At 41.8% G+C, this 72089-nt stretch overlaps 1 protein-coding gene across 2 annotated transcripts; it reads left to right on the top strand.

The window, feature by feature from the left end:
• The first annotated feature begins 23096 nt into the window (after nucleotides 1–23096).
• On the top strand, nucleotides 23097–46406 carry F3 (coagulation factor III, tissue factor). Of its 2 annotated transcripts, XM_082265528.1 has the most exons (7): nucleotides 23097–23300; nucleotides 30486–30597; nucleotides 35998–36185; nucleotides 38676–38863; nucleotides 40319–40472; nucleotides 42065–42108; nucleotides 46129–46403. In XM_082265528.1, exons 1-7 carry the CDS (start codon nucleotides 23216–23218, stop codon nucleotides 46156–46158), a joined length of 801 nt encoding a protein of 266 aa, XP_082121654.1. In that variant the 5' UTR covers nucleotides 23097–23215; the 3' UTR covers nucleotides 46159–46403. The 2 variants fall into 2 exon arrangements, with proteins under 2 accessions (XP_082121654.1, XP_082121653.1); XM_082265527.1 differs by lacking the exon at nucleotides 42065–42108 and having other exon boundaries at nucleotides 46129–46406.
• The last annotated feature ends 25683 nt before the right edge of the window (nucleotides 46407–72089 follow it).

A 72089-nucleotide genomic window follows, 5' to 3' on the forward strand; every position in this document is an offset into this window, starting at 1 on the left:
TCTTATTTTCTGCGAGTAAATTTTGAAAATAAATGTTTCTCCTTCACTGATGTGCGCTGATGAGGCGGCACTGATGGGCACTGATAGGCTGCACTGATGGGCACTGATGAGGTGGCACTTATGGGCACTGATGAGGTGGCACTTATGGGCACTGATGAGGAGGTACTAATATGCCGCACTGATGAGCACTGATAGGCGGCATTGATAGGTGGCACTGATAGGCGGCACTGATAGGCGGCACTGCTGGGCACTGAGAGGTGGCACTGCTGGGCACTGAGATGTGGCACTGCTGGGCACTGAGAGGCAGCACTGACGGGCGGCACTGATGGGCACTGAGAGGCGGCACTGATGGGCACTGGCGGATGGCACTGATGGACACTGACGGGTGGCACTGATGAGCACTGATGGGCGGCACTGATGAGTACTGATGGGCAGCACCATCAGTGCCCACACTCAGTGCCCATAGTGCTGCCAGTCAGTGCTCACCAGTGCCTAGATGAGCAGGCACTGATGGGCACTGACTGGCAGCACTATGGGCACTGATTGTGGGCATTGATGGGGGACACTGATGGTGGGCACTGTGGGCACTGTTGGGGGCAATTTGTATGTTTTTTTACCTTTTAGTAATCAGGGCACTGGTGATCAGTGCCCTGATTACAGGTCTCTGTGTCCCCAGCGGCTGACGGCTCCCCCTCCTTCCTCACACTGCAGTCTCTGTGTGAGGAAGGAGCGCCGGCGATGAGAGATGATCTCATATGTTTACATATGAGATCATCTCTCATTGGTCCGATCACGTGGTGAATGGCCGCTGTGATTGGCCATTCACCACGATCTGTGATCGGCTGTGTCCAAGGGACACGGCCGACACAGATTCTCCCCGATGCGCGCTCGCGGGAGCGCGCGGGGAGCCTGCTTCTGGGAGGCCGTTTAAAAACGGCCTCCCGAAAATTCGAGTCCGCGCTGCAGCCGTATATAGGCTGTAGCGCGGATGCGAGGAAGTTAATAATATTTTCTTAACTTTTAACTTTACTTAAAAAGTCATGAAGGGAGAGGGTGGAGTAGTTGGGCCTGCAAGCGGGTAGTTATATGTAAGGAGGGAACGGGCTGTGATGGAGAATTGACTCTTCTAAAGTAGTCAGATTTGCTTTGAAGTTTATTGCAAGTGAATAAAAACAGTGCATGAAAAGGAAAACCGCTGCAAGTAAGCATTTAAAATATTTGATGTTTCAGTGCTTTTACCTGCATTTTGTTTTTTGGTGATGGTATCTATTGTATTAACCAGACATTCCAGGCAAAGCAACATCAAGTAATAATAATTAATGGTTATCTGTAAAAACCTTTATATTTCTGAGCAATAATTTCTTAGTATATAAAAACAGAAAAAACACTGCGCTTTAGGAGAAGCAGCTAACACCTGAAACAATAGTACAAGTTCCAAATAAAATAATAAAAACCGAATGGTGTAGCGCTAAACTATGAATGACAAACACTTATACTGAATCAAAGTATGATGTTAACATATACAGTCCAAAAAATGAACACTGAAGTCCACAAAGGAAGGTATTGGCTAAAACCTGAACAGTAAATTATTGTAAATATTACTCCTTTAGTAAATACTAATAGGAAATAGGAAAGGAAAAGCTCCAAACTAATGAAGAAAGGTGAAGATCAGGTGTGCCCAGGAGTAGAAATGAATCCACGAGACAATATAGTGAGAGATGGCTCCTTACCAAATAGCTCTTGCCACTAGATTATAGGTGGCTGAACGCTCATATGAAAGAGAGATCCTCCAATGTAGTGGAATGGCCAGGCAGGAGCATAGGTCACTCTCTCCGGGGACAACCAATCATAGGTCACAGGGATATCCAGTGTATAACCATGGAAATAAAAAGGGGAAACATTCCCATAGTGCATTACCAATGTATAACTTTAATAAATAAAAAGGGATGCACTCACATGTAAAAGCTTTGTATGTCAGCAGAAAAAACAATGACATGTAGCTGCAGCGTTCCTGCAGAACATTCCTCCTCGGATCATGGGTCACCCGGCAGTATGGTGGAGAGCTAACGCTGATGATCCATCCAAACACCAGGGACCAATACAAACTCTCGCGCCATCAAGATAAACCATTACATGTTTCGTGATAACTCACGTCCTCTAGGACCAACCCCCAGAGGACGTGAGTTATCACGAAACATGTAGTAGTTTATCCTGACGGCGCGAGAGTTCGCATTGGTCCCTGGTGTTTACATGGATCATCAGGGTTAGCTCTCCACCATACTGCCGGGTGACCCATGATCCGAGGAGGAATGTTCTGCAGGAACACTGCGGCTACATGTCATTGTTTGTTCCGCTGACATACAAAGTTTTTACATGTGAGTGCATCCCTTTTTATTTATTAAAGTTATACATTGGTAATGCATTATGGGAGTGTTTCCCCTTTTTATTTCCATGGTTATACACTGGATATCCCTGTGACCTATGATTGGTTGTCCCCGGAGTGAGTGACCTATGCTCCTGCCTGGCCATTCCACTACATTGGAGGATCTCTCTTTCATATGAGCGTTCAGCCACCTATAATCTAGTGCAGTGTTTCTCAACTCCGGTTCTCAGGGCCCACTAACAGACAAGGTTTGCAAGAAAACTGAAATACATCACAGGTGATATAATTTGCTGCTCAGTGATTGCAGTATTCTAGTCTGCGTCTCCCCTAGGTAATACTTAAAATCTGGCCTGTTAGTGGGCCCTGAGGACCGGAGTTGAGAAACACTGATCTAGTGGCAAGAGCTATTTGGTAAGGAGCCATCTCTCACTATATTGTCTGGTGGATTCATTTCTACTCCTGGGCCCACCTGATCTTCACCTTTCTTCATTTGTTTGGAGCTTTTCCTTTCCTGGGAATCTGTTTTAGCCAATACCTTCCTTTGTGGACTTCAGTGTTCATTTTTTGGACTGTATATGTTAACATCATACTTTGATTCAGTATAAGTGTTTGCCATTCATAATTTAGCGCTACACCATTCTGTTTTTAATAATTTCCTAGTCATATCATTCACTTTAGGTCGGAGACTCTCATTTCCTAAAATAACAATACATTTTAATGTACTAAAGGAGTAATACTTACAATAATTTACTGTTCAGGTTAATAATAATGTAAAAATGTCTTAAATTCCATTAATGTGAGCTTAGATTAGGGTAAAACTAATTACATTAGTCAATCAGACCATAGGTCTCTAAGGAGTCTCTGCTCAGCCTACTGACGCATCTGAACTCTGTCTGAACTTGACCTGGGATAGAGATAAAGAAACCTCATCCGTACTAAATAAAAATGTCCACATTGTGACTTCTTCTAAAAGTATTATTTTTTTGTTTGTTTTTTTTATTTTTTTAACACATTTATAATGCAACTACCATACACTACCATAATTTGCCATAATAATTAACTTAATACCAGTTAATGTACAATACACAAACTTGCCCTTTTGGTCGAAGATCCAGTAACACTGTATCTGCCACTGGCCCTCAAATTCACCTGGTCTAGTGGGTATGCCCACAATATAATCAATGGGCATAAAGGAGACCTCACACCCAATGACTCTACCATCTCCCCTTCATCTTTTACAAATCTTTGTTGTTGGGCCAGCTTGGCAATGTCAGGAGCCTGCCAGACAAAATACACAATACTGCAGAGGAAAAAAACAGTCATCATAGCCAAAGAAAACACATGGCAACATTGTAAAATTGCAAAATTTGTGCCCCTTCTCCCAATATCACACTTTTCAGAACTAAACTTATGCAACAAGGATTTGGTTCCTCTACTATGAAAAATGACTGTTCCCCTGATGGCTGCTGCCCAGTTTTCCCACCTAAGCACCACCCACTCTGAACCCACCAACTGGAAGAACAGATTTCAAAAGTGAACTCTACGCCAACATTTAATCCCTGTTACACAAAACCTTAACCCCTGCTTTGCCTAATCCCACCCCAGTCAAGCCCTGGCAGGCCTCCCTTGTGCCACTAACTTCAGGGAGATGCAGTCTACACAACTGAATAACCAGTACCCATACCACCCAACTTTTTAAGATGGGAAAGAGGGACAGCTATTAGCAAAAGTATGCAGACATAGGACACACACCCTGCCACGCCCCCTTAAAGGAGAACTATACAAAACGTTAAATCCACGAGTGCTTTTTTTTACCACTGCTTTTCCTTTACACTGGTTTTTAAAATTTACAAAAGCAGCAATTCAAAATTTGGATGAAAGGTTTAGCACTATGAAATACTTTTTGAAAAATAAATAGTGCATTTTACATACAACCATGTATATAAGATGGGGAACAAATGTGAAAGGAAGGAGGGACAGAGAGACATTGTTCAAAATCAGGCACAGTCCCTCAAAATAGGAGACAGTTGAGATCTATGAGCATCACCAACACCAGCATGTGTAGGGTAGGAGTACACCAGTGGTCTGTGGTTGCTGAGCCCTACCTGCAACTGTCAGTCTTTCAAGTCCTAAACGAGACCAAGAGCAGCCACATTTAAACCATATGGACAGAGCTTCCAAAGCAGAACGCTTGCATTTGCTTGCTCTACCTAGCTTAGAAGATAGCATCTGAACAGAATGGGATGTTTTGCTAAATCAAAATGTTCATCCTAGGAGTGTTTCTCATAGGTAACCCCTAAAAGCATTAGAGGGCACCGTGGGGCCTAGTCAGATGCAGAAGGAACAGCAGATACAATGTGTACCAATTATCATCATTAAAGTAAAACTATAGGCAAAACTTCTTTTTTTTTTTCATTTTGGATAGAGTAAGGGAGGGTTATAACCCATGTCATTTTTTTTTTTTTTTTTGCCATCTGTACCCCAAAGGGGAGATTTACCTTCACTTCCTGTCCCATACCCAAGACAGGAAGTGAGAGGAAATCCCTGCAAAGTAAGGGAATCCCTTGGAGCCCCTATGACACCAGAACAAGTGTCCCCATTGGAAGATTTCCTCTCTAGTTTTTTCCAGGGACAACCCAAAATTTGGGATTTTCTTTTACTTTCACTTTAATAATGGAAAGCAGGACAAATAGAGAGGGCAAATCTCCTTAACTGGGGCACAGACAGCAATAAAAACTGACAGGTGTTCTAATCCCTCTCCACTCTGTCCAAAACGAAAGAAAAAGTGTTGCCTTTTGGTATACTGATCACACTGCACATGCACAGGGAATCACTGATCACGCTGCACATGTACAGGGAATCACTGATGACAATCCACATGCATAGGGAAGCACTGATCACACTGCACATGCACAGAAAATATCACACTGCACATGCACCGGGAATCACTAATCACACTCCACGTGCACAGGGAATCACTGATCTCACTGCTCATGCACAGGGAATCTCCCAATGCACATGCACAGGGAATCGCTGATCACACTGCTCATGCACAGGGAATCGCACAATGCACATGCACAGGGAATCACTGATCACGCTGCACATGCACAGGGAATCACTGACCACACTGCACATGCACAGGGAATCACTGACCACACTGCACATGCACAGGAATCGCAGACTGTACATGCACAGGGAATCACTGATCACACTGTACATGTACAGGGGATCACTGATCACACTGCACATGCACCAGAAATGATCATGCACACTGCACCATGTTGTGTCAACATAGGGGGCTGTCAGAAAGGGACTGTGAGTATGTTTTTTAAGAACAACCTAGCAGACAAGGTAAGATGGGATAGAAAAACAATGTATGGAGGGAGTGAAAGGAGAACTAAACCCAAGAACAGAAATGCATATTATTGCAACTTACAGTCCTTAGATATGCTGGCTGTCATATATATATTTTTTTTTTTTCAGCTATGAACGTTTTCATCAAATAAGAAAATACCTGTTGACCTTGCCAGAAATGCAGTGTTTTTTTTCCTTCCTGTAAGCTACACCAAAGACCATTTCCTTACTAGCTATCTTCTGTAAACTACCAATTGCCCTGCTCCTCATGTACTGGAGATTAAGACATGTTTGTACTTCATTTCAGAAGGGTAATTGAGGTGATAAACATGGCTCCCTCCATAGATACAGTGGAGGAGTGACCTAGCCACATAGGGGTTACCAGGTGACAAATAAAACAACAGAATTTTGAAAAAAGAAAACAAATGCAGCCACCACACTAAGGGCTAGTAGACTGCAGTCTATAACATTTTTGGTACCTAACAAGTGCAGCGCTCACAAACCCAAGACTTAAATGATAAAAAAAAAATAATAATGAAATATATTCTTCTGAATCACCAAGATCTTACCCCCAATGTCTCCAATCCAGGTAACTAACCAGGTCCTGCCCTGCTTAGCTTCCAAGATCAGGTAAGATCAGGCACATCAAAGGTGGCATGGCCCTTTAATGCCTATTGTTAACAGCAATAAGTGTAATCAAAATGTTTACATAAACTGTGATATCATGATAATATACAAAAACCTAAAACAACAAAAAGCCTAAATCCAGGAATTCATATGAAGGCATATACAAGAGAAAATACACTAAGTTGGAATAAAAAAAATCCCACGAGCTGTGATGAGAAAATAGAATGAGCTCCTCCATCACCATAGAATGAGCCATCACCATCAAACACTTGTAAGGTCTCCTCTGTGTCATTGGTCACATACAATGCTTACCAAATAATGCGACCCTCCATATAAGAGTTGTCACATGCGCATAGTGAAATTTCCCAGGGGAAAGGGCGCTCTCCCCAGCCTCGCCTCATCCACAGAGACAGCAGGAATTTTGCTGTCAGTTGTCACCATATACATCCACAATTTTCAGGGGAATTGCTGCATCACTGGGAATTAGCTTAGCAGAACGGATGCACATATGATAAAAGAGACAGTCCACATAGAGTAAAGCCATCCATAAAAAGGAATTTTTTAAGTCTAAGCACCTACTTAATGTTGTGCCAATATAGTGTCAGCAGCTAATATATACATAGATTTAGAAAAATAGCCTAGGCTATATGCAGCGCTTGCCGCAAAAACAATTAACTTAATGTATGTGAACAATGTTGAAAACTTATCTTTACAGTATAAGTGAAAATACAAATCAATTAAACATATGAAAATTAATAAAAAGTTCCAAGAAATTGATAAATAGATAAATAAGTCTTTTCCGATGGTGATCAATATATGTGAATAAAATAAATGTAAAATTCAATAAAGTCTTTTCAAGTGGTGATCAAGTGCAAAGTGCTTCGTGCTCAATAAATAAAAGTTTGTGACTTTGATGACGTGAATTCCTCTTTTCCTGTGACTTGTGGTAGAAATAAAAGAAACGGCTTACAAACACCTCCTAGCAGAGTGGCGAGCGGAGTGTTCCGGCTTGCGTTCCACGTGGTGCGTAGCGCGCTGACGTGCGTTCCACAACCTTGACGCGTTTCATCACTTCCTGTGACTTTTCCGCTCGCCACTCTGCTAGGAGGCGTTTGTAAGCGGTTTCTTTGCCTTCAAACTTGGAGTTTGAGTCTTTCTTTGCTCCGATTTTTATGAATATTTGATGAATAAACTTTTAAAACGATAATACACTATCTGGAGCCTTTCTTTTAACCCCATATCCTGAGGATCGAGATCGGGTAAGGAGGAACCTAACCTGTGACCCACCAGGATCATCGACAAAGGGGATCCCCTATCCGGCCTGAACGGCCTCCAAGCGCTGTAGGTCCTAGTGCTATACAGCACATAGGACCCAATAATTCTGGTAAGTCGTTTATTTCTACCACAAGCCACAGGAAAAGAGGAATCCATGTCACGAAAGTCACAAACTTTTATTTACTGAGCACGAAGCACTTTGCACCTGATCACCAGTTGAAAAGACTTTATTTATTGAATTTTACATTTATTTTATTCACATATATTGATCACCATCGGAAAAGACTTATTTATCTATTTATCAATTTCTTGGAACTTTTTATTAATTTTCATATGTTTAATTGATTTGTATTTTCGCTTATACTGTAAAGATAAGTTTTCAACATTGTTCACATACATTAAGTTAATTGTTTTTGCGGCAAGCGCTGCATATAGACTAGGCTATTTTTCTATCATCCATTTTAAATCTACAGCTACTGCCACACAATATATATTTTTATATTTATATCTCACTAATTACACACATATTTTTATATTTTTATCTTATATTTAATCAACCTTTTCCGAGGCGCGGGGAGATACACTAGTATAGTGTTATCTTTTTTCTATCTTCATATACAGAGATTTACCTGAGTGCAGATATTTCACTTCTATTTATATAACATTTTTGATTTGGGTTTAGAAACACTTAAAGTTCCTCTTTAAATGAAATTGTAAAACACATGGCCAGCCTAATGCCACGTATACACGATCAGATAATCGGACGACTTATACTTCACATTTTGTTGCATGATACCAGTATCAAATTCAACAATGCGTACTAAACGTATGATTTTTTTCATATTATTCTGGAAAAGCTTCCTGGTTGCGTAGCTACGTATCGGATAGTGCAAAACAAAAACAATGGCAGCCAGGCTTTTTCTGGCTTATTTTCGTGTTTCTGATCATGCGTGGTCTTTGTCTATCGATTTTTAGCGAACGCATACTGTACTGATTAAACAATTGCCATTCACTAGGCTATCGTATGACAAAAGTTTTCGTGTTTGTCCCTTCAGATATTGTTGGACGAAATGTCATGATCGGCTGTGGAAAGCTGTATACTAAGGATCAGATTATTGTGTAATCAATTCGAAAGCGATTTTTTTCATACGATTATCTGATCGTGTGTACGAGGCATAAGGCTGATATCAAACTTATGATCCTGTCTCTAGCAAGGACTTGGCAGTGTCATAACTGATATGAAGGACATGTAAGGACAGTAAAGCACACACCTTTTTGCATGTGACACTCTCTTGCTGGCTGAATGAGCAAGACTTCATTCTCTTGCTGCCAATTTACACCCTGCAGCATTTTTAGCAGCAATGGAGAAATGCCTTGTTAATCCAACCAGTGGAGGAGTGACAAGTACAAGCAGGTAAGTAACCTCCATGCACTTTGTCCTTGGCGAGCTCTCACCAGCGACAATTTGGCCAGTGAGACATGAGCCCAAGGAGTTAACTAGTAAAAATGTATTCATATAATTGGTGGTCAGGAAACTTTAGCAAGTCAAACAAGGACACATCTGTCACTAATCATAACATTTTCCTGTATGTGAACCATGGCTCCACTCAAAGAGCTGACATCTTCTCTCTTTCTAAATCCAGATTTAGTGATGATTTCTGTAATAGAATGTAATGATTCTCAATGCTTCTTTGAGGTTGTTATCAGCTATTCTTAAACCCATACATACACTTCGGTACGTTTAGAGGGTATGACTGAGAGTGGGTGGAGCCAACAGTGAGCCGTGGAAGAAAAAACATGGCGATCATAGCGATTTGGTTTGATAGTGACAGGTTTACAGGAAATTACATTTTAGTAATATGGCTCTGTAAACTAGCACTGCTGACCTAAAATGGCAACAGCCTGGCAATCATCTCATTTATGGTCTCTATTGCTTTCAACATTATTAATCAGGAATAGCTCAGAATGGAGAAGCAAACGGATGTAAAAAAGTGGACATTCAGAATTGGGAACAATATAGGGATTAAAGTTGTTGTACACCTCAGACATGAAATATGAACAAAGCACATTCCTCTATTAAAAAAAAAAAAAAAACTGCAAAAAACACACAAGAGGGTGCAACCACCTCCTGCATTACTATAAAGAATTTTTATTTAATCCGCATGGACAAATGGATACTCACATCTGGATTAAAACATCAAGCAACACAGATCTGCTCCAGCTGGAAAACAATGCAGTTCCTCCTGGGTGCAAATGGCTGGACAGCTAACATGTTTCGGGGGTCATGCCCCCTTCTTCAGAGATCTGTGTTGCTTGATGTTATAAGTCAGATGTGAGTATCCATTTGTCCATGTGGATTAACCACTTTAAGACTGGAGGATTTTCCTGCTTAACGTCCAGGCCACTTTTTTCCACTTGGCACTGCGCGAATTTAACTGACAATCATGCAACGCCGTACCCAAACGAAATTTGCGTCCTTTTTTCCCCACAAACAGAGATTTCTTTTGGTGGTATTTGATCACCTCTGCGCTTTATATTTTTTGCGATATTAATAAAAAAAAGAACGAAAATTTTGCGAAAAATTTACATTTTCTACTTTGACAGTTAAAAAATATCCAATATATTCAATTTTTGTCATATATTTATGCCAAAATGCATTTAGCTACATGTCCTCAATGAGCGTATTTTTAACCACTTTAAGACCAGAAGACTTTACCCCATTCCTGACCAGGCCATGTTTTGCGATTCGGCACTGTGTTAATTTAACGGACAATTGCACGGCCGTGCGATGCTGTACCCAAATTAAATGTATCTCTTTTTTTTCCCCACAAATAGAGCTTTATTTTGGTGGTATTTGATCACCTGTGCGATTTTTAATTTTTGGAAAAAAGAGCGACAATTTTGAAAAAAATATATATATATATTCACAGTCTGATATAACATTCCCCAAAAAAATTTTTACAAATCAACATTTTTTAACATTTTAGGCAAATTTGTTTTCTGCTACATATTTTTGGTAAAAAAAAAATCACAATAAGCGTATTTTGATTGGTTTGCGCAAAAGTTATCGCGTTTACTAACTACGGGAAAGATTTGTCATTTTTATCGTTTATTTTTTTTTTACTAGTAATAGCGGCGATCTGTGTTTTATTGCGTGACTGCGACATTGCGCCGGACAGATCAAACCCCTAACTGACATTTTTGACACTTTTGGGGGGACCAGTGACATTACTAAAGTAATTAGTGCTATAAATATACACTGTTACTGTAATGACACTGGCAGGGAAGGGGTTAACACTGTTGGTGATCAAGGGGTTAAATGTATGCCTCATGCTTACTGACATGTGTGTGGGGGGAGGGGGTTGTGTGACACAGACACAGATCGTAGGTTCAGCTATGCTGAATCCTGTGATCTGTCCCTGCCTGTCATAGAGGAGTTCCGCACGCTTTGTTTACACAAGCGGGCAGATTTCCTCAGTCTTTCCCGGACGATCGGGGAAGAGCGGCGGTGATCACCGCATCTCCTCCCCTGGCCCGACTCCTGCTGTGTCTAAACACCGCTGCTGAGAGAGGGAGGAATCTGGCGACATAGGTCTACGTCCCCAGACCCAGCCGAGCTGCTCTGCTGCAGTAGCAGCAACGTGAGCGGTCGGAAATGGGTTAAATAAAAATTGTCAGTGGAAATGACCGAGGTGGTTGCGCCCTCCTGTGTGTTTTTTTTTGCAGTTGGCTCTAAGGATTTCCCGGTTGGAGGAGGGCTGCACCCTTGATGGGCATTTCGGAGAGAAGTGCGATGGAAGAATATCCCTGGGTTTAGCGCTAAAGTGTTTTTGGATTATTGTCACATTTCTCTATAGTGTGTACTTTTCTGTCATTTCTGAGTCACTTCTAATGTGTTTTCCTGACACCAAGAGAAAAATGGTGATGGGGAAAGCACAATCTGTGATTGACAACCTCAGCTCTGTTCCTGGGTGCTGTGTGAAACCTAAAAAAGCCCCTAACATTAAAAAACCATAAGGACCATGGAAAGAAGCTGGTTTGCATCCTGGTGGTACGGGAGGAAATTTTCCTAAATAGTCTATTAGAAGGTAACACTGTAAACAAGACATTCCTAGGATGAGAATTATCTTTCAGAATATTATTAGCTCTCTGAAGGCATCTCCCCTCCCCTAGTCCTTCAATACTCGGTAAATACGCCTCCTTAATAATCTTCTGTGCTGTTTTTCTTACCCTCTGTAAGGCATTTCCGTCACAGACTGTGCACATCCCATTGCTAGATCACTTGATTATTTTAGGTAAAAGTTATCGCTTGCTTTTCAGTGAACTTAAAAATGCTGCCTCCAAGCTCCCCCATGTGATCTAAAGATTTGGCAGCCTAGCCACGGTCTCTTACTACAAAAAATATGTTTGCTTTGATGTGAATTTGAAATGCACATTCAACGCAGGTCAGCAAATTCCCATTTACATCAATGGAGTGATGTAGATGACAGTTTAACCACTCCCCGCCTGCCGTATAGTAAAATGACGGGCGGGATCCCCTCTCGTTCTGGGATGATGTCATATGACATGTTCCCAGTCTCACTGCTCTCATGTGCCCATGGAGGGGCGCACAGCACAGCGATCGCGGGCGCGCCGTGTCCCTGGGACACGGCACAACCTGATCTCGGTAAAGAGCCGATGACGTGCCTCTCTTACCCATATGATCAGCTGTGTCCAATCACAGCCGATCACATGTGAACATGGAAGTGCGGGTAATCGGCTCTCCTCGCCTCACACTGAAAGAGTGTGAGGGGAGAAGAGCCAATCAGTGGCATCTCCTTACAGGGGTGACCTGTACAGGTAATCAGGGCACTGATCATTAGTGCCCTGATTACAGTGCAGCCCCAAAAGTGCCCATCAGTGATGCCAGTCAATGCCCATATTTGATACCAATCTGTGTCCATTGGTGACACCAATCTGTGCCTATCTATGATGCCAATATGTGCCCATCAGTGAGTCTAATCTGTGCCCATCAGTGATGCTAATCAGCACTGCCTTTCAGTGCCCATCCCTGCCTGCTCATTAGTGCAGCCCATCAGTGCTGCCTATCCGTACTACCCATCATTGCCCACTTATCAGTGCCCATCAGTGCCGCCTATCAGTGCTCATTAGTGCCTCATACTAGTGTCCATCAGTGCGGCATATTAGTGCCTCCCTATCAGTGCCACCTCATTAGTGCCCATAAGGGCAGCCTCACCAATGCCTTTCACTGGAGCCTACTAGCGCCCATCAGTGCCGCCTCATCAGTGCACATCAGTGAAGGAGAAAAATTACTTAATTACCAATTTTTTATTTTTTTTTAATTTAAGTCATTTTTTTTTTTTTTTTTTTTAGCAAAATGAAAAACACAGCGATTATTAAATACCCCCAAAAGAAAGCTCTATTTGTGTGGGTACAGAATTGTATTGTCACGCAATTGTCATTTAAAGTGTGACAGCGCTAAAAGCTAAAAACTGGCCTGGTCAGGAAGGGGGTAAAAGTCCCCAGCATCGAAGCGCTTAAAAGCCTTTCTGCTCTGCATTGTGTTTCTTCAGACACAACATGTCCAAAGAAATCAATAAATACATTGCACGCATAAATAAATATGTGATACAGTAAAGCAGCAAGTATACCAATTAGGTGCAAAACATCCCAAAGGAGTTCAGTCCCACCACTCCATGGACCAATTGAAGATCATGGTGGATAAGCATGTGATGGATTGATAGGTGATAGAGGCATTACATCCATTACATCCCAACTTGTGTGAACCAAAAATTTAGATATTTAAGGGATTTTAAGGTGCCAAAATTAAGATAAAAAGTACTATTTTAATGTAATTTTGTCCTATGTTTGGTACCTTAAAAATCCCATATCTATTTATTTGGTTATAAAACATAAAGAATAAGAGTTCCTCTTATTATTTACAACAGCTGACCGCTCTTCTCTCTCAGCTCATAGCTGCCAACTGTCCTGTTTTTGACGGGAAAGTCCTGCCAAATAGGACCTTGTCCCGGCTAATTTACTCTGCCAGGACTTGTCCCGGCCAGTGAGGGAGCGTGGGGGAGGCAGGAGGGACCGTCTGACCTTTATTCCCTAATATCTCTCCCTGCTCTGCGCCCCGAGCCCACCCTTTTTTTGAAGCCTATTAAGCCTTTTCAATTTCCTGTAATTCTCTCTTTATTGAGTAGACCCTATAATCTGATAAGTAGGCGGAGATTATGCGGAGTGGGTGGAGCTTTGGGGAAGTGGGTGTGGTAAGTAATTGATAGCTGTGCTGCAAAGTGACCCTGAAATTTTTTTTCAAATGTCAACAAGGAGCGATTGCGGGTGGCAGGCCACAATTGGAGCCACATGCCCCATGCATCGGAGTCCCTGCTGACGAGTGGGGGGGAGCGCACTGGTGGCGGTGCGTGCTTGCCCCCTAGCTGCAGGCACGCAACGGACATATACCTTCGTCGGTTAGCGCAGGAGGGGCTGCCTGCCGTAGTATAACTGCGGCGGGCGGTCCGGAAGCAGTTAAAAAGAGACCCTTGGGATTACACTTTGAACTCACACTTGTGCCAATAATGTTGTTGTTTTGTCTTTTCTTTTACTTTCACTTTTAACCACTTGCCGACCGCCGCACGACTATCTACGTCGGCGGTCAGCCCCTCACAGGCAAAGTGACGTAGGGCTACGTCACTAGCTTGTGAGGGTCTAGGGAGCGAGCGCGCGCCCCCGGAGGCGCGCTCCCGCTCCCGAGTGGTCATGGACCCCCCCGCGCGTGTGACCGGCGGACCCGATGTCCGCCGGCCACTCTGCGATCGGCGGGGGAGAGGGAGAAAGTCAGGCAGCTTGTGTAAACAAGCTGCCTGTCATTCTCCTCGCTGTATGAGAGCTGATCATCTGGATCTACTATGTAGATCCGTTGATCACTCTGCATACAGTTGAAGCCCCAGCCAATCACAGTTAGAATCACGCCCCTAGGGAGACACACAGCCCCTCCCTCTCAAATAAAGTTAACCCCTTCACTACCAGTGTATTTTTACAGTAACAGTGCATATGTATAGCACTGATTACTGTAGAAATGTCACTGGTAACCCCAAAAGTGTCAAAAATGTCAGTCAAGGGTCCGATCTGTCCGCCGCAATGTCGCAGTACCGCAAAAAAAATCGCAGATCGCCGCCATTACGCGTTAAAAAAAAAAACAACAAAAATGACAAAAATCTTTCCCTTAGTTAGTAAACGCAATAACTTTTGCGCAAACCAATCAAAATACGCTTTTTGCGATTTTTTTTTACCAAACATATGTAGCATAAAACAAATTGGCCGAAAATTTTAAAAAATTTTGATTTTTACATTTTTTTTGGGGGGAATTTCATATAAAAAAAAAGGGAAAAATATTGCTATTTTTGCAAAATGGACGCTCTTTTTTTGTTTATAGCGCGTGATCAAAAAATCGCACAGGTGATCAAATACCGCCAAAAGAAAGCTCTGTTTGTGGGAAAAAAAGGACGCCAAATTCGTTTAGGTACAGCGTCGCACAACCGCGCAATTCTCCGTTAAAGTCACGCAGTGCCGAATCGCAAAATACCCCCTGGTCGGAATGGGGGTAAAATCTTCCGGGGCTTAAGTGGTTAATAATAATGGCAAACAGGATAAACAGAGAGGGTGAATCTTCCTAACAGGGACACAGACAGCAACTGGATAAAAAATAAATAAATATTCTGTGCTTACCCAAATGTAAACACCAGCGGTGCTGCTCCTTATATGTGCCTGAAAACACAACTACCAATACATAAAAGAAATAAGTGCGCAACCTATTATCATGCACTAGTTTATGACATTAAATAATAAGGTCAAACAGTAAAAATGGAAAAAAAAAATCTAAATAAATGGAGAAATCCAAACATGTTCAGTCCACAGTGATAGAAAAAAGTCCAATTATTTGTGCTGTACGGACGCACTGTGAACAGTGATTCACACAACTGGGCTCCAGCAAGGTGCCTTCCCTACATAAACACACGCCTCTTACCGGAAGGATCTCAAATTATAGAGATCAAACTCACTCCAAGTTCCAACCACCAGAGATATTCCACTCATTAACCACTTTGAGGACGCTCCTTCTGTATAAGATTACTGCTCCACTTATTACAACAAATCCAGAGTGTTCACTGGATCCATGAAAAGTGTGCTTCTCATGCATAGAGAGTAACAGAAGGAAGAGGCTTCATTGTGCAGTACATAAAATCATCATTTATTAAAAGATTTTTTAGTACTAACAAGTATAAAAATGATCAGAAGCAAAGCAAACAATAATCCCACACTGCCACGGATCTCACCCATTGTTTTACCAATAAATGTAATTTACTAGTACATGATAACAGGTTGTGTACTCATTTCTTTTTTATATACAGTAGCAATAAAAACTGACTAGTGTTTCTAATCCATCTCCCCTCTATCCAAAACAAAACAAGTTTTTCCTCTAGTTACACTTCAAGTACAAATAAGTCATGTCTAAAGCCCTTTTCACTCTTGTGCGACTTGTCCTACGACTTGGAACTGCAAAGTGGCCCGACAAGTCATACCCCATGCTTCCAATGAGTATGGTTCATATCTGTGCAGCTTCAAGTCGCAGCGACTTCAAAGTAGTTCCTGCACTACTTTGGTCCGACTTTCCATAGACCTCAAGATTACACAGGCAATGCTTCAAGTCATGTCAAAATCATGCGACTTTCAGGTCGTACAAGTGTGAAAGTGGCCTAACAGGTACAAAGAAACCAACAGTCTCATCAGATACAAAGTAAATCATTTGAATAAACAAGCAGAGTACAAAAAAAGGATACTTTGGGGTTGGTTTACTAAGACTGAAGCATGCGGAATCTGGTGCAGTTCTGCATAGAAACCTATCAGCTTCCAGGTTTTATTGTCAAAGCTTAAAGTGGTTGTTAACCACTTTAACCACTTGCCAACTGCCTAACGACTATTTACTGCGGCGGTCAGCCCTTCACAGGCAAAGTGACGTAGTACTACGTCGCTAGCCTGTGAGGCTCTGGGGAGTGAGAGCGCGCCGCCGGAGGCGCGCTTCAGCTCGCTTCAGCTCGCTCACGGACCCCCCCCCGCGCGTGTGCCCGGCGGACCCGATGTCCGCCGGGCACTCGCGATCGTCCGTTACAGCGGGAGAAAGGCAGACGGCTAGTGTAAGCAAAGCCGCCTGTCATTCTCCCCTGTGTAAGAATGGAGATCACACGGTTCTGCTATGTAGGACCGTTGATCTCTGTTCTTACACCTCAAGCCACATCCAATCACAGTTAGAAGCACGCCCCTAGGGACACACTTAACCCCTCCCTCTCAAAAAAAGTTAACCCCTTCACTGCCAGTGTAATTTTTACAGTAACAGTGCATATGTATAGCACTGATTACTGTAGTAATGTCACTGGTAACCCCAAAAGTATCAAAAATGTCAGTCAAGGGTCAGATCTGTCCGCTGCAATGTCGCAGTCCCGCAAAAAAAATCGCAATTCGCCGCCATTACTCGTTAAAAAAAAAAAACAACAAAAATGACAAAAATCTTTCCCTTAGTTAGTAAACGCGATAACTTTTGCGCAAACCAATCAAAATACGCTTTTTGCGATTTTTTTTTTTTACCAAAAATATGTAGCATAAAACAAATTGGCCTAAAATGTTAAAAAATTTTGATTTTTACATTTTTTTGGGGGAATTTCATATAAAAAAATGTGAAAAATATTGTTATTTTTGCAAAATTGACGCTCTTTTTTTGTTTATAGCGCGTGATCAAAAAATCACACAGGTGATCAAATACCACCAAAAGAAAGCTCTGTTTGTGGGGAAAAAAGGACGTCAAATTCGTTCAGGTACAGCGTCTCACGACCGCGCAATTGTCCGTTAAAGTCACGCAGTGCCGAATCGCAAAATAGGCCCTGGTCAGGAAGGGGGTAAAATCTTCTGGGGCTTAAGTGGTTAAGACCGGAAGATTTTCCTGCTTAATGACCAGGCCCTATTTTGCAATTCGGCACTGCATTACTTTAACAGAGAATTGTGCGGTCGTGCGCCGATGTACCCAAATAAAATTGACGTCCTTTTTTCCCACAAATAGAGCTTTCTTTTGGTGGTATTTGATCACCTCTGCGATTTTTTTTTTTTTTTTGCGCTATAAACAAAAAAAGAGCGACAATTTTGAAAGAAAAAAACAATATTTTTCACATTCTGCTATATAACATTCCCCCAAAAAAAAAAAAAGGAAAAATCTAATTTTTAACAATTTAGGCCAATTTGTTTTCTGCTACATATTTTTGGTAAAAAAAATCGCAATAAGCGTATTTTGATTGGTTTGCACAAAAGTTATTGCGTCTACTAACTATGGGAAAGATTTATGTCATTTTTATTGTTTTTTTTTTTTTTTTTACTAGCAATGGCGGCGATCTGCGATTTTTTGCGGGACTGCAACATTGCGGCGGACAGATCGAAAACCCTAACTGACATTTTTGACACTTTTGGGGGGACGAGTGACATTACTACAGTAATCAGTGCTAAAAATATGCACTGTTACTGTAATAATGACACTGGCAGGGAAGGGGTTAACCCTATGGGTGATCAATGGGTTAAATGTGAGCCTAGGAGAGTGATTCTAACTGTGGAGGCATGGCTTGTGAAATGACCATAGAGACATGTGATCTTATATAGAAGGATCACATGAGCTCTGTGATCATTTCAGGGAGAAGGATTGTCGGCTGTGTTTACAACATCCGACCGTCCTTCTCTCTCAGTGGGGAGCGATCACAGGTGTCAGGCGGCAATCGGAGCCGCCTGACCCATGCATCGGCTTCCCTGCTGCCGAGTGATGGTGGGGGTGGGAGCGCGCAGGTGGCGGCGCGCACTCGCCCCCTAGCTTCCTGCGCGCGGCCGATTTAGACCTACGTCGGTTTGAGCAGGAGAGCCACCCTGCCACAGTAAAACTGCGGCGGGTGGTCGGGAAGTGATTAAGGCCTCGAGTTGACATATCACGGGGATTTGAGGCGGGAGACACATTTTAATCTCCCTCACGTGTACTGGGGGGCTATAAATACCCCTTGCATGACAGAGCCCCTCACATTTGTCTTTGTCATGTTTTATCGCTCGAGTGCTATGACTAAGCGATTTAAAGTTTTAATATATATTTAATCGTTTTATTTATGTCTTTTAATAAAGTTGAATTTGATGAATCTAATACCAATAAAGGTGCCGCGGTCATTTTAAATACCAACTGTATGTCTGCCTTATTTCACTTAATATTTAAGTTTGGTTAGGTCTAGGTAATCTTAACGTGCGATCTACAATCCCATGCTTCAATTCCCATCAAAGTCACGTGAATTTCAGGTCGTACAAGTGCAAAAGTGGCCTAACAGGTACAAAGAAACCAACATTCTCATCAGATACAAAGTAAATCATTGGAATAAACAAGCAGAGAACAATAAAAGGATACCTTGGGGTTGGTTTACTAAGACTGAAGCATGCGGAATCTGGTGCAGTTCTGCATAGAAACCTATCAGCTTCCAGGATTTATTGTCAAAGCTTAAAGTAGTTGTTAACCTCAGTCATGAGCAAAGAATATACTGTATATCTGCAGTGTTTATTTGACTCTCCCCAAAGCTCTAAGTGTCAATTCTCTCTGGAGTTTTGTTCCTCTATTATCAGCATGAGTCACTTCTGAGAAGTTTTTCTGACACATGAGATAAATTTGTGTCGGGGAGGGAGCTCGGCATGCAGATTGTCTATTCACAACACAGTTCTTCTGCTGTGTGGAGGGGGGGGGGGTGTTCCCTTCTTCCAATCAGCTCTTGCACACTGTAACTGCAGCCTCTCTGCCCCCTCCTCTGTGATACTGACAGATGACAAAGGATTTTAACACAATCTGCACTTCTGAAGAGGTGTAGACCAGGTAAGACTGCAGATAAACAAGTAAAACATATGTAAGAGGATTTGTTTCATTTCTGTGTATCATCTGAGGCTGTTCACTTCACTGGGTTTACAACCACTTTAATTTAAAAAGCTGAAGTTAAAAGCTGATTGGCTACCTGCACCAGATTCTGAGTGCTCCCATTTATTTAAATCTTGTGTTAATCAAGCAATCCAATTAGTCTTAAATTCAAATTCGTCATATTTCAACAATTCAACATTCTCATCTTTATTGATTTATTTGATTGTATGGTGAAGTAAAGCCCCCTTAATGTGTGCTGCTCACCCACCTTTGATTAGATAGATAGATAGATAGATAGATAGATAGATAGATAGATAGATAGATAGATAGATAGATAGATAGATAGATAGATAGATAGATAGATAGATAGATAGATAGATTCATGTAATGACATGTGAAAGCCACTGAGTCCTGGAGTACTCTGAGCCCAGTCTGTATAACAATGCACCCCTAAGGGTTGTGGTAATGACAGGCTGGGCTCCCAGAAAATCACCAGAATGACAAGAGTGCCACTCTGCCCTGAAAAGGACCTCCACGACTGTACCAAGGAGTAAGCTGGTGAACCATAGAGAGACAGGGAGAAATTTGGATTTTATTTTTTTAAACAATCAAACTGAACTCAGAATTATAGAATCTATATTTCTCAGAAAGCCAGAAAACATATTTTCCTTGGAGCACCAACCCATCAAGAGACTAAAGACATACCTTCACGTTTGAGGACCTTGAATGTTGTAACGTGCTATCAGGAAAACATAGAAAACACTTTATGTAGAAAACAGTTATGTACACCAGAAGTATTAAGATAAAAATCTATTTTTTTTTTTATATATATGTCAAACAAATCTTGTACAATAGATAACACATCCATGAAATATGTGTCATAGTTTAAAAAAAGACATGCATGATATATATAGATGACGCATGTCCTGCAGGTTATGAGTAAGCTCTAGTTGTAGCGTGAAACACGTTAACCTTCAGCAATACCCCACACTGTCTGTGATGATTTTATGCAACATGAAACAATAAAGGTTGAAGAAGTGCAGCGGATTCCATATCCTTTTCTTTTCTAGTGCACTGATCACTGTATTAGTGTTGCTGGTTCCACAAAGTGCCAATTAGTGTCTGATTGTCTGCCACAATACTGCATTCCCCTTGTAAGTCGCTGATTGCTGCCATTACTAGTATTAAAAAAATAAATAAAAATAAAAATTCCAGCAATACCTGTTGCACAAACCAATCAATATACACTTATTGGGATTTTTTCTTTACCAAAGACATGTAGCAGAATACACATTGGTCTAAATTTATGAAGAAATTTGATTTTTTAAATTTTTTTTATTGGATATGTTGTAAAAGTAAAGAAAGTAAAAAAAAATATATTTTTTTTTAAATTGTGTCTTTTTTGTTTATAGCGCAAAAAAATGCAAAACACAGTGGTGATCAAACACCACCAAAAGAAAGCTCTATATGTGGGAGAAAAAATGACATATATTTATGTGTGTACAGCATTGCATGACTGCTCAATTGTCAAATAAAGTAATGCAATACCAGATCGCAAAAAAGGGCCTGGTCATGAAGGGGGGTAAAACTTCCACAGGGCAAGTGGTTAAACTATAACACCTATCATCGGCGTGTGCCGCCTATTGCATTAGGGTGTGCACCCCAGAGCACATACACACATGCATGTATATCAACAGAGCATAGGAAAGTGTCAGTAGGGCAAAGATTGGTGTCAGTATTGATTTATTTTTTTTATTACGTATTTTTTTTTTTTAAATGTTATTTTTTAATTATTTTTTTCCATTTTTTTTAGGAGCTCTGTTATGGGGCTTTGGTGAAATATCAAGGGTCTAAACAGACCCCTGATGTCTCACTTTTGAGACATCTACTGTGGCAGGGCGGCCCTTAAGTGCAAAATCACATACGTGATTCCCGTTGTTGGCTCTGTGGTACATGCGCACGCCGCTGGTGCTGTGCATCCAATGTGATTGGACACAGCGGGAGCCATTCAGCAGGTCCGGCGGCCGCGATAGCTGCCGGGAGCCAATCATCGGGTCCGTCGGCCGCAATGGCTGCCGGGACCCGCCAATCGTTCACAGGAGAGACATAACGGCGGTCTGCCACCAGAACGGCCGATTGTTCGCCAGAATTCGGCCGACAGACAGCAGATTTGCAAGACTGGGCATGCTCAGAAAAGAAAAAACACAGGGAAAGTTAACCATCACATGACATCACTTCTGCAGTCGGCGGACAAAATTCGTGTGCAGTCTTTTGCACTTTTCAGCGGACACGACAGCCCGGGGACAAAAGACGGCCGATCGGTCGGCCGACGATCGGTACGTGTGTACGGGGCTTTAGTGTCAGTTTTGTCCACCACAATGTCGCATTCTCGCTAATAATCGCTGATCGCCGCCTTTACTAGTAAGAATAAATAAAAAGTCTATAAATCTATCCCATAGTTTGTAGATGCTATAACTTTTGCGCAAACCAATCAATATCTACGCATTTTGGGATTTTTTTTTTTTACCAAAAATATATAGTAGAATACATATTGGCCTAAACTGATGATGAAAATTTAATTTTAAAATTTTTTTCATTGGATATGTTTTATAGCAGAAAGTAAAATATATATAAATATATTTTTGGTAAAAAAAAATTCCAAAATGCATATATATTGATTGGTTTGCACAAAATATTAATAAATATATATATATATATATTTTTTTTTTTAAATTGTTAGTCTTGTTTTGTTTCTAGCGCCAAAAAATAAATAAAAACTGCAGAGGTGATCAAATACCACCAAAAGAAAGCTTTATTTGTTAGGGGAAAAAAGGACATCAATTTTATTTGGGTATTTTTATTGGATATGTTTTATAGCAAACAGTAAAATATATATAAATATATTTTTGGTAAAAAAAAAATCCAAAATGCATATATATTGATTGGTTTGCGCAAAATATTAATAAATAAATATATATATATATATATATATATATATATATATATATATATATATATATATATATATATATATATAATTTTTTTTTTTTTTTTTTTTTTTTAATTGTCAGTCTTGTTTTGTTTCTAGCGCAAAAAAAATAAAAACTGCAGAGGTGATCAAATACCACCAAAAGAAAGCTTTATTTGTTAGGGGAAAAAAGGACATCAATTTTATTTGGGTACAGCGTCGCACGACTGCGCAATTGTCAGTTAAAGCAACGCAGTGCCGTATCTCAAAAAATGGCCTGGTCAGGAAGGGGGTAAAAAATTCCGGAGCTGAACTTTTCCGCGATCCTTTCATTGACCAAAAGAAGACAAATTCCATTCTGCCAGTGGTTATGTGAGATCAGAGAAGTGGAGTGGGTTACAGGAGAGCTCAGAGCGCCCTCTAGCGGCAGAGAGTGTAATGTGTAAAGTGAGTCGCAGAGGGGTGAGTCAGGTCGGTAATCCCCTCCCTTTTACCTTCACTCCATTGTATAAATATACGGGAAGGCTGAGCCTTTCATCACATTACACAGAGACATCTCCGGAGGATAGGAGGAGTAGTGCTCTATACTGATAGCCCCGGATTATTATATACACTGACATTATACAAGAACACTATGGCTGGATTCATTCACAGCATGAACTGCCTTCACCTTCTACTCCTGAGTGCTGTCTTCTGCTGGCAGAGGACCCCAGCCCAAGGTAAGACCCCCCCCTGATAACCCATCATCTACATTTACATGTGCAGATAGATGATCACTTTATTATTGGTACAGAATACATGTCCTATCTCTACAATCTGTCTCAGTTCTAAGTCCTAATTCGTTTATATATTAAATGCACTGTCCCTTTAATTTAGTAAATGTTTGAAAATAATTACTAAAGTGTCAGATATCTTTAAAGGGCCAAATCCTGTATTGTGATCTCTCTGGGTGGGGGTTGGGGCAAACTAGATCATTGCCAGGGGGTGCCTAATAGTCACATGGTTTAAAAAAAAAAAAAGCTGCAAATATTCAGGCACCTCTGGCAATTATACAGTATACCCCAAGCCCTGTTACATGTGTTATGTATAATAGAAACAGGAATTCTTATGAATATTATCCTTCTATTCAAAAATAGAATTGTAATTGTCTTTTAAAAGTCCCAATCACATGCAATGTAGTAGGTTATTGCTTGGAATTTATTATTGTGAGGTTTACAAAGCAATAATAAAATAAATGCTTTATAGAAAATCTGTAATAAAAAAAATAAAAATATTATGGACTGTGATTGATAGCTATATATATATATATATATATATATATATATAAAATTTTTTATTTATTTTTTTAATTGGGAAGTTAGCATTGTGAGCAGTAAACATTTTAGATCTAGAGCAAAATTCTGAGTTGCTGGATTGTTTTATTGGCGGTAGATCTGCCCCGTGTGTTAAATTCTCAATATTAAAACCTTTACTTTTTTTTTTTTTTTTTTTTCAAAGAATCTCCTTATTTTTAAAAATAATCACAAACATACAATACAAATGTCTAATAATAATAAACCTACAAAAAATAATTATAAATAAATAAAAAGTTCATTGTGTTTGAGCCATATAAGCAACATAAGTAGAAGCTCTTGGTCTTAGAAATCATATAAATGTGTTGTGCTAGCTCTTGAAACTCTTAATTAAGAAAAATCACATGTGGATAACAATCCAGAAATTGACAATAATGTAATAAAAATAAATAAATAAATAAAAAATGACACCATGACATAAGCAATGCATTTGATGTGCCTGTATTCTGATTTGCCATACAGCAAGTTGACTGAACACTACCTAGAGGGTGAAGGATAATGCAATTATTATCCCAGCCCCAGGCATGACTTATTAGGTTTCCTACACACATGTAGCCTGCCCTGATATTGGTTATAAGGACAAGTTTCTTTGTTATGGGAATAGCAATAATGGATTGTAAGCTCTGTTGCCTAGCATTCCAAAGTATAATTATGGTTATGTATGTATGTGTGTATATATATATATATATATATATATATATATAAAAACAAAATTGCCTCATTTGAAACATGGTCTGGTGTGAATAATGAGAGTGGCAAGGAAATGTAATTTAATTCACGCAAAGAAATATCTAAACCATGGGTGTCCAACCTTTTGTCTTCTCTGGGCCACATTGAGTGTAGAGAAATTTCTTTCGGACCGCATATTAAATATATACTATAGTTAAGGTATACAAGTAATAAAATGCCGCAGCGCCCTTCCCGCGCTGCCACACCCCCGCACTAATTTAACACAACTAGAGGATTATCAAATGAAATGGAATCAGTATACAGAGGTTTACTTCTTCTGATAGATAATAAAGGAACACTCTATCCACCATGACTACTTCGGTGATTTGAAGTGGTCATGGTGGTAGGAGTCAGAAACACGGCACATGCTCCCCTCCCCCCTCTGAGGCAGCCTCTGCCTACTGTTAGTTGGAAGCTGCTGTGGCCGTGCCCCCAACCTGACTTCCTTTCCCCCCAGCAAAAAATAAATTGTCAGGGGGCAGTGGGCCGCATTGCCTGAGGTTCCGGGCCGCAGGTTGGACATGCCTGATCTAAACGATCGTCCTGCTTCTCAAGTTGTTAAAAAGAAGAGAGTACAGCAGAGAGCTTTTTTTTTTTTTTTTTTTTTTTTTTTTTTTAAACACACACCTGGCAATCCTGTTTAATATTTATTATTACTATTATACAGGATTTATATAGCGCCAAAAGTTTGTGCAGCACATTACAAAATAAAAGCAGACGTTACAATCCAATTTGGTACAAGAGGAATCAGAGGGCCTTGCTCATTATAGATAAACAATCTAAAAGGGAGGTTCAAGTGATCCAAAAGGTAATAACTGTGGGGGATGAACTGATGGAGAAAGCAAAAACACAGTGTATTAGTTAGAAGCAGCATAGGCTTTTCAGGGATTGTCTAAAGATGGATAACCTTGGCACTCCAGATGTTTTGGAACTACATTTCCCATGATGCTCATGCACTCTGTAGTGTAGTTGAGCATCATGGGAAATGTAGTTCCAAAACATCTGGGGGTGCCAAGGTTCCCCATCAGTGGATTAGGAGAAATTCTGACAGATTGGGGTAGGGAGATCCAAAGGATGGGAGAAGTCCTGGAGCTGATCATAGGAGGAGTTGAAAAGGAAACTAGAGAGCAGGAGATCTTGGAATGACAGAAGAGAGCAATTTGGTTGATATTTTTAGACTAGGTTACTAATGTATTATCCCACTACCAACTGTCCCTTTTAGGACTCTTTAGCCCCGTTCACACCTGTGCACCACTGAAACGCATGAAAAACATGCATTCCTAATGTAACTGTGCTGCGGTGATATTCATTCTTAATGGCACCCTAATAAAACGTGTTCTTTCACACCATAATGCATGGTAACAAAGTACCGTGCGTTCTGGTGTAGTGCATTTTTTAAAAGGGGCAAGCAGTTCTTTTTGAGCTAATTTACTGTGCTCAAATGAATAGGCTGTTCCAACACAGGAGCATGTTGCTGTGCCTAAAATGCACATCAACACAGACCACTGCACTGGTTGTGTGGGCACTGACCTTTCCTCACCCGTAAAGGTAAGTACAAAGGGGAACGGGGGGAGGTTGTAGGTGGTTGGTTTACCTTTCCATTTTTTTTTTTTTTTTTTTTTAGAAAAGGTGAATTTACACTTTAGGCATTATTTAATCTGCTTGTTTAGTTGCATGTGTATGAATTTTATTCCTGTGGCATAAAAACAATATTAGCCGCCAGTCAGTGGAACATAAAATAAATAATTAAAAAACTCTGTTGCAGGACAGGATGCTTCTAGTATCACAGGCCACTGGGAGCCTAAAATGCAAAAACTGGTTTATAAAGAGTTAATTACAGCTGCATACTTTGCAATAGTTGAAGATAAAAGTAGCGGAAGCTATGGGAGGCATGTCATATATAACAGCAGATCAGAGACGTATTGTGAAACAGCAGAGCAGAAATCCTTTAAACACATGTAAAAGGTCTGAAACATGTATGGAAATCATTTTAAGCCAAGGCCGTCTTCCTAACCGGATGGCCTGGTTTAGTTTTACTGTGACCTGCTGAAATTGTAATTAAAATAGCTTTCTGCTGGATTAACACAGAAAACAGTGTAGTAAGATTTGTGGCATAAAGCCCATTAAAATCCTTTCTGTGATCTGCGATCACCGGTTTATTGATCTTCACCTGCATCTGATAATAATGGCTTTCATTCATTTTCTGCTAAGGCCGAGTCTACTACAAAGTCCAAAGGTCTATCACATACCAGTAGAAAAGCAGTGCCAGCCTTAGTAGATTATTTATATAACACTAGCAACTAATTAGGTGTCAGTAGACTGTTGTCAGGTTAATAAGTCTATAATTGGCTGCTACAAGTTACTCACTGGGGTTGATTAATTAATTAAAACTGGAGATAGAAAATCTGGTGCAGCTGTGCATGGTAGCCAATTAGCTTCCAGGTTTTATTGTCAAAACGTAATTGAACAAGCTGAAGTTAGAAGCTGATTGGCTACCATACACAGCTGCACCAGATTCTGAGTGCTCCAGTTTTAGTAAATCTCCCCCACTGCTATGTCTCAGAATATAGCCGTATACAGATAAATAAATCCTGTTTAAATCTAATGAAATTACTTGTTTATTTATCATACTTGTAGTTTTTGCTAAGTCCACAAATTGTGCAAATATACGATTTGTTTCTATAAGACATTATAAACCCCAGATTTACTTTTACAGCTGTGGACATTGTCATGGCAGGCTGCCCACTAAGAAAAAAAAAAACACCTAGGATTTTTTCATTGCGTTGTGACCAGCAACATGGAAATTGCAATCATCATTTCCTTCTGCTTTTTCTTTTCACAGCTTTTTTTTTTTAACAGATAAAAATATTGTACACCGGAATATTACTCAATAGTATTCATTGAATATTTATATAAAAATAAATTATTTTTAATATTACTCAATAGTATTCATTGAATATTTATATAAAAATAAATTATTTTTAAGGTGTAAGTTCACCTTCAGCAACAGTTTACAAAAAAAAAAAAAAAACCCCAGATCCCCTGAATAGTACATACCAGTGCTTTCAAATGCCAATCTTGCTTGCCATTACTTATGCAGTTAGAGTAGGAGAGAGTGCATTGCACATGCGCGCAGCTTGAATGGGTCAGATTTGCCACTAGGGGGCGTACATTTGAAGCATCCTGCGCATGGCAAGCCAGAGGGGGTTAGAGAGACCCTTCCCTCACCTAATGTATGTATTGGCAATACTATGTTTACAATCTCCGCTAAGATACAGAACTTTAAAGGATAATCGTCCTAACCAATCATGTCAAGCACCAACACCCCACTAATTGATATATACAGAAGGAGAAAGCGGGGCTTTCCCGGTTCCCCACTCAGTGTAACGACACTCCAACACATACATGGGCACACTGTCATCAGGGCGTTTATAGGAGAGGTTAAGCTTGGGTTTGGAGGGAAGGGTCATGCTATTGTTTTTATCTATTGCATTGTACTGGTGTATAATGCCATATATATCAATCATGTGTTGGATTGAATTTTGAATATTTTTGATATTAATAAACTAAATGTTTTAAAAAAATTGTAAGGGTCGTTACACTGATTGGGGAAGTCTAGCACCGGGAAAGCCCCGCTTTCTCCTTCCTGTTTTTTTTTGTTTTTTTTATTTATTTTTTTTTTATAAGATACATAACTTGCTTTAGTTTGTTCGGCATAGATGTTTGCATGACCTACAGCTAAGTACATACAGGCATGCTGGATGTAGACACACCTATTCCAGTGTAGGTGAAAGCGTTTCCATATCCAGTATTTATTTAATTTGTGTTCTTACATTTGCCTAGAGTTCAGCTTTACCTGCCCGATGCTGTCTGTTTTGGTACTCTTGAAGCCTAAAGTTTACTGTATCATATATGCTTTGGCTGATTTACTGTACTTCAGTATAACGTCTCTGTCAACGTTTTTATTTGAATAATAAAGGATATTAAAAGATGTATTTACATAGTGGGCAGCATAGTGACTAAGTAGTTGGCACTTCTGCCTGGCAGCTCTAGAGTCATCGGTTTGAATCCCAACCATACAGAGTGATGTCACCAGCGCACCAAGATCTTCAAAATGGGTCCAAGGTTTATTCAATGATCACATCGTTACAGAATAGATGCAAACTCACCCTAGCTCTACCATATAGTGGAATGAATATGGAACAGAGTGTCGGTGCTCAGGCTGCAGCTTCCAGATGCATGCAATTGCTTCCAAGTAAAGCCTAGTACACACGCAATGATAATCGGCCGACAGATTGTCCGTCTTTTGTCCAGAGTGGTGTTTTGTTGGTTGGAATGTGCCTAGACTGCACTTAAATTTTCTCGCCCGACAAAATTTTACTTCAGAAGTGATGTCATGTGTTGGTTTGCTTTCTTTGTGTTTTTTCTCCTCTGAGCATGCCCAGTCTTGCTCATTAGATTTTTCCCTGTCGAAATCTGTACTGACTGCACGAAAATCGGCCGTGTTTTGACGGCGGACAAAAATTTTATAGCCTGCACACAAGATTTTTTTCGGCCGAAAAGTCGGAGTCGGTTGTCGGAAGCATCATGCTAACAAGCCGAAAATCGGCAGATCGGTCGTCGGATGAAAATTCCCTGCCGATTTTCGACGCGCGTGTACGAGGCTTAACAAGAAAAGCCTACACACAAATTCTTCATTTTGATGTGATTTATACTACATAACAGCAGTGTACACCATGGTAAAATTAAACACTTTTCGGCCATAGGCTTACTCATAGCAGGCTATAAGTAGGGCTACGGCTGAAACGCGTTATAATTTTACCATGTTGTACACTGCTGTCATGCTGGAATAAATCGCATCAAAACGAAGCATTCGTGTGCCGGCTTTTCTTGTTACTTGATCACATTGTTACAGCAGATAGCAACCTTTCAAAGTCACGCAGGATTCCTTCATCAGGCATGTGGTCACATGCCTGATGAAGGGGTCCTGCATGGTTCCCAAAACTATGCTATCTCCTGTAACGATGTGATCATTGATTAAAGCTTTGGACCCATTTTGGAGATCTTGGTGTGCTGGTGACCTCACTCTCCTAGTTCCAGACAGTGGTCACTTCAGCACCCACTAATGGGACATACACACTATAAGATTTTCTGAAGACTTTTTCCTTTAGACTTACCAAAACCATATAATATGAGGTCAAACCTAAACACTTTCAATTTGTATGCAATCTGGCAGGCCCCTGCACTACATAGAAAAGGTAAATCTGAAGGAAATCTAACCACAAAAGTTGGATAGTGTGTATCCAGCTTTACAAATACAGCCATCTCTACAGGAATGTGTGCGTTGGGAATAGTGCGTTGAATCCCAACCATGGCACTCCTGCCTGGAGTTTGAATGTTCTCCCTGTGCCTGGCTGGGCTTCTGCTGGGTACTCCGGTTTCCTCCCCCAAAGACATGCAGGTAGGCTAAAGCTGGATACACATTGTACAATTTTTGCTGTTCGATTTCCTTTAGATTTACCTTCGACTATGTAGCGCAAGGGCCTGCATGACTGCATTCAAATTGAAAAGTGTTTAGGTTTGTCCTCATATTATATGGTTTTGGTAAATCTAAAGGGAAAAAATGAGGATTGTAATAGTGTGTATCCAGCTTTATTGGCCTAGTATGGTGTATGTATAAATGTGATTTAGGGACCTTAGATTGTAAGCTCCTTGAGGGCGGGGACTGATGGGAGTGTACAATATACAGTATATGTAAAGCGCTGTGTAAATGGTTGGTCCTTTATAAGCACCAATAATAAATATTTAATTTCTTTTTTACAGATATAAACTTTCCAACAGCAAAGAACATTAAATGGACATCTGTCAACTTTAAAACCCTTGTAGAGTGGGAAGGCAAACCTACCAATTATTCCTACACAGTGGCAATAAGGAAGTAAGTAGAAGAGTTGATACATCATGTTCGTTCATGTAACTGCAACAGTCTGATTCAGTTGTCTGCTATGGACCTCACATACATTGTAATTATTGCTAAGCATGCTTGACAGAACGAGTGAATATGGTATATTGTGGTTCTTGTGTAATTCTTATTAGTAAGTACCCTTCCTTCAAATCTCATTATGTGTCACCCTGAAAGAGAAACAGAATTTAGATAGTATCATGGGAGTGATCAATAATGATACTCCCTTTAAATGACAATTAAAAAATATATATCTTGCATCCATAATTTTTCCATTATAATTCTTCTAACCCCCTGTCTTCTGTACACCTCGAGCAGCTGCCTCTTCTGCTCATCTCTAAATACAGAGCTTCAATGGACATGTATGAGACAAGTAAGGATATGCACTCAGAAATTTCAAAGCCAAGTACTGTACACCTTAGTACTCACCTAGCACTAACCACACTAATACGATATGTTTGCATTGTACAGTGGCTACATGCGTCTTATCTGAGTCGTATCTTGTCCCCATTAAAAGATGTCCCCTAAACTCCTTTTTCGGTATCCTAGGAATACATACAGTCAAAACTAAGTGTAATGCCAATGTTCGTAGACCGAAGAGCAGATTTTAATTAAATCTTGTTTTGAATTAAATAAAACGCATTTTGGGGGTTAAGGTACTTCCCCTTCCTTAGGGTTTAAATGCTATACACTCTTAATGAGACTGGGCTCAATAGAATATTTGTTATATAATAGAAAAGAATATAAGGCAAATCTGCTGCTATCACCTTCTAATTGTACAAGTTCTACAAATAATCCCATTTGGGTTACACAGCATTTTAAGTGGTTGTAAACTTCACATGTGAAATATGAACAAAGCATATCCCTCTATAGTGTGTGTTGTCTCAATCCAGAGCTCTAAGTGTCATTTCTGTCTGCTGCCTCATTCCTCTTCTATCTACATGAGTCACTAATGACAAGTTTTTTTGACACCAAGAGAAAAAAGGTGACAGGGGAGGGGGGATCAAGCTGATTGACAGCCTCAGCTCTGTTCCTGTGTACTGTCAAGGGGGTGTGTCCCTTCCTTCCAATCAGCTCTCACTGAGCTCTGCAGTGTGTTATTTCAGCTCCTCCCCCTGATTTCTGGAATCTCAGACAAGCTGTATAAATGATGGGCTGTGAATAGATGTAGAAGAGAAAAGTCTGTAGCTAAACAGTTACAACTTATGTTGGAGGATTTGTTTAATCTCTGCGTATCACCTGACAGTCACTTCACTGGGTATGCGAGGATCTGTAAGGGTTTACAAGCACTTTAAGCTATGAGGAAAGAAAATTGCCTGAACCTCTTAAATGTGTTGACTGTTTTACTCCATTCTAACAAGATTTAATGAAAATCATCTTGACTGTTGAGGGGCATAAGCCTGAAAACAAGTGATGAATAAATAACCTTGCCCACTGGAATAAACCACACATTCAACCATATCGTTGGAAAAGGGCAAGGCCACAGCTTTATTTAAGGACTTGACAATGTTTGGAAAAATAATTTTAACCAGTGCCAGTCACAGTTGCACTGTGAGCGCTTTTCAACATTAGGATAGTCAAAGAGGGGCCTGTCCTTACCAGAAGTGCTGGACAGACATTAACCAATTGCAAATTCCAAACAAGGGCATAGCAATTTTTTCCGCTGGCAAGCTCCAAAAACCGCTAATAAAGCTCTGACAAACCAAACATGTGGGCAGTTCTTCCAATCGCAGTTCCTTAAAGGCACAAATTTACCTCAGAAATTACCTTTTATTAGACCTCCAGCTCCACCCCTTCACCTTATGTCCCGTAGTCAACCATCCTTTAGCTAATTTGCATATTGCGAGTTATCATACCCAGATCCTGGCCATGCCCCCAACAGTCAGGGCGCCCTTTTCCCAATTGGAGCCAAGGGGCCCTTATTTAGATCTTTATAAACAAAATAAAGCAGGGCTAACGTGCACACAACGCCCTAATTAATTGTATAATAAAAGTGCAAAATTCATGTGCAAAAAAAAAATGCAAATTCATAGAAAAGGTCCAAATAAAATTAGTGTATCCAATAATAAATCAACAATGTGATATGATTGAAGATCAAAGTGGAAATCGCCATCACCAGCCACCACCAGCACAAGCCTCTTACCAAATCACAAGATCATAAATTATAATGGTCAGCTGTGCTAAAACCTGGCAGATGGATCTCATGGAGGAAAAGGCTAGCTGCAGGTGTGGGAATCCTTGTACTGAGGTTGATGCTTTCTGGGATTACTGGCTTTGAGGGCAGATTCTGGAGATAGTGTTCAGGAGCACCTCCTCAAGGGACATCAGCTCATCCACACTAATGTGGCACTGTTTAGCGAGTGATTCTGAGCACCATTCTGCTCACATTTTAAAAAAGCCTGTAACAGTTGAGACTAATTGAGGTCACAAACATTCCAAACAAGGGAATAGCCCATTACGGCAAATTTTTCCTGCTGGTAAGGTCCAAAAACCACTGATAAAGCTGTGACAAACCAAACATAGGGAGGGAGGCTGGGCAGCTCTTCCAAACGCAGTTCCTTAAAGGCCCAAATTTACCTCAGAAATTACCTTTATTTGAACTCAGGCTACACTCCTTCACCTCATGTCCTGCAGCCAGTCATCCTTTAGCTAATTTGCATTTTGCAAGTTACCATGCCCAGATCCTGGCCATTCCCCCAACAGTCAAGGCTCCCTTTTCTTATTAGGGTCAAGGGGCCTTCATTTCGCTTTGCAAGCTTTGGCATGGCACTTTCACAAGATTTATCCTTTATAGATTCTATGAGCATTGGTGTGGCACTTTCACTGATTTTGCTTCTTCCAAGACTTTGGATTGTCAACTTGAATAATTAAATGGGTCATTTACAATATTGGATATTACAAATGAGCAGAAACAAGAACCAATCTAGTGTCTTACAGAAGTGCTTTGGAGACTACATTGAGAGAGGGTCTACGCATTTCAAGTCTATGAAAAATTTTAAAAAAATACATAAATTTCGCTATAGATTCTCTTTAAATGGAATGTAATTTCAACTGTGGCGTTAGCAAATATTCCCTTTCCTGGGAATCCTAAGGCAAACCACTTTCCTTTGCCCACACCTTTTAAAGGAGGTGGAAACTGATTTGTATATTAATTGAGAGTTTTGAAGGCTCATGGGAGGGTTCAGTAGAACTTGAATTTAAATTAATTCCCTTCCATTCACAATAGGCCTACCACCTAAATTCCTGCAACGATTATCTTAAGCTTATTATCCAAGTCTTGCTAATGGGTAAAACCCAACACATTTTTTACACATTTTGTTGACGTCAGCCTATTCATTTTCTCATCCCACCCATATTGTGCCTCAAGGTGCAGTAAATTTTATCTCAGTGATTGATTTTCTTAGACCTGCATGGCCTTGTAGCTGAGTTTAATCTAAAATATTACATTCATGATTTCTAACTAATGTTGAGCAATGCTTTTCCTCATTCTCTTGCTGGGTTTGCTTTTCTGAGGCGTGGAACTTTTTTTTTCTCTCAAATGATGTATGTACAGACAGATGTGCTGATAACAAGGCTATTGACATAGGTGTGACCTGTGCATTGCTCTTCATGTTCCTGCATGCACAGAACTATCTGCTTCACTTGCAGTCTTTAGATCTAACATTTAAAGGAATGCAACTCCTCATAAAGTACCAGGAAAAGCAAACCTAATTACCGTGGACCACATTGTGCAGCTGCGGGTCTCATAACAATAAACTATTACCAGGAAAGTTCATATCTCCGAGTTGCTACAATGATTACCTACATACTGAATGTGCAAATATTTGGGCAGTAAAGGTGATTAAGTTGAAGTATTTTTATGCAGATAAAATAGGGAATGGGCAATATTTTTTTTTTTTTTTTGAAGCGTACGTATAATCAAAGATAAATCTGAGGCAATGTAATAACATTTTCCTGTTGTACAAATTAAAAGAAAGTGGAAGAAGACTTCTCCAGTAAAAATGGGATGCACACTCCCTCCAATGGCTCATGAGGCCCATGCCAAGATATTATTATTTATGTGGTTTCTGCTGATGAAATAGATGCTACTAATTGTCTAGTTTTTGCCTGAAATGCAGTCTTCTATGACCCTTCGTTAGAGACTACAATACCAGATCTCTTGCCAGTGGTCACATGGCTGGCTGCTGGAAATAAGCTATTTTCTGCAGGAAATGTGTGTTTTTTTTTTTTTTTTTGTTTTTTTTTTGTTTTTTTACAACTCAAAACCCCAACCAACAAGTTTCATCATCAGAGCTACTGCAGTTGAACAAAGGTGAAGGACAGCACAGCTTACGCATAGCAGCACTAGGGTTATCGGTTTGAATCCCAACCACTGCACTACCTGCCTGGAGTTTGCATGTTTTTCCTGTGCCTGTGTGGGTTTCCTCCCACGCTCCAAAGACATGCTGGTTGGTTATTTGGCTACTGTCTAAATTGGCCGCAGTATGTGTATATGTGAATTAGGGACCATAGATCGTAAGATTCTTGAGGTCAAGGACTTGTGCCATATAAAGCGATGTGTAAACTGACGGCGCTATTTTTAATGAATAAAAAATTTAAAAAAAAACAACAGATTCAGTACAACTCTGCAATACATGAACATTGAAGCATGTTTGACCCTTTAAAAACCCAGGAAGTTTAGAAAAACAAGTGGGGACCCTGACAAAAAGTCCAGTGGGCCTCCTAACTTCCTGTAGATGCGTACAACAATTCTGCCTCTTCTGAACTAAATTCCTAAGCAGTGTTGTCAGCTTTAGACCCCTTTCACACTTGTGTGACTTGTCCTGCAAGTTGGGACTGCAAAGTCGCATGACAAGTCGTACTCCATGATTTCCAATGAGTACTGTTCATATCTGTGCGACTTCAAGTTGCAACGACTTCAAAGTAGTTCCTGCGCTACTATGGTCCGATTTTAATGCCTTTTGAGGTCTATAAGCATTGCTTCAAGTCCAGTCAAAATTGTGGTAAAATTGCGTGACTTTTAGGTCGTACAGGTAAAAGGGGCCTAACCTGAGTTTCCTGGACTCCCCATATGTCACACAGATAGGAAATTGGAACCATTTTATTCTTCTGAAGCTTCTGAGTACAAGCTTGTACTTGGATGCTCCTTAGGAATGAATAGAGAATCCAGAGCATTTTGAACATTTTTTAAAATTGGAAGTGCAACCTAGATCTATGATCTTTTGTTGGATCAGGGACACTTTAGTATAAAACTGGGAAGGGGGTTGGGGAGAATAACATAGAAATGTAACTTCTTCAAAGTTGTAATTACATTTTTAAGCGTAAATAATTGATGTCTGTATATATTTATAATAAATTTGCTTTTTCTTCTTACAGCACACGTCTCGGTATATGGGAAAGGAAATGTCAGTACACCATCAACACAGAATGTGATGTCACAAATCTGCTTAAGGATGCCAATGCCACTTATAATGTCCGAATCACTTCAGAAGTTAACTCCGAGGATGTTCGTGCTGAAGAGTTTCCCTACACGGATGGCCCAGACTTTAATCCTTATGTGGAGAGTATGTGACATTCTTTACTTTTATCTAATAATAATAATAACAATACGACTGACTAAATAATACAGACTTCAGGTTTTTTAAATGTACTAACTAAAGATATAGGCCACCATGGTTGACCTTCGTTAGCCATGCGTTGCTTTTTCAAACCAGGGTCAGGTGTGGTTTTGAGTGCGACTGTTGGCCATCCATTCAAAATGGATGGGCTGCCTTGACGCAAAGTACGCTTGTGTGACCTAACGCTCAATATTGTGCCTTTGTTCCTTTGTTACTGCACAGGATTAGTATGAACCTGGCTTTAGTCACTTTCCCAGAAAAAAAAAAAACCTACAACATGTAGTTGAAGCAAAGTCAGAACTTTGTTATCAGCATCTTTCCAGCATTCATGTTTCGTGAATTCATTCATGAAGCCATTGGATCACTATGAAGTCTAGAGACTTTGGATTTTCAGAAAAAGAGGTCAACAGTGGAAGACAACATTTATCTCAGCAAAGGCTTTCTTTAAAAGACACCTCCACTCATAGGCAGCTAGTGTTGCTCCAGGAGATCCTTTTTAATGACTTGCTAGGTTATGTTAGCAGTTAGCCAACCTTTAGGATCTTGCTGCAGAAGATGATGGACCAAAGTTCACCTGTCATGAGAGAAGGACCTTGGGGTTGATTTACTAAAGGCAAATAGGCTGAGCATGATTGCAAGTGCAGTTGACCCAGAGATTACTAAATGAGGTAAAGCTTTACTTTACAAAGAACACTCAGTTACATGCAAGGAAAAAAAAAACAGCATTTTTGCTTGCACACGATTGGGTAATGAAAGTCAGCAGAGCTCTTCCTCATTTACTGAGCTCTGGAGCATTTTCCCTTCCTGAGTTTAACTAGGCTTGCAAAAGTGCACAGGCTATTTGCCTTTAGTAAATCAACCCTAGAGTGTCTTTCTGAAATTGCTACCTGTCTAGCTGTGTCAGGCTTCTATACTTTTAGGTCACAGGCCTGAAAAGAAATATGGCCTAAATGATTGTCAGGTAAATGTTAGAATGCCTTTTTGTTTATACTTGTTCCAGGTCAGTAACTCTAAGCCTCCATTCATACTACCGCGACTTGTCAGCCTGACAAGTCGATGTCCATGCAGTGCTACAGGACGCGTTCTAATAGGAGTGACACAAGTCACTCCGACTTAGAAAAGGGTCCTGTACTACTTCGGGGCGACCTCGGAGCAACTTGCATAGACATTCATTATATGAAGTCCGTGCAAGTCGCGCCGAAGTCACGGTGCACGCGACTTCACAGGTCGCCCCCCCGAAGTCGTGCCACATCAGTGTGAACCGGCACTTAAAGCCAATATATTAGTCTGACAGCCACAGAATTTCTCTTAAGGAGAGATCAGCAATGGCAGCCTACATAATTCTCGGAAGTGTACATAAAAGCTGAACTCCTGGCAAATATAACAGCACCACCACTTAAAGTGAATCTAAACCCCATTCATGAAATTGGACCTGGGCACATATATCTGTAGTGTTTACCTATCTCTCTAAAGCCCTAAGTCCCATGTTTTTCTGCTGCTCCATTCCTCTGTTATCAGCATGATAAATTCCGACAAGCTCTCCGACCACAGGAGATAAAATCAGCTGAAAATTCGTGTCCGGGTGGGTGCATAGAGAGATTAGCAGAGAGCTGGTCTATTCACAGCACAGCTCTGCATGTTGCTTCCTTCCTCTGCCTATATGGAGGGGGGGTCTGTGTGCCTTTCCTCCAATCAGCTGTCACACAGTGTATGTCAAGACTCTACACCCAGTGCTGGAACAGGAAGAAAAAAATCCTAACGCAATGTTCACTTTCTAAACAGTGTAGAAAGCTGAAGACAGCAGATATACAAACGTATGTAGGGGGATTTGTTTCATCTCTGTATCATCTGAGGCTGTTTACTTTTTGGGTCTATGTAAGGTTTTACATCCACTTTAATGCAAATTATTAAACCTTGAATGCACTTTTAAATGTAACTAGTGTACCTGAATTTGGCTTGATGTCAGCTTCTTGTAGTTCCCTGCACAGTAAAGCTCAGACTAGGATGGGAAGGAACAGCACTAAAAATCAATCAGCGGTGCTGTTTGTAAATATACTGAAAAGGAATATGCCATCATCTTGGTGCCCACTTATATGAATCACTTATTTAAAAATGTAATTTCTAGCTACCATCAGAGCCTGCATCTTTTTGTGGCTGGGTGTTGGAGTGTCACTGGAGATGACACATAGTAAAGACCGTGCCATGGGAAGATACCTTTTTGGATTAAACATTATTTTTCCCTTCCATTACTCTATACCAGTTCTGAATGGGGCTATTTTACAGAACCCAGGCAGGAGCCCATAGTTGTCATTGTTGCTAATCAGCTAAGAGCGACACCCCCCATACACAGCAGTATAAAAGAAGTATCAATACTACTATTTTCTTCTTCTTCCTTACTTGCATTGTTTATAACAAAGTGTTTTTCTGTCATTTTAGCAATCATTGGAAAACCAGCCTTTGAAAGTAGTGAATTTAATGAAGATCACACTCAACTCAAAGTTATTGTTAAGGATCCGCTAACACCCTACAGATTCGATAATAAAACCCTTAAGACTGTCCGAGATATATTTGGAAAAGACTTCCAGTATACACTTTTTTACAGGAAGGCTGGCAGCACAGGAAAGGTAAATATTCTCCCTTGTCATCGTGATCTATGTTCTTTTGGCCCTCTCTGGAACTTTTTGGACAATGAGGTTTCTATAGTTAAAGTCAGTGAACTTTTGTCAGAGGCTTTTCTACAATCTACAGAAGTATCCCAACTTTAATTGCTCCAGGCAAATATAAAAGGAGCAGACGAATGAGCTCCTCAGAGTATTTCTGCTTCTTCACTGTTCTATACCAAACTGTGGAGGAAAATAGTGAAGTTATTGTGCTGACTCCGCTGTTTGGGTGGACTATGTAAGGCTGGCTGTACACAAAGGCTATTTCAAACTGTTCCTGATGAACCAGTCAAAATTTGAGGCACGTGTGACCCTATTTGCATCCTCATTCCCAACAGTTCTAATCTAATAATTTAAAGATGCTGAATAGTGGCTGCATCCAATCGGATGCAGCAACTGTTCAAGTATTTTTACAGCTGCAAGTGGTGGATGCCAGAATACAATAGCTGGTAGGAGAGATGTCCATCCATTCTGTTTAGCATGGATTGGGGAATTGAGGTATCTAATTGTGTACAGCCAACTTTAATCTCAAGACTAGACATACAGAAATGCAAATCCTTTGGTAGATAAAACAACCCCTATATGAATATTTAAACTGTTTCATTTCAAAGCTGCCCATAACGTTTTAGTATTTTAAAGTGATTGTAAAGGGTTTTTTTTTTAAATAACAAACGTTATACTTCCCTCCTCTGTGCAGTTGGTTTTGCACAGGGCAGCCTGGATCCTCCTCTTCTCGGGTCCTTCCTTCTGACTTCTAGCCCCTCCCTCCTGTCGAGTGCCCCCTCTCTCTCTCCTGATTGGCTAACTGACTTTGACAGCCACAGGAATCAATGGCGCTGTGGCTAGTTCACAGCCAATCAGGAGGGAGAGTCCCGGGCGGCCGAAGGACTCGTGGACAGAGATGGGGTGTTGGGGAGGCTGCTTCATACAGAAGGATTTTTATCTTAATGCATAGGATGAATTAAAAAAAAAAAAAAAACCTTCTGACTTTACAACTCCTTTTTAAATCACTGCTGTTTCAATAAATTATATGTGTACAAAACAGCCTTTTCAATAAAGGGTAGTGGCCCAGAGCAACCAATTAATTTAGAGACCCAAAGAAAACCGATTAGTGTTAGACCCAGAGCAACCAATTAATGTGGTGACCCAGAGCAATCAAGTTGTACAGTGACCAAAGCAGCAAATTGGTTTAATGATCCAGAGCAAGTAGTACAGTAACCCAACCAAGCAGAACTAATCTTTCATCGATCTGACAATATAAATTTTGAAATCTGTTTGTTATTAGTTATTCCACAGTTCATCTCTGTTCACACTTTATTCCATTCATTGAGCCGTTTTGTGTTTTTAACTTCTTGTTAACATATACTCTGTAACTTAGCGGTATTAAGTCTCACATTTCCCATTCTGTTTTCTCTGTAGAAGGAAGCATATTCTGCAAACAATGAAATTGTTATCAGCACATCCAAAGGGGAGAGCTATTGCTTTTATGTGCGGGCAACCATTCCATCTCGCAAAGTAGACCGCTACAGCCAAGACTCTGTTGAAAAATGCGCCTCGTCTGAAGGCAGTAGTGGTAGGTAGACTGTCTGTCTGCTTTCAAGCATTCTGTTATCATTTTGGAACATAACAAATCTTCTTTTTGAAAAGAAAATCTGGCCATAGTATATCTTGAAATAGTATGTGTCATGTTTAAAGATAGAGCAAAATAGCAACAGTTGTCACTGTAAATTCACCTTAATGATTGTAGTATGTTTTAATGCTTGGAGCATATCTAAACTCAAAAACAAAATGTAATATATTGCAGCTTACCAGTCCTTCGATGTGGTGACTGCATTCCTTTCCTTTCTTTTACAGAAACAAAATTGGCTGATGTATTAGGGGTACCACATCCATATAATAGTAGCTTAGAATAGAAAAGTAAACAAAGGTGGACTTTTAAAGGTACCAGTTTAAGACATTAGTATTTTAAAAACAATTACTTTTTTTTTATATTAAAATAGAAAAAATAGCTCACTAATATATATATATATATTATATACACACATACATTTTTTTTTTTTTTGGGGAATTTCTCTATATTATATTAATAATTTAATAAAATTGTCGTCACTTTCCCTAACCCTCTATCTATCAGCATTCAAAATATATTTACAACACTTGGGATCAGCAGTTAAAAAAAATTACCCAAAAGGTGTCATCGCTATCTATTGCTATTCTGCTGGACACGTAATATGGTGGAGCATCCTCTTGATGCATTTCTCAGAACAAAATTCAGCTTTTTCACAAGAGCTGTTTTTTTTTTTTTTACTGTGTGTGTGTGTGTGTGTGTGTGTGTTAAGGCACAAATATACATCATTTATACAATATGTGTATACTTGTAAGTCCTACCAATCCACCATGTATAGCTGCCCCCATAGTCACAGTGGAGATAAAAGCATAGACGTAAAGGGACAGGAAGTGTGTTATTTAAAGGATTATCAGTTTAAAATATTGGAGAAATGTCTAAAAAAGCAAACTAATGCAGGCATTACATTTTAAGGAATGGTAAACTGCAATATATAACATTTTGTTTTCGACTTCAGATAAGTGCTAAAGGGGAGTTCTATAAAAGTCATGGAGATAAATATGGAAGACAATCTTCCATAACTGTTTTTATAAGGAGTGACTTCAATGTTAATGTTGATACAAAGAGGGCACAAAATTATAATTGTATTGTTTGTGCAAATGGAAAACTTTTATTCCTTGGCAAACCTCAAACCCTACAAACTATATCCCTAAATGAAAACATGAAGCAAGTCATTGTTCTTGTCAAATTTCTGAAAATCATAAACTTTGTAATACCTAATATTATGCATAAATAAAGTGTACAATAATGCAATATCGCTTTAAAAACTTGAGGTCTTTAATCATGAAATGTAATGGAAAATTTAATATATTTTAACTTTAGAGGAATGCGCTTGTTAGCACAATTTATGTTTTTCCTCTGTTGAAGTGTCCCACCATGCCAATGTACAGTGTCCCACCATGCCAATGTACAATGTGTCCCACCATGCCAATGTACAATGTGTCCCACCATGCCAATGTACAATGTGTCCCACCATGCCAATGTACAATGTGTGGGTATATATTTTAGACCATGCCTCTTAACATACTTTTGCTTTACAGCCGCCAGAGGTTTTGCAGCCTCCACTGTATTTTTGTACCTCTGTGTAAGTTGACTCCTCCATAATTACTTCATAAGACATGTGGGAGATGGGTCCTCTTGCATAACACTTTCATTAATGCTTTTCAGTCCCTTCCCACGGCAAAACAGGTCAATAAGTCAAACGCACTTACTTACAGACTTCCCTCTGTTCTCATAAACTCAAGCCTCCTATTTCACTGTCTGTTTCTACCAACACATTGCTGGTTAATGTGTTGTGACTTTCTCTGAATAGTAGATTTGTTAGAGGTGGTGTTCATTACTAACCATTAGCAGCAATAACCAATGTTCAGCAGATTTGGCACTGATTTTTGAGAGTGATGCAATTACTCATCTATGTACCGTTTTTTATTTTTTATTGATGTGTGCTTATAGACAGCATTATAATGCATTAAGCACTAAAGACATATTGTTGATAACATAGAATAACTACTTATGTCAACTATGACAGACAAAGAATCCAGACTAAGCAATGGTTTTCAGATCCTAGAAACTGGTTGGTTAGATCAATAATATATTGGTTTTCATGTACTAAGGGAGAAGAGAATGTTCAATTGGCAAAAAAGATTTTCCATTGAGTGAATACTTAGAAGCAACGTTCACTCAATTAATATTGTTTTTTAGTGCCTTAGACCTCATGTGCATGGCCAAAATATGATAGAAATTTGGCAACTAAGTTGGTTAGTACATTATACAATAATATGGCTAGCGATTCGATTTGATTCTTTTAAGGAAACATGATTTCAACCAATCAAAAATAATAATAAATTTAAGAGGGTATCAGTACGAATCTGCCTTCTGTACCCAAACCCATATATTAAGAGATTGGGCCTAGCCTATCTCTAGAAGGACACCGTTATAAAGTGTTTCTCCAAACAAATTCTACATTTCCAGTATCACACTGAATAAATTATACATTTCCAGTAATGCTGTAATATATAATAGTAACCAACAAATGGAACTAGAGGTCTGCACTAAGCAGGCAGTATGGCATCTCTTGAAGTGGTGACTTTCTAAAAGTTTTTTTTTTAACACAAGCACAAAATTTCAGTACGTTTGGCATCATGCCTCGCTGTATACAGTTTTTTTTTTTAATAAAGCGGAGCTCCACCCAAAAGGGGAAGTTCCGCTTTAAGGACTTGTTCCCCGCTCCTCTTAAACAATTGGCACTTTTTGAGGAGTAGATTCCCACTTCCCTCTTCCGTTCTGAGTTCGTCAACAGAAGTTCTCCTTTCTCCCTCCCCCCCCCCCCCCCCCGCAGTCTTCTGGGACACTGACAGGTCCCAGAAGACTTCATCCACCACTCACAAATCACAGTGCGACTTGCGCATGGTCAGTGGGCACCCGGCTTCAAAGCTACAAGCTGTCAAAGCCAGGTGCCCATAGTGAACATGCTGGGGACCGAAGACAGCAGATGAGACCGCCTAGGGTGAGCTCACTGCTGGATCCTGGGACAGGTTTTTTTTTTTAAAAGTCAGCAGCTACACTTTTTGTAGCTGCTTACTTTTATTTTTACCACAGGTGGCTGGAACTCCTCTTTTAAACAAATCTTTTTGTGAATCTATTGCAGAATTCCTTACCTGGGAATCCTACCAGTAACAGCTTTTCCTTATGAAAGCTGACAACACTAAGCCACTTCCTAGTAATTGGCAGCAGCGTTGTCAACCTGCCGAGTGTGCTTTTTTAGTTGGCCATTGGGCTGCCTATGAGGGATCTAAGGTAGGCAGTCCAATGGCCAACTAAAGGAGCTCAAAAAAAATAATTTCCTTAAAAAAACTGTATACAATGAAGCATGATGCCAAACATATCTAAACAAAGTGAGAAAAAAGTGTATAGGGCACAACGCCTCAGTTTTGTTTGGCATCATCAAAAAAATTCCTCAATACTGTGAATGAATAACGGAATTTTTGTAAAATCTTACCTGTAAAATTCCTTTCTCTGAGTCCTCCGACAGTCGCCGCCTCTTCATATTCGTCACATATGGGGGTATTAGACTTTGCTCCGAAGGAGTAGCTAGGCAACAGAATATGTTAACAATAAAGCTTTAACATATCCCACCCTCAAGGGGTGGTCCCCTCAGTCAATACCCTCCTACTTCCTGCAACCATATCTCAGTTTTAGTGGAATAGCAGTAGAGTATACATTCAAACCCCAAAAGAGGGGCGGGGGCGGCGACTGTCGGAGGACTCAGAGAAAGGAATTTTACAGGTAAGATTTTACAAAAATTCCGTTTTCTCTTACGTCCTCCGACAGTCGCCGCCTCTTCATATTCGTCACATATGGGGACGTCCCAAAGCAGTGCAAACATGAGGGGTGGGAAACGCATCCGCGCCGAAAGGCAACGCAGTCTCCACATCAAAGAAAGGAACCTTACCAAAGGAAGGAAACCAGCTGGGCAACAGCAAAAATAAGTGCTCAACAGGAGCAACAACCCAGGAAAAGACAAAAAACCCAGGGGATACAAAAAACAATCCCAACAGCCAGGAGTCCCCAACAAGGGACCCTAGGGAACAGCCGCACTAAGAACCTTGCGGCCAAAGGAAGCATCCGCCGATGCCTGAACATCTACTTTGTAGAATTTTGTGAAAGTGTGCACGGTCGACCAAGTCGCCGCCTTACACACCTGGGCTACAGAAGCCCCATGACGGCAGGCCCAAGACGTACTCAGAGATCTAGTAGAGTGCGCCTTCACAGGCACAGGGGGAACCTTCCCCTGCAAGGCATAGGCCTGTTCAATGGTCTGCCTGATCCATTTCCACAAGAATCACCGTGCTGCGTTCCGAGTGTAACCTGCGAAGGAACCTGGACAGCAACTGAATCGGTGGAAACGCGTACATCAGCCTGTACTGATGCCACGGGGCCACTAACGCGTCCGACGCGTCTGCCCGAGGGTCGCGCGTCCTTGCCACGAACCTCTTCACCTTGTAGTTGAGGCGAGACGCGAACAGGTCCACATCTGGAAGACCCCACTTCGCGCACAACATCTGGAAGACAGCCGGGTGGAGAGACCATTCCCCCTGATCCAGGGTCTGGCGACTCAGATAGTCCGCCTGCCAGTTCTCCACTCCCGGAATGTGAACCCTCACATGGCGTGGGGAACCCGCACAGGCGAACAAACCGCTGCACATGAGGCAGGGAGAGTCGCAATTCAAGACGCACACAATGGAGGTTAAGAAACCGCACAGCGTCCGGTGAGGTAGCCACCTCACCAATCATCCCTGCACCGAACAGGGATGGGTCGTTCACTGTGCCAGGAGCGTTACCTGGCTGAACGCTCGATGGCAGACTGGGAAGCCACTGACCCACGACCTGCGACCAGGGGGATCAGCCCGAGACCCAGTCCGCATGATCCTCTTCGTCCGAAGAACTAACTAATGCTGACAAAAATAACAGCTAAGTAAAGATAGAGAGAAAACTCAAACAAAATATTAAAAGAAGAAAGAGTCTGGGACAGAAAGTCCCAGCACAGAGAGAGCCAGCCACTCCTGACAAGCTAGACATTAAAACTGAGATATGGTTGCAGGAAGTAGGAGGGTATTGACTGAGGGGACCACCCCTTGAGGGTGGGATATGTTAAAGCTTTATTGTTAACATATTCTGTTGCCTAGCTACTCCTTCGGAGCAAAGTCTAATACCCCCATATGTGACGAATATGAAGAGGCGGCGACTGTCGGAGGACGTAAGAGAAATTTTTTTTTTATGTTTGGAAGGAACAAAGATTTTTGAATGGGCATTAAATAATATAATAGCCCCTCACGTTCCTGACATCATTCATTTTCGGTGAACTTATGTAGTATTTGCCACTATTTAGAACAAGCTTTTTGGCACACTTTTAACTACCGTGTGACCTCCTTGAACATGGTGTCTGCAACTACTAACAGAAGGAGCTTTGGTGGAAAAGCTAAATGTCATAGCATATGTATCCTTACAGATACATATATCTATATAGTATACCTAATGCATGCTTATGTGATCCAATGTGTTGTAATAATGGCACCTAACCTATGTTTTTCTGTTCTCTTTTCAGAACTTGATTTTACTATTCTGGTTGCTGTAATCGTAGCAGTTGTCCTTGTCATAGTCATTATAATTCTGTTGGTGATCGTGTGCATGTGTAGAAAGAAGAAAGAAGAAAAGACAAAGGAGACAGAGCCACTAAACGATGTTTAAATCCCAGCTGAGATAATTGTCTGTGTTTGACTACTGCTATATGTGACTGCACAGTACCCGCTACTGCAGAGGAGTGGAGCAAGACTGAGTAGTGTAGGATGATCTTAGTTTCTATGAAACATTTAGGTTATTTATTTTTTTGTCAGTTCTGACTTAAATCCTGTTTAGATTTTGTGAATATTATTATGCATTCCTTTTTGCAATATGTTTCAACACTAAACAATTTATTTTTATAAATATTAATTATAATATGGATTTAGATGATTAATGGTTTGGGTAAATCAGTTCTAGGAAGCCTAGTGCAAAGTATGCTTTATAATAATAAGAATTGTAATAATAGATGTAAAAATAATATAATGTGACTTGAAAGCACTACCGGAAAACACTACCAAGGGTACAAAGTATAATGTGGGGAAAGGGCACGGTACAGAAGAATGTGGTACAAGAAATGCCTGTCCTTCCTCACTATATAGTTATTTATTATATTTCTATGAATTGTTCTATGCAGTAAGCCTCAGCAAGCAATTCACAGCAGTCAAATCTGAATTCCGGATGGTTGCAGTGGGTTTCTTTCCAAATAAAAGCCTTAGAGATCTTGCTTTATACACATTTGACGTTCGTAATGTGGCATGCACACTGCAGTTCTTTATTACCTGTTGTTAATCATTACTTTTCTACTTTGCTTTGTTTACTTAAAAGTAACATGTAGGTATGAAAATATATTGTGGATCTACGGTTTTCCAAGATCTGTGCTTATGCAATAACTGGAATGCTCCAGGTTGTTGACTTATTTCTGGAATGTTTTATTAGCAGTGGACGTAGAGTTTACAGCCTGCCATGAGTTTCCTGTTGAGGGGGACCTAACCTTTACAGCCAATCTCAAACTACACTACCATTAAGTTATGAAATCTGGGGTTTTTATTGGCTGTACCATTAGTGGCATCATAAAGGGTCAGTCCACCCAAAATGTTTACTTGTTTAAACTGCCTAACAGTGCCTTCTGTGTCTCAAGGACTCCAATGATGAAACCTCTTTGTAAGCTCTAAAAGTCAAATCTATACGACAAGATATATATATATATAATTTTTTTTTTTTTTTTTTGCAATTGTCTTTCATTCCCTTTGTGATAAGGCAGGCCCTTGCACTACATAGTTGTTGGTAGCAATAAAGAAGATTGTACGATCAGTTTGTAATGTGTATGGGAACAGCTCAAGTTGGGCAGGAACACCCAAAGTGAGTGCAATAAAGGCAGGAACTGTGGTAGTGTGATCTCACTGTTGGGGTCCCCAACAGATACCACAAACCAGTGAATGACGCAGCTCATTAGACAACAGCAGTAAGTGAAATATCACCTTTAAAGAGAAAGTAGACTTCCTTTTGTAAACATTTACCTATAGGTAAGCCTATAATAAAGCTTATCTATAGGTAGTGTAAATATCTCCTAAACATGCACCGTTTAGGAGATATTTACATGACCTGCAGCCAGTGACATAACTGGCATATGCGCTCTGAAGGAATGGCCAAGGGTGGCGTTCCTTCCGAGCCCCGTGCCCTGAACAGCGGCTCCCGTGCACATGCATAACGTCATCGTGGCTCTGGCCAATCACAGCGCCGGAGCCCGTGAACCCGAAAGTAGCTCCGGGGAAAATGTCAACGGTGACACCGATGTACAGGGGCTTTGTTCTAAGGTAAATATTACACAATGATGCATACTAGCTCAATTTGCCTTTTTGTTTTACAGGGTTTTATTTTATTTTATTTTTTGGGGGGGTTTACAACCTCTTTAAGTCGACTGACCCTTTAAGTATGGCTGGACTACCAGTAAAGACTATGTTTAAACTTTATTAGTTTATAAAGGGAAACTGACAAAGTGCCTCAGTATATGCCCAATACTGATTTGGTAGTTCACTGCCTTGGAGCTAGTAGGTGAAAGTGGGCTTCACACTAAACTCCATCACCTAACCTAACTAGTTCCACCTTAGAAACATTCACAGTAAACCTAGCAATAAAAGGACCAAATGTGTTTTTTTTTTAAATGTAAAATTCTTCGAAAATAAAGAAAATAGGCACAGTTCTAGAATATTAAGCCAAGTATTGTTCATGAAAATAACTATACCAAGCCCAAACAAAATTAAACTAAACTCAGGTACAGAGATAGAGACTTATAAAAATGACAAAGCTGATTAAAAGATTATTCCTTTAAAAACAATAAATGTATAATTTAAGAAGCAGATCCTATTCCCATTGCTGCTATAATACAGCCATGTAACATACACTACTTCATTTGAATCACCGTTTTTAAATGTAAAACATGAATCCATGTTTTGTGGGGTGATTTTTTATTTGAAATATTAGAGGCTAAGCACTTATCTAAGGAATATTGTATTTTTAAATGATTTTGTTTGTGTAGATTGTGATTCTTCATGCTGTCGTATTCATTGATTTTTAATTTTTATACAGTGACAATCAAGGGTATTATTTATATAAGTATTGATATTATTGGGAAATATTTTTTTATGTATGTGTAAATATTGAATAACTTATTTATTATGGGATTTATTATTGAAATAAAGGTGAATGGTAAAACTTACTGTGTCTTTTATTATTTACTTATAATATGTTAAAAGTGATCTGAAACAGTTTGCAAGAGGAACTCATGGTAAGCTTGAAAATGAAGAATTAACAGAAGTGGTTTAGTTTTGGTATAGCTCAATGTTTTATGTGACATACAGTAGCTAAAATGTAATGGGACGTTCAATTATTTTCATGAACTCCTATATTATATTTACTCCATTACAACCAGAGAAATAACGATTATTTTTTTTTTGGGGGGGGGGGTGTGGCTTATACAAGTATCTGTACTAGTTGTGAAATTGACCTCTGTGTCTGATATGGCCACGTAGCCATATTAGGTCAATGATGCCACTAGCATGCCTGGCCCTTAGTAACACGTCAGCTGTGGGTCTGGAAATCCCCTATCCGCAGAATCTATGATAAAAACTGGCAGCTGACTTTCAGGTTTTTATTCCTGTTGAAGACCTAGAGTATAATTTAAAAAGGAATATCATTGTCCTTTTTATTTTAGGCATATATTGTGGTTGGATCAGCTTAAAGCTGAAAAATGTAAAACCTGTTTTAAAAGAATTATATGATAAAATAATTTTGATTTATATTTGAATACAACTGATCTAACTAACTGTAGCTAGCTTAGTATCCCATAGTCCTATTTATACCAGGATTCAGAATGAGAGGGAGAGAGATGGCCAGTAGTGTGTTAGCCATAATTCAGTGTTGTCAATCTAGCACTAGGATATACTTCCAGGATGTCAGGGCACATGGAGCACGTGGAAGAGTGTTGCTGCTTCTTCATTGTCTGGGCAGCAGTAGTTGGAAAGCAAGTTGACCATGAAAACATGATGGTATCTGCTGGGTTTTTTTTTTTTTTTCCTACACATCCGTTAGATCAGTGAGTACCATTATCCCACATTTTAGAGTACATTTTATCCCACATTATACATATGCACTGTTACTGTAAAATGACACTGGCAGTGAAGGGGTTAACTTTTTTTGAGAGGGAGGGGTTGTGTGTGTCCCTAGGGGTGTGATTCTTACTGTGATTGGCTGTGGCTTGAGGTGTAGGAACAGTGATCAACGTTCCTACATAGTAGAACCGTATGATCACTGTTCATACACAGGGGTGAATGACAGGCGGCTTGTTTACATCAGCCACCTGCCTTTCTCCCGCTCTAACAGACGATCGTGAGTCCCCCTGCACACGCGCAGGGGGGTCCGTGACCGAGCGGGAGCGTGCCTCCGGCGGCACGCGCTCGCTCCCCAGAGCCTCACAGGCTAGTGACGTACCCATACGTCACTTTGCCTGTGAGGGGCTGACCACCGCAGTATATGTACTTGCGGCGGTCGGCAAGTGGTTAAATAACCACGCTACTCATACTTGGAGTTAAAATGGCCGACATGGCCTTTTTATTAAACAAATATTTTTATTACAAATATAACAATAATCCAAATTAAACTTGTTTGCAGGTCCTTTGACAGTACCATATTAACCAACTTTTTGTGTCTGTGTCACCATTTGGCTTTGTCACGTCCCCAGCCGCTAAGCACCGCCTCGGAGACTAACACAGCTGACCTCAGACACCCACCTGTACTAATTAGAGGACGCCATACCTCGGATGGGTCCCCACCATTTTTCCCAAAAAAACAGCTTGTAGACCCCTGTCAAGGACCCCAAACCGCCACCCACCCTGAAAATAGCGAAAAAAACTACAAAATATCCCAACAATCGGAATTCCCCACAGAAAAAAAGAGGGTGGGAGGGAGGGACGTTCTTCCACGCTTTCTCCTCAAAGAGTGACTGGACCCCTCCTACCCTGCAGCTTTACTTCTACAGCTCCACCCCCTCACCCCGTACAACTGACCAATAAGGTAAGGGTCAGCACAGACCACCTATTTTCCCGATTAACCCTTGCAGCTCGGTTCACCTTCCACCCAGTCATGTATGCCCTCTACTTAGTTTGTTTCTCCTAGCACCGGGCATGTCTTGATCTGGGTAGATCAGAGCTCCCGTGTTGCCCCAACGTGTTCTACCCTACTGTTCCCACCACCAACTAACAAACCATCCCACTCCATTAAATAACCATGCTACTCATACTTGGAGTTAAAATGGCCGACATGGCCTTTTATTAAACAACAAATATTTTTATTACAAATATAACAATAATCCAGATTAAACTTGTTTGCAGGTCCTTGACAGTACCATATTAACCAACTTTTTGTGTCTGTGTCACCATTTGGCTTAGTCACGTCCCCAGCCGCTAAGCACCGCCTCGGAGACTAACACAGCCGACCTCAGACACCCACCTGTACCAATTAGAGGACGCCATACCTCGGATGGATCTCCACCATTTTTCCCCAAAAAACAGCTTGTAGTCCCCTGTCAAGGACCCCAAACCGCCATAGCGACACAAGTGTGACACCTTACACTTGTGCGCCCCTCCATACCCGAAAAGCCCGGTGAATCCCATCCTGCAACCCCAAAAACCACAAATCAGTGCCAATGGCATTGAGATGAACTCCGTCACCCCGAAGGAACTGCCAACTCCAAGTGCCGCACCACCAAACCCCCATTCCTGCTAACAAACCTGCCCACCTCCTTGTTCACCTTGATGCGGGCCTTGTTAAGCTTCTCGATGGACCTAGCTGCCCGCCACGAAGTGCGGGCCACTATGTCCGACCAAACGATAAGCATATCCGGAAAGGATGTCCGAAGTCTCAAAAAATCGAACTTCACATCCCGTATCAACTCCCTCATGGAGCGAAGGCCCAAATCGTTCTCACCCACATGCAGTACAAGGATATCGGGGGCCCTGTCCAATCTCGCAAATCGGTGAATCTCTGGAACCACCTGGCTCCACAGCATACCTGGCACTCCAATCCACCTGACCCTGCCATCCTACCTGGGTAAGCCCAATTGTCTACCGTTAGGTCTAACCTCTGCCCGCCTGGCCCCCCAGAAGACATAGGAATGCCCGAGGATCCAGATCAGGCACTGCCGGACACCTGTAAAGAAAACAAAAACAGTGCACCCACCACACCAAACCACTCATACAAACAACAAAAAACAAAAACACACACAAAAGAACACACACGGATGGGCACCGAGAAATCGGGTACCCCTAAACAAGGTGGGGCCTCACGTATGAGCGGAATCTACTGGACTCCCACCTCTCGATACGCCTAACCACTTCCTCCTCTAAACCCCAATGGGCCGCCTCCGTGGCCGCCCCAATACGGAATGAATGCAAAGCATATTCCACCGGGTTATAACCCTCAGCCAGCAAACACTTCCTGAAAACAGACACAAATTGAAACTTAGAGAGCCAAGAACCATCCAAGTGAACCAACAACGCACCACTTACCTTAGGTCGAACTTGAAGGAAAAGTTCCATCGACACTACCGGACAGAGATCAGAACTGTTACCCCTAAACAACTCCACCCACCTACCTCTGCCCTTTTGGTCCGTCTTGGACCTCCTGAGACAAATCCGCACCGAGGTATCTGTGCGGACGACATCCCCCATTAAAAGCCCTCCAGCAACCCGTGTCGACGGACTCACCAGTTTGCCAATCCGGAATGCCCCAAAGAAAGCCAATAAGAAGGCCGCCCTGAACAACAACCGTTCATAAGGTGACGAGCAAATCGTGGGCAACCTCCCCAGAATGGCACCCAACACCGAAAAGGACACCGGGCGCCACGAGTCGTGGCTACGATTCCCCCTCCGGTAACCCCCCATGGCTTGGCTCATCCCCACCCGATTCCCGCCCCCCTACCTCCTCAAGAAAGGAACGCCATTCCGACCAAGTCCGGGCATACGCCTCCCAGGTCGCAGAGCTCAGAGACTGCCGAATCAGACTCGCGGCGACTCCAAAGCGATCGACCACAGATCAGATCCCGCGGACAGGGAATCCCATGTTGCTCCGCAGCTGGCGCCAACACGCGAAACTCGGCCCACTGGAAACGAGACAAAGCATCCGCCACTTTGTTACAAACACCAGGAATGTGCACAGCATAGATAAACACATTGAAACACAAACCCAACAGGACCAGATGGCGTAACAGCCACACCACCAGCGGGGAAGAGGCCGAGATATTATTTATCGCCTCCACCACGCCCATGTTATCGCAATGAAAATGAACCTTTTTGTCCCGAAAGACTGCACCCCACAGTGCCACCGACACCACAATGGGAAACAACTCCAACAACACCAGGTTACACAGAAAACCCGCCGCACCCCACTCCTCCGGCCATGGTTCCGCGCTCCATTGACCCTGAAAAAATACCCCATAACCCACGGAACCAGCCGCATCCGTAAAGAGGACCAAATCCCTGTTGCTAAGCGGACCGTCTATCCACAACGAGTAGCCATTATAGGACTCCAGAATCCCAAATCCTAAGATCCTCCTGAAGCTCCCCAGTCAACCTCACAGAATGCCCGGGGGCCCTAACGCCCGATGTAGCCACAGCCAAGCGGTAACAAAAAATTTGCCCCATGGGAATTATCCTACATGCAAAGTTCAACTTACCGAGTAAAGACTGCAACTCCCGTAGCTTTGATCCTGCAACGTCCACACGCATTCCTAACCTCCTCCCTCAGGAGCACCAACTTGTCCAACAGCAATCTGCATTCCATGGCCAAAGAATCTATCGTGATGCCTAGGAAAACCAATTCAGTTACCAGACCCTCTGTCTTTTTGGGGGCCAAAAGAAACCCCAAAACAGTCAGCGATGTGTTGCAGTGTCCCCAGGAGAACGGCACAGGTCCTAGAGTCCGGAGGCCCAAATCATACAAATAATGGATGATGGAGCTGACACCCGACACATCCCGGACCACCCACTCCAAGAAGGAATAAAAGGTTTCGAACAAGGCACACGATATGAAACATCCCATCGGTAGGCAGAGATCCACAAAATAGGACCCCTGCCAACGGCACCCCAATAAATGCAGACTTTGGGGATGTACCGGCAGCAGGCGAAAGGCAGCTTCAATGTCTGCCTTAGCCAGCAGCGCGCCCCTGCCATACTTCCGACCCCAAGAAATGGCCACATCGAACGATGTATAGGTAACCGCACACTCCCACGGGTCAATACCATAGTTGGCGGAACCACCCCGCGGATACGAAAGAAGGTGAATCAAGCGAAATTTGCCCGGCTCCTTCTTGGGGACCACCCCCAAAGGGGAAACGACCAGCCCTGGTAGCGGGGGGGGGAAGAGAAAGGCCCACTCATCCTACCCAACGCCACTTCCTTAGCCAGCTTGTCGGCCACCACCTCCGGGTGAAAATGGGCAGAACGCAAGTTGCCCGCGATCGGGGTACCTATTTAGGAACGGGGCCATCCTTGCCACCCTCACTGGAGTCATCCCTCTTGCCAGCGTCATCCCCACTGCGCCCTTTTCCTCGCTTAAAACACCTGGAAAGGGAATGGCTGCCGCCACATCCTGAACACTTACATGTGCCGTCGTTGAACTGCCAACAGACCCCTTTCTTCCCATCGGCCGATGGTCCAGAGGTCGAGGTTGTGTTGTGGTGTTTTATAGCATAAAAAAAAAAAAAACCTCCCCAAATTTTTTTTAAAAATCTAATTTTTTTAAATAATTTAGGGCAATATGTATTCTGCTACATATTTTTTGTGCCGGTATTGAAGTGGTTCACGCAGTGCAACACATCTCCTTCGCATTGAGTTGATCAGGTTGTTGATTGTGGCCTGTGGAATGTTGGTCCACTCCTTTTCAATGGCTGTGTGAAGTTGCTGGATATTGGCAGGACCTGGAACACGTTGTCATATACGCCGAACCAGAGCATCCCAAACATGCTTAATAAGTGACATGTCCGGTGAGCTGGCCATACAAGAACTGGGATGTTTTCAGCTTCCAGGAATTGTGTACAGATCCTTGCAACATGGGGCCGTGCATTATCATGCTGGAACATGAGGTGATGGCCGTGGCTGAATGGCACAACAATGGGCCTCAGGATCTCGTCAGGGTATCTCTGTGCATCAATAAAATGCACCAGTGTTCATTGTCCATAACATACGCCTGCCCATACCATAACCCCACTGCCACCATGGGCCACTCAATCCACAACGTTGACATCAGCAAACCGCTCACCCACATGACGTCATACACGCTGTCTGTCATCTGCCCTGTACAGTGAAAATCGGGATTTATCCATGAAGAGAACACCTCTCCAAAGTGCCAGAGACCAAAGAGTGTGAGCAATTGCCCACTCAGGTTGGTTAAGATTACGAGCTGCAGTCAGGTCGAGACACCGATGAGGACAACGAGCATGCAGATGACCTTCCCTGAGATGGTTTCTGACAGTTTGTGCTGAAATTTCTTGGTTATACAAACCGATTGTTGCAGTAGCTGTCCGGGTTGCTGGTCTCAGACGATCTTGGAGGTGAAGATGCTGGATGTGGAGGTCCTGGGCTGGTGTGGTTACACGTGGTCTGCGGTTGTGAGGCCAGTTGGATGTACTACCAAATTCTCTGAAACACCTTTGGAGATGGCTTATGGTAAAGAAATGAACATTCAATTCACAGGTAAGAGTTCTGGTGGACATTCCTGCAGTCAGCATGCTAATTGCACGCTCCGTCAAAACTTGCGACATCTGTGGCATTGTGCTATGTGATAAAACTGCACATTTTAGAGTGGCCTTTTATTGTGGCCAGCCTAAGGCACACCTGTGCAATAATCATGCTGTCTAATCAGCATCTTGATATGCCACACCTATGAGGTGGATGGATTATCTCGGCAAAGGAGAAGTGCTCACTAACACAGATTTGTGAACAATATTTGAGAGAAATACCTTTTGTGTACATAGAAAAAGTCTTAGATCTTTGAGTTCAGCTCATAAAAAATGGGGGCAAAAACAAAAGTGTTGCGTTTATCATTTTGTTCAGTGTAAGTAGAGAAGTGAATATGTCAGTATAGCAGAGGTTGGTGTCAGTAGAGCAGGTGATATGTCAGTTGGGCAGAGGTTGGTGTCAGTAGAGCATTGGCTATGTCAGTTGGGCAGAGGTTGGTGTCAGTAGAGCAGTGAATATGTCAGTATAGCATAGGTTGGTGTCAGTAGAGCAGTGAATATGTCAGTATAGCAGAGGTTGGTGTCATTAGAGCAGTGGATATGTCAGTTGGGCAGAGGTTGGTGTCAGTAGAACATTGAATGGTGTCAGTCAGTAGAGCAGAGGGCTTGTCAGTAGCACAGTGGACCTGTCAGTAGCACAGTGGACAGTATCAGTAGGGCAGAGGACGATGTCAGTAGAGCAGTGAATGGTGTCAGTAGAGCAGAGATTGGTGTCAGTAGAGCAGTGGATGGTGCCTGTGATTGACATGTAGATTGTGACAGATGGGTTGCCGAGCCCCGGATTAAGATGTGCACAGGCATACCCGGCACACCCTGTGCGCACCCCTATGCAGCCTATATCTATACAAATGTCTGGGGACAGTCCTGTGTGAACAATGTGTGAAGTACATTTTCCTTCTTTGCTATCTTCTGACAAAAGGTTTAAAAGACCCATGACATTAAAGGAAAAGTGCTTAGCCTTTTTGTCCCTGCCCCTGTTCTAAAGTAACCCATTCCTTTTGTTCTGTTCTCACTACACGTATGCCCCAGGCGTGTGCAGCTCAACATACAGCTAAACCTTTAATCCTGCAATAACCAGTCCTTTTGTAACTTAAGGCTTTATTCCAGTGAAAGAATAGTGGTCACATGAACAGGTTACAAGTCAGATGGGTATGCGAATAGGATTGTGAATAGAGGTGAAACTGTAAATAAACATATAAAGGCATATAATCAGTATACAAACATAAACAGTATATGCATTGAGTATATAACCAACAGTTCATAGGCATACCAGCGATGCTTCAAAGGGGGGTTCAGGAATCTTCCCACAGCAACCTCAGATGCTGTCTGCTCCTTCCTGAGGTAAATCTTAAAATGGAGTTTCTCTCAGAGAGGGGTGGAACTAATATCCAGCAATAGAGTACAGGAAGTATCATAAAGTGCTGTATAACAGTCTATGTCACAGTGGCATCTTGTGGACAAGATTGGTATTACAAGTTCCAATAGAATTAATTACTTCCTTATGCTGGAGGCATGACACCTTTACACCTGCACAGTCAGTCCTTTATTCTCCAGATGCCCCTGTATATTATCTTCTATGTAAATTGAAGCAACCTACACATTTTTTTAAGTGTTTATGTAATTAACAAATTGTTGCAAATTGTTATAGATATGTAAATGAGCTTGTTAAACACAGTACAAATTTGAAGTTGTAATTTATTAGAATAGATAATATATCTAACTACAGTCTTAGGCCGGCCATAGACAGTTCAAATCTCAGCTGGTTTAGTAGCAACCGGCCGAGATTCAAACCATGTATGGGCAGGCCTAATGTACTTAAGTTGATCGATCGATCAACTTGGATACAACCAGCCTACCGGATTTTACCTGCTAGAAGAATACAATACAATGACTCGGTGGGAGGGATTCCCCTGTCAACACTGTCTGTGTTGATGGGGGATACAAGCAAACCAAGGGTTGCAGAAAAGACATTTGCTCTGTCTATGGCAGGCTTTACACTGAAAGGAAATTATCAGATTTACAAACTAGATTTAGACCAGGCAGGGGAACGGAAGACATCAATGTTGATTTACCAGGCAGATAGGCTGGTCACATTGCAAGGAAATTTTCCCTTAGCTTAGTGAATGAGGTGACGTTCTCTTGACTTCCATCATCCACTTAAAGTGGTTGTCAACCCCCCCCCAAAAAAAAAAAAAAAAAAAAACATGCTCCTTCCCTTTAAGACACAAGCTATAGCATAGTGTATTTGCCTTGCCAATTTTCCCTTTGTATCTTCTGCAGTACCTGGTTGATCCTGCCTGGTCCTGACTTCCCCTCTGTGAGCTGACCATGTTTATCATGGCTGCTGACCCATAACATTGTGGTCAGCTTATGTGCCTCCATCATTGCAGCTCTTCCCTGTGCATGTCTGCATCTCCCCCTTCTCCCCCTCCCTCTCTCACTGTCAGCTCCGTAGTGTTCAGTGAGAACACAATCTCCTCTCCTGCCCACCCCTCTCCTCTCTGCAATGCCTCACAGTGTATTATCGTGGGAGAGCAGGGAATCTCAACTCCTTCCACTTTGCTTCCTTAGATCGGGATGAAGAGCGGAGGGAGGACACTGATCATCAATCAGAGCACAGGAAAAAGGTATTGATGATCGCAAAAAAAAAAAACACATACACGTTGCACTGTTAAAAAAGCAAAAGCATGGAGGATAAATCAGTTTTGGGCATTCGATTTTAAAACCATATACCCAGTGAAGTGACTGGCCTCAGGTGATACACAGAGATGAAAGAAATCCTCCCACATAAACAAGTTATACTTGTTTATCTACAGTCATCTTTCCCCCTACATCCAATGTAGTGCAGAATTTACGCAGGGCCCCTTAGCCCTGACAAGCAGGGGGTGGAGAGCTGAAGTTACATCAGCAAGGTGAGCTCTGAGAGCTAATTGGAGGAAAGGGACGCACCCCCTTCACACAGCACACAGGAACATAGATGTGGCTGTCAATCAAAGGCTGTACTCTCCCCTATCACCTTTTTATCTCTTGGTGTCAGGAAAACTCATTATAAGTGACTCATGCTTGTAGCAGAGGAACAAGGCAGGGGACAAAAATGACACTTAGTGCTCTAGATTGAGAAGATTACACACTAAAGAGGGATATGCTTTGCTCATTTTTCATGTCTGAGGTTTCCAACCACTTTAAGTGCAAGCAGTTTTTTTTTGCAAGTGATTAGGTATTCTTTTAAAGCAAATTTTTTTTTTTTTTTTTGTAAACATTTTATTGAAGTTCCACTCTTTACAAGAAAGAAAATTGCAACCAAATATAAAAGCATAAAAGTCATTGACAATACAAAATATGACAATCGGTCCTAAAATACAGGCTCGCTAGAAGTCTCGAGGAACTTCAAGGTTAACAGTATCAGTGATAGAGTAGAAGTGTGTTGGTATGAATGATACCATTTTAACTAAATTGTGGAGAGGGGGGGAGCAATTAGGGAAGAAGGGGGGGAGAGGTAAGGGGAGGGTGGGAGCAAGGATATGTGAAAAGTAAGCAAAGTTAAAGATGGGGGGGCATAATGCCCACATGGAAAATGCTAGTGAAAAAGAAAATGAGTATCTCGCACCGTAGGGCACCGTCTCAGCTGCCTCTTGCACAGTACATATCAGCATATCATACTAAGAAACAATTATACCAAATGTCCCCTGTTTTCAAGCTGGCAATCGGTGATGGCACTCGGCTCCCGACAAGGTTATTTATAACGAGGGAGAGGAGTGTCATCAGCCTATATAGAAATAGGGCTCTGAAACATCATATGCAACAGTATTGAGGGGCTAGGTCAGGTCAGTTGAGAAATGTCCCTCCCCTGAGGGGGGAAGGCAGACCACTTTCTGACAAAACGGGTAGTGCTATTGGAGGAGGATTGTTGCATGCCTATCAATTCTCGATCACAGAGAAGGGATAAGTCATTGTGTAGTTCAATGAGCGTGGGGGGGTTAGTGTCCAACCAATGTTTGAGAATCAACCTCCGTGCCACCATGAGACAAGATATTATCCAAAGCAAATTTTAACCACATTTACTACTCTACAGGAAAATTCCCTTGAAAATGGTACAGCCAATTTGCCTTTGGTAAATTAATCCAAATATTACAGATTGGAATACTAGCCTACCTGGCTACGGTATCTGTTCCCAAAGCAAGGGATTGGGTAAGCAATTAACTGTCCCTTGAAGACTTGCCAATAACTTGCATCTAACAGACTTCTCTCTTATAGGCCCTGCGGGTCAAGACATACTCACACTGTCCTTGTCCTGCAGCTATGGATAGAACTGCTTTCAGGATTTCTGTTGGGCTGGTTCCTTTCCAGGTTATGCAGGCTGTCCTTCTCCAGTGGACAGCAGGGTAGTGGAGCTCCCTCCCTCAGCCTTCCTCCTTCCTCCAGTCTAGAGGCAGAACCTTTCTTCTCCCGGGCCCCCTCCAAGACTACACAGCAGCACCTCAACCATCCATCTTCCACCCAACTCCCCCCTGCTGGCCAAGCTCCTTGGTATTTATGAGCTGGTTCAACCACCCTGCAAGGCCTCCTGCCAGGGGATTGGCCATATTCCTATACATTTTCAGGTCAGCACACTCTGGCCTCTGCCCACTAGCTTCTAGAAACATCCATATGCTTCTAGAACCAGGGGGAGGTACCAGAGGCCTAATTTGCAGAGCCCTGCAGCCTGACCTAAAGTAAACCCTCTGACTCACACCCAGGCCTCTAACAGGCCTCTATCTACACTACACAACTATGTACACAAGAGGAAGCTACAACAGTAAATGAAAACACAGATTGGTTCACGATTAAGAAGGAGATAGACTAGGTTGCATACTCTTACCATACCAATTAAACCTGTATGCTGAATGAATATAATAGAGGCAGGGCTGAAGGAAGATGATAGAGGTACGAATAATTTTGGAAGAAATCAACAATCTTTGATAAGCTGATGATGCTGCTCTCATAGCCAAAATGTAGGGGGCCCCAGAGCCTCATAGAGACAGTTAAAAAAAAAGTGAAAAAAAAGACTTAAGCTAAGGTTATGACAACAGGAAAAAAAAGCTAACTTCAAAGCTGATGGGGAAGACATAAAAATAGTAAAATAGTAAGCAACATCTGCCTACATGGCTAATAAATCAAATTTCATGTATGTTTCAACAAGTTATTGTATTTTAAAACCTGTTTTCTATCATTTCAAATCTTTAGTGTTCAGTATAGTATGATGTAGTATAATACATTGTGCTCCTGTCATAAAGGTCTTCCTGCTATGGCATGCTCTCCAAATTGTTCTCCTGAGTTACTATCTCAAATGTCCCCACTGATGGAGAATACAAATGGCTGTGCTGATACACATTGCGGTTGATTTACTAAAGACAAACAGGCTGTTGATTTTGCAAGGGCATTTGCCCCAGAGCTTATGATTGTGGCACAGGTTTCGCTTTGCAAAGAATGTACAATCACGTGCAAGGAAAATAAAACACAGTATTTTTGCTTGCACATGATTGGATGACGAAAGTCAGCAGAGCTTCGCTTTATTCACTAAGTTCTGGGGATAATTTACTTACAAAGTGCAATTATCCTTGCAAAGTAAACAGTCTATTTGTCTTTGGTAAATCAACCCCATTATGCAGGGATGGCCTACCTTTACTATTATCAGGAAACTCAATCCAGAACAAAGATGAGTAGCTGATGGAGTGCAAGTGCATGTAGACAGGAAGGGGCTGAAAGAGTCTAAGAAGTGTAGCAGCACTTATAGTGAACCTGTGCTTTGTCCATTTAGGGACAGAAGCAGTACTGCATGAGATCCAAGTCATCACTTACACAAAGCTAAGGACCTTTCCTGCTGGGTGGCTAATAATGGCACGTTCTTCCCATGCTCAGAAATACCAGGTACTGTATGTAGCTTTGTTTCTCCAGAAAAATGGTAGATGGTGAATGGAGGTTGGCATTTAAAGTGGATGTAAACCACATTCATGAAATTTTACCCTGGGCACATATATATGTAGTGTTTACTTATATCTCTCCAAAGCCCCAAGTCCCTCTGTTATCAGCATGATAATGTCTGACAAGTTCTCAGACACAGGAGATAAAAGCAGCTGGAAATTTGTGTTGGGGTGGGTGCATAGAGATAGATTAGCAGACAGCTGGTCTATTCACAGCACAGCTCTGCATGTTTCTTCCTTCCTCTGCCTATGTGGAGGGGGGGGGGGGGTGTGCCTTTCCTCCAATCAGCTGTCAAACAATGTATGCCAAGACCCCACACCCAGTGCTGAAACAGGGAGAAAAAATTCTAACACAATGTTCACTTTGTAAACAGTGTAGAGAGCTGAAGACAGCAGATATACAAATAAATAACTAAAATTAATCGTCACAAATCAATGTCCTACAAATGCTAAAAAATATGCACATACCCAAAAGTGCTATAAGACTGGCTGCAATCAATGATAACGTGTTCTCACCACACATATATAAACATACATCAAAAAACAATGCTGCGCCGGAAGTCCTATTGATAAATTCCTGTGAACACACTCAAAAGTGTATAAACAAACAAAGTGTAACAATGAAAAGTGCATAAATCATAAACTTATTTTGATAGAGTAAATTAGCATAATAATCCACCATCCGTGCAAACAAACGATAAATGTGTTCAGTGCTTCTCCTCCACCTGTACAATCAAGCCACTCACCTTACATTCTGACCCCTGTTTCACCAGTGGGTCAGAATCAGCAGTTCCCCTGGGGATAAGTAAGGTCCGGTGATGTCTATGGCTGTGTTCCCTTTGGCCAGCTTATAAAGCCTCGGGCCCGGTCAGCAATATTTCAGGGGATATAAGAAAAGCAACACCTTGTGCTCTCTATTTTGAGTGGATTTTTATTAACTCAAAAAATAGTAGTAAAAAACTCACAAACAGAGCACTTAAGCAGTGCGGGCTGTTCCGGCGTACAGGCGTAAATCTGCACCCCTTCTGATGGAATGGCCCTTATGTGACGTCAGAACGCAGGCTCTGCCCCCTATACGCGTTACGTCGGCATTGACTTCCTCGATAGGGTGTGTTCACAAGGGTTTATCCATAGGATTTCTAGTGCAGCACTGTTTTTTGATGTATGTGTAGCACAATTCCCAGCCGTTTTGCTGGATATGGGTCCCCCTGGGTTACCGCCAGCAACAACAGCACATTTAAGCATGTTTCTCCAATTGTAAGCACTGAGACAATGACCAGTTCAGTGTCTTTGGGTTTTTATATTTATTTGGTAACTTGGATAGGAGAAGGAATGAGTGGGATACTCCTTTGGCTCAACTATGCACAAATTGCTAGGGACAATTGAAAAATGCCGGTTGGGGCTGACTTGACGCTGGCTGGATGCCGGTCAACGCCTAATAACGCTGGTTAATGCTGGTCTGCTGCCTGTTAACGCTGAACTAACTTCTGACTGCTTTCCTGAATGAAGAAGTCCTCTTTAAGCTCCCTTAAGCACTCCTTGCTGAGGTAGCTACATGTATACTCTGCTGCACTGCTGAACACTTCAGGGCCCGCACAGGCCCCCCTCTCACTCTCTTATCTTTAGAGCTTAGACACTGGCACCCACTTTTCTAAGCCTTCTCTACTGGTTATCTGGCTCCCGGATCCTTTTGACCTTCTGGAGTGGTCCCCTCTCCTAGGCAGACCCCTGGGCAGTTTTGAGGACTACTCACGACACTGTTTTTCCCCTAAACTTCTGCCCAGCAGCTGCACTCAGTCCACAGCATTCTGGATCCCTCTCTGCAGCCCAGCTCAACCTTCGTATTCTAGGTCGACTGCCCAGGACACCTTCTCTAGCTCTGACAGGAGGAGAGACAGCCGTCATCCTCCTCCTGGGACTCTGCTTCCTGAGAAAGACCCCCTGTCACATGCTCCCCTCAGACTTATATCTCATCCCACGGTGCACTGCGCCAAACTCCGCCCACTGAGAAAGCTATAAGCCCTGGTGTGCTATTGGCTAGGTTTCCTCCACTGTCCAATAAGAGTCCTCATTAGAGACAGTGGGGAGACTACCCAGACACAACAGGTCACACCTGAAAACATGTGAAACCCTAACTAAAAGATCAGGCCCCCCTGATAAGCAGACAGGGCCACATATATGCTTTTCCCTAGCACTTACCTAGGAGGGAGAAAGATGAAGATTTTTTTAAGAGCACCTACCGGTGGGCGGATCATCTTTCTACATATGTACTCAGTTAAACGGCTGTGGATCTGGCACCCAGGAGCTTGTTTATTGGTGAGCTGTATGGGTAGTAGCACTGCTCCTTCTGTTTGCATTCAGTACCGGTTTGTGGCCTGTTAAAGACCATGCCACACAGCAGGAGGTAAGCGGCAACTGCAGTCTGGACGGGGCTAACACATACCATGGTGGAAACTCACCTCCTGCTATATGGTCATATCATGCGTGTGTCTCCTCTCCCGACTCTGTAGATCTGCACAGAGAACGGGAGACTTTTCACAAGGGGAAGGGGAGGCATAGAGCGCAGGGGAGGCAGAGAGTAAAAGGGGGCACTGTGATTAGAGAGAAAGGGGGGAGCATGGCTGCAAGGGGCACTTAGATGGGGGGCTATAATTGCTGGGGGTACTGTAATGTAAAGGGGCACTGGGAGATAAAGGGGGCTGCACTGTAAAGTAGCACTGTAATCATTACAGTGAAGTCCTCCTCATATCACAGTGCCCTTTTACATTAGAGTGTGGAGGACTGACTACGTGAATATCGCGCCACCAAACTCCCCTGTGAACGACTGCTCCTCCCCTGGCACAACCCCGCCCCTTGCTCCCTTGTCACTGGATGTGATTAACAGCAGCAGGAGCCAATGCCTTCCGCTACTCTCACTGAGTTCCAGTGAGGAGGGGGAGAGAGCAGCACCTACTCTCAGGAACAGCACTGAATCGAGATCAGGCTGATGTAAGTATATAGGGGGGCTGGGGGACTGCAAATACAAGTTTTTTACATTAATACAGAGAATGCATTAACCACTTGCAGGCCGCCCACTATAGCTATATTACGGCAGGAGTGCTGACGTACCTAGTACATGATCTAACACTTCTGGGTCTGGGGCACTCCTGCTGTGATCACACACAGCAGGAGCCCAGTGGTGGGTATCGCAGAATCGATGTCTGCCGACACCTGCCAATTACACGGTACACGGACAGAACAGCAGTCTGCCTATGTAAACAAGGCAGATTGCTGTTCTGTCAGAGGGGAAGGTATTGATTCTGTGTTCCTACAAAGTAGGAACACGGATCTTTGCCTTACCCTAGTCAAATCATCTCCGACACAGGGAGTAAGCTCAGGCTAGACATACAGTTAACCCTTTGATCGCAAAAAGAACAAAAAAGGGCGCACCGACCTAGCGCATTATCCTCAATAAAAGGCTTTATTTAAATAACATAAAAAATGGCTACTCACAGACGTAGATAAAAGTAAAGCATATCAAGCTGGATTGCTCGAAAGTCCGTGTTTTAGTCCATATGGTTGTCCATGATGAGATGACTGACGCGTTTCGAGGCCTAGCCTCTTCCTCAGAGCCACTGTGTCATGACTACCTCTCTGGTTTAAATAGTAATGTGGTGAAGTAGCGATCCAGCCACCACCCCCAAGTGGGAGTGCCTCCTCCCCCAGGGGGGTGCGGCTAGAGCACCACCCACCTTCTCTTGTGACATTAATAGTAGTATGCAGTGGCATACATCAATCATGAACGTACAATACAAGTGCTAAAATAATACCATTATATACGTGAAATAGACACATGTCCATAAAAACAGTACAACAAAATCTAGATTAAAAACCACCATGGGCTAATGTTAAAAACAAATAAATAAATAAAATTGCTTTCACAGTGCACTTAAAATCAATGTAGATGCTCCCTGGATTGACAGTAGAGAGCAACCAATATCAGTTTTGTTAGGTAATTACCCCACAATTTTTCTATTATATGTACCTTCTGCTGTACCTGATCTAGGCTAGAAATTCCTCTCTTCATAGTGGTGGTGTTCCTCCCTCTCCATGTTTTCCATCCTGTTGGGGGGGGGGGGTTTACACTGAAAAGAGGGATCAAAGGGGAGTAGAGGGCCGATAGTGTACTCAGTGCCCCTAACCTGCTTCATTAGACTAGTGGGGCACAGACCGTAATAGACCGTGGAGCCGATCGGTCATGTTGCACCGATCACCGGCTCCGTGGAACGCACGCCGCTGCCCTACTTCCGGGTTATTGCGTCATGCGTTCCACCCATCGTCACTTCCGCCGATGTCACATCCGCCGACGTCACTTCCTGTATCGACGAAAACAGTGTACAGCGGGGCGGTCCGTCTCCAGGGCAACTCTCTCTATCCCGGCATTGGCCCGACAGATACCGCCCACCATGTACAGCATCCTATTCCACTACACTCTACATAGGCGCTCCTATTGCAGTGTTCGGGTATTGATAGTGCTGCTATCTCCACTTGCAGAGCCTCTACCCCTCTATGTGTTCAATTGGGGACCATTTTGGGCCACTATATATTTAATGAAATCAAATCAAAGAACCAACATTTATATTCATATTCATCCCTGTGCACATCCTGCTTGTTTATACTGTTAGTGACGGTGCAGCCCTGTTGCATACACGTGTGAGCGCACATGTACAACCACATATATAGCCCACAGGAAGCTTGCAGGCAAATGCACATACGCGCGCACACATGTACGCAACATTGCTACTGTACACCATCCACATAGATTTAAAAGGAACCCTCATCTGATTTAACGTGTGAGTCCAAACAAGAACTATATATATATATATGTATGTGTATCGCACCATGTATCTACATAGATACTTCATGTGGTCACAATATAGAGAACAATTAAAATCAATATAAATATAGGCTGATAACCCAAAGCATATATAGGTGTACAAATACACCTTCTTTTAGAAATTGACCCAAAGGAGGACTATTTTAGAGAAGACATGTCCTCCAGGCTAGGTGAACTGATGTCATCGTTCACTTACGGCTCATTGCAAACTGAATGGGACCATAATTTTAGATATAGTTCTAAAACCCAGGAACCACGTCCATAGACGTCGTTTCGGAAATTTGAACCATATAGGAATGTGTATATAAAAAAGTATGTGTTGAGAAATTATTATCAAATTAATATAAAAAAAAAAAAAAAAAAAAAAAAAAAGGAAACAGAGATGGAACAGACCGAATGTGCGGTGGTCATGGCATATACGAGCCATACAGCACCCGCATCTGGCCTGAAATGTGAAGGATGCATGAGGATCTGGGGAGCTGACCAAATGGTGAGCCCCATAGGCCTTATAGAACCCCATGAATCTCTAGATCCTCATTTATGCCCCCTGGTGCTAAAGACCCCAGGGTGAATATCCAATAGGATTCTCTTTTGCAGAGTTTCTGGAATCTCATCCCATCGTCTTGATCTTTACCGATGGCTTCGACTCCAAAAACCCTTAACCCCGTAGGGTCTCCATCGTGGGACTGGCAGAAATGGCGAGGTACCGAGTAGTTGTTGTTACGGTCTCTCGGTCCTTCCTTAGTCTTTTTGTTAATTATACTGCACTTATGCTCCCCGAATCTTACCCTCAGGGGTCGTGTAGTGCGTCCGATATATAATAGACCACATGGGCAAATTAGGGCATATACAAGGTAGCTGGTGCCACAATTAATAAACTGTTTAATCTCGTGGCTTCGCCCATCTGTACCAGCTACTTCCTTCTTCCGATGCCACATAAAGGTACAGGCTCCACAATTTTTAACCCCACACCTGAAGTTACCTTTCTGGTCAAAAGCTGAGAACCAAGGGATGGATGTTGATACCCCTCGAGAGACCTTGGGTTTACGGACCCTGCTGGGAGCAATTTGGCTTCTCAAATCCTTTGGCTTTCTGAACACTATTTCTGGTCTTGGTGGCAATATCCTTCCCAAGACAGGATCCTGTTTGAGAATTTTCCAATTGCGCTGGATCACGCGTTGGATATCAAAGGCTTTGTTACTGTAAACAGTGCTGAACCTGACTGACCCAGTGTTCCCAGCTTTAGGGGACTTTTTCTTGGAAAAGCTAGTGTACTGGGGGTTGTACGTTGAAGAGGAATGTTCGACAAGGATGTCACTCTCATACATCAACAGATATTTAGCGTATGCCTCCTCAATATGTTCAACTTTGTAGCCCTTTTCCACAAATCTTTCTTTGAGGATAGCACTTTGTTCTTCATAATCGGACCTTTTTGTGCAGGTCCTGTGCAATCTACAGAACTGCCCAAAAGGGATATTTCGTATCCATCTGGGATGGTGGTTGCTGGTTGCATGAAGGTAGGCATTGCCCCCACTCGGCTTGAAGTGAGTTTTAGAGACAATGCCTCCATCAGAATCAACACACAGTTCTAGATCTAGAAAGACTAAACGGGTATCATCCATTACCTGAGTGAAAGAGATCCCGAAGGGATTATTTGCGCAATGTTGCACAAAACCTGCCAAATCCTCCTGTGTGCCATCCCAAATGATTAGTATATCGTCGATATACCTGGCATACAAGGCTAGATTCGCCCTAAAGGGATTGTTCTTCCAAATGAATAGGTCCTCCCAGTACCCCATAAAAAGATTGGCGTAGCTGGGAGCAAACCTAGCCCCCATTGCTGTTCCTCTAATCTGCCTGTAGTAGTCCCCTACATAAGAGAAATAATTGTGATTCAATACATAGTTGATACAATCAACCAAAAACGTGATTTGTAGGGGATGCAAATTACTGAGGCTCAGGTAGTGTTCAACAGCTTTTAAGCCATAGACGTGTTCGATGGACGTGTACAATGAGGACACGTCCAAAGACAGCCATTTATATTGAGGGGACCATTTCACCGGGGTCAAAATGTCCAACATATGACTTGAGTCTCTCACATAAGATGGGAGAGACACCACCAAATCCTGCAGGAAATGATCTATATAACAGCCTAAGTTGCTAGTTAGGCTGTCTATACCAGCTATTATCGGCCTGCCAGGGGGGTTCTCAAGGTCCTTGTGGACCTTGGGGATATGATAAAAGTGCGGGGTTTTTGGATGTTGCTTTAATAAAAAGTGATATTCATTCTTTGAAATCACTTTATTACCCAAAGCTCCATCTAACAGCGATTTTAATGATGCTGTATACTCCACTAGAGGGTCCTTTTTTAACTTCTCATACGTCACTTGATCGTTCAAAAGTCTATAAGCCTCTGCCAGATATGCAGATCGGTCCTGTATGACCAGGCCACCCCCCTTGTCAGCCTGCCTAATAATAATCTCCTCGTTGTTCTTTAGACTCTTTATGGTATCCATCATATTTTCACCAATTTCGAAACCCCTCACTTGGTACTTATGCTTATTGGGCATTCTGTTCTTATTCTGGCAGACCTGTTTAATTTCCTCCAACACTACCTCATAAAAAGTGGGTATAAAATTGCCCTTTGCCCAATGAGGAAAAAAAGATGACTTAGGTCTAAAGGAGGTATATATCAGGGTTTTATCTGTTCCAATAAGTTCCGGAACTATTGGAAGATCGTCACAACCCCCCTCCTCGAAAAGACTCTCGAGGATGGTTAGTGCGTCTTCTTCCCTACCGTTATTCTGAGTCGGTTCATCCGGAATAGCAGATCCTGAATCCAAGTTCTTTTTGAGGGCATAGAATCTTTTAACTGTAAGCCCTCTGATATATTTATTCAGGTCAATAAATACCTCAAATAGATTTGGATAGCTGGGGGGGGCGAAATTGAGCCCCTTTCTAAGCAGGTTTAGCTCAGTTTCCGTAAACACCGTTCCAGAAACCCCCCCCCCCCCCCCAACAGGATGGAAAACATGGAGAGGGAGGAACACCACCACTATGAAGAGAGGAATTTCTAGCCTAGATCAGGTACAGCAGAAGGTACATATAATAGAAAAATTGTGGGGTAATTACCTAACAAAACTGATATTGGTTGCTCTCTACTGTCAATCCAGGGAGCATCTACATTGATTTTAAGTGCACTGTGAAAGCAATTTTATTTATTTATTTGTTTTTAACATTAGCCCATGGTGGTTTTTAATCTAGATTTTGTTGTACTGTTTTTATGGACATGTGTCTATTTCACGTATATAATGGTATTATTTTAGCACTTGTATTGTACGTTCATGATTGATGTATGCCACTGCATACTACTATTAATGTCACAAGAGAAGGTGGGTGGTGCTCTAGCCGCACCCCCCTGGGGGAGGAGGCACTCCCACTTGGGGGTGGTGGCTGGATCGCTACTTCACCACATTACTATTTAAACCAGAGAGGTAGTCATGACACAGTGGCTCTGAGGAAGAGGCTAGGCCTCGAAACGCGTCAGTCATCTCATCATGGACAACCATATGGACTAAAACACGGACTTTCGAGCAATCCAGCTTGATATGCTTTACTTTTATCTACGTCTGTGAGTAGCCATTTTTTATGTTATTTAAATAAAGCCTTTTATTGAGGATAATGCGCTAGGTCGGTGCGCCCTTTTTTGTTCTTTTTGCTTCTAGTATTGGTGGACTACCCCAGTCCGACAAGGGCAGCAAGATCCTAGCCATCTGAGAAGCCAGTTGTCAGTCCCGTGAAGTGTGTGGCCAAGGGACCTGGATACCAAGTGCAGGAGAAGGGTGGTTACACCTTATTGTTTTTTAGAACCCTTTGATCGCCCCTGATGTTAATCCCTTCCCAGCCAGTGTCATTATTACAGCGACAGTGCATATTTTTCAGCACTGATCACTGTATTAATGTCACTGGTCCCAAAAAGTGTCAAAAGTATAAATTAGGTGTCCGATTTGTCCTCCACAATATCGCAATTCCTCTATAAGTCGCTAATAGCCGCCATTACTAGGAAAAAAAATATCCCATAGTTTGTAGGCTCTATAACTTTTGCGCAAACCAACTAATATACGCTTCTTGAAAAAAATTTTAACAAAAAAATATAGCAGAATACGTATTGGCCTAAATTATTAAATAGAACCTCTTGCTTTGCACTGTCTGTCTGTATTTTAAATGTATAAGTTAGGATTTGCAGTTAGCTCTGATAAGACCCTTCTATAACCCTTGGGCATTTGGTGTTAAATGTAAAAACTGGTCATTACAATACATGATCATATTCTAATGCATACCTGCATCTGATAAGAAGTATTGGTACCCCCCCCCCCTTTTTTTTTAATTTCCTCGCACAAAAATACAGTGACAGATTTATTGGTATCTAAAAACAGTGCCATTGTGTGTGTGTGTGATTGCGTGACTGTGGTAGAACATCAGAAGGTCAGGTGGTATGGGAACAAGACCGATGTGAATGAAAAGTGCATGAATAAATATCTCCAATAAACTATAGAGGTTTCTATCCTTAGCTAAAGTTTTATTTGAGCAATCAATTTTTGCTAAAATTGCACCCTATACTCGAACAAGTGCGATGAATTGTGTTGGCACATTAATAAATAGGAATAAATAGGAATACTATCATGTGTTTGTTGAATTGAAAAGTAATTTATAATGATGTATGTACCTATTGGGGTCTGCTAGATACATAGACATGTTGGCTCATGTGATACAACGCTAATATGCCACTGGTAAGGCATGTCTGATTGCCATTTATTGCATATGGGCAGCATAATAACATTTCAAGTTATAGCATTTTCTTTTTTTAGTTTTGTTTTTAGATTTAGAGAGTCTTGGCAAGGGTAAATACTTCTGTTACGTGTTTGGTGCAGTCAATGACCTCATTGGGGAAGTATCATCTCAATTCTTATCCGTGTGACAGCAGAACAAAAAATAAAAATAAATTTTTTATGTGACTTTAATCCCCGTCCACTTTACTAAGAAAAAGTGTCCACAAACAGACAGATTTCACACTACTTGTGGTCATAGAAAAAAAGAAGAAAAAATCTCCACAATGAATATGCAAACTCCATTCTGTCTAAAAACACATTTGGTTGAGGTTGGGGGTGTAGAGCTTACTCCCATAGGAGCCACTGGATTTTTGGCTTTTCCCCCACACAGCCAGTCATTTCTCACACTCTCTCCAGAGGCTCAGTAATACAGTCTAGGGGATTTGGTTTTGTTTTGTTAATTTAGAGGGATGAAGGGATAGGGAATAGGTATACATGGGATGCCCAGAAATGCAAACACATAAACCTGCTAATGTCTCTAGCTACAATGAACTTGTGCACCTATGGGAGTGGTCATGCAGCTAAAGTAGCCACAAAAAAATCCAAAATTGAAGTTGCAGGTGCAGTTCCTAGCTGTGTTGCATGCACCTGACTGCTCTTGACCCAAGCTAGATGTATTGGGGTGCTGTTGGCCACTATGCCCTGGCTCTAAGCTGTCCCCTGGTCTCAGACATGTAAAGTATTGCATCTGGCTGTCCTCACTTTAGCCATGGAGTATGCTGAATGGAAGGTACTTACTCAGTACCTTTAAGCAGCTCCTTGAATCCAAAAGGCTGCTGCACTGACCTTAAGACTGATTCTGGTTCCCTGGATGTCTGCAGCTTAGCCTTGCTGAGGCTGGAATGGTGTGAAGCTTCCAATTTCTCTGTCTGTCTTCTGGTATTCCTTCTGCCCCAGGGGCAGAGTCCCCCCCCCCACACAGGAATCCCT

Source organism: Pelophylax lessonae (genome assembly GCF_965119305.1).
Source record: "Pelophylax lessonae genome assembly, chromosome: 8".
NCBI lineage: Eukaryota > Metazoa > Chordata > Amphibia > Anura > Ranidae > Pelophylax > Pelophylax lessonae.

Bases quoted from the DNA above. Each gene is read 5' to 3' on its own strand.
- F3 (XM_082265527.1), top strand. From the start codon at position 23,216: ATGGCTGGATTCATTCACAGCATGAACTGCCTTCACCTTCTACTCCTG. The intron at 30,598-35,997 runs GTAAGTAGAAGA...TTCTTCTTACAG, and splicing joins TACACAGTGGCAATAAGGAA to CACACGTCTCGGTATATGGG. The intron at 40,473-46,128 runs GTAGGTAGACTG...TTCTCTTTTCAG, and splicing joins CTCGTCTGAAGGCAGTAGTG to AACTTGATTTTACTATTCTG.